Source organism: Adiantum capillus-veneris, chromosome 12, assembly GCF_014529385.1.
Source record: "Adiantum capillus-veneris isolate H3 chromosome 12, ASM1452938v2, whole genome shotgun sequence".
NCBI lineage: Eukaryota > Viridiplantae > Streptophyta > Polypodiopsida > Polypodiales > Pteridaceae > Adiantum > Adiantum capillus-veneris.
In genome coordinates, this window is record NC_140942.1 from 157,596,590 (window position 1) to 157,668,678 (window position 72,089).

Sequence of the window (72,089 nt, forward strand, 5' to 3'; positions counted from 1 at the left end):
TCACTCTAGGGAAGTCACCCCAACTCTCTCTTTGAGAGTGGCTAGCCATATTGTTGTCACACTAGGCCTTCAAACAAACAACCTCCGCCCTTGGACTGACTATTAGAGTTCAACTCTTGTAATCTCTTACGAAGGACTTCTTGGAGAAGTCCCCTCAAAGTTCAAACTGCTTTTTCCTCTTCAAATGGCGGGCCGCCACCTTGGCATGGTCAGCCTTTCCTTTCCGCAGTGTGACACCGGCCTTAGGCTTCATACAGAAGCCCGTGTGAGTCAGCAGTCTTGAGGCAAGGATACTATCCAAAGAACGCAGAAGGCTGTGTACCCAGCTGCAAAGAACATCTCTTTGCAGGAAGGGCGATTTTGGAAGTCAACGAGAGAGATTGCATCGTTCCTCGCCAAAACCAGAAACGACATCCACCCTCCTATACCTCACTTGGCAATAAGAAATGAGGCGCGCTGATAGCAACAGGTCCAGACCCAGGTAGCTTTCAGACATCTGTTCTTGTGCGATCTGTGTTTTCTTGTGCGCGCGCACACACACACACACACACACGCGTGCACAGAGAGAGAGAGAGAGAGAGAGAGAGAGAGAGAGAGAGAGAGAGAGAGAGAGAGAGAGAGAGAGAGAGAGAGAGAGAGAGAAGCTGCCTTAAACAATGAATATGGGGGTAAATAAATGTTGGAATTGATCTGGCAAGAAACATTTTAATGACCCGTTTGATCGTTCACAAATACCACTTATTTCCACCATCTAGCCTTTGGATCAACTAATATAGAACACAGCCAGCCGTTTTGTTGAAATTGGAGGCAAGCGATGGAATAAATGTCGTCGCTATTCATGAGTAAGTGTTGTTTTCCTCGGCAACTTACCATATTGTGGTCCTCGGGAAGGAACACATCAATGCAATTTAGGGCCTGAGTTTGGCACCATAGCTCAAAGCTATCTTCATGATGGTCTGATTCTTGCACTTTGCAAAGTTGCATATGCACAGAGCGTAGACATTGGTTGAGTGATGCTTAATGTGATAGACTTTAGGGCTCTTTGTGGAAATTGGGAATTCTATGGAGTATCTCAAGTAGCTACTGTGAGGCCACATGGCATGCCTAGGGCAAAATCGAAATGTTTTGGTTCCATTCTCTCCAAAACGTCTTGCTCATTTTCTAAGAGTGCAGATGCTGGGTAGATTTTGCACCTTCTTTTTGCCCTCTTTTGTCCTGCTTCATGAGATTGCAACTTTTGGTCTCTTTTGTGTTTGTCTTTGTTTGACACAGCTTTTCAGTTTTTTTTGGTTCCTTTTGGAGAGGGCCTCCCATTGTGCCACTCAAGAGTATCTAAGTGCGTAAAGAGGGTGTCTCTTGTGGCCTTAGTTGTATGTAATGCATTCAAAACAACACCTTTTAAACTGGTAACATTTTTAACTGCCCCTTTTCTGTATTCATTTTTATTCCATGCACCGGAGGTGCATCATGCTTCATTCAGACTATGAGTGTTCTGTGAACTACATAGATCTGATATGCTATAGCTGAAGGTCTTAAGGACACTTAAATAGGCTTTGAGTGGAAAAGCAATAAAGCGTTAGAGGTTTATCTGAGAAAACGGGCACATCCAAAATACTGTATCACTTTCCACTTCAGAGATCAAGATCGATTGCACTTTTACTTAAGTATCCGGATTGCTTTAAAGAACCCCTTTGTGGTGTACTGCCTCTCGTTGAAGGTCATGAAATTCCTCTTGTTCCTCAATCCTCACCTCCCAATCGGGTGCCCTATCGACAAAGTAAAGCCCAACAAGATGAAATTTTCAGCCAAGTTAGTGACTTATTGAACAAGGTGTCAAAGGTGCAGCGGAAAGAAGGTGAATTGGATGAGAGACTCGTCTGCAACCGTGATCAAGACACCTTTGTGTGACGGGCAGCCAATAGATGTCGTATCTATCACGGTGGATCTCCTCGCCGTCAAGGCACAAGCGCGTACTGCCCACCGAACGGGCACCAGATCTCACCGAGGGTGTAGCACCACTGCGAAGGTGTGTAGACCGCTTAGGAGAGGACGTGCTAGAGGCTCGAAGGGAGATCGAAGTGTAGAAACACCAGCATGTGGAGATCGATGTGCCTGCAAGAAAACGCTAGAGAGAGGATGAGCAACACATTGGAAATGCTAGAGAGAGAAAACGATAGGGAGAAAGTGTGAGCCCAAAACGCTGGTAATCTGCATAACACAACATCGCAAATGGTACAAGGGGGGGGCTGCCTATATAGGACAAACTCCAGTTTGCCCTACTCAACCAAGAGAACCCCACTGTTAGAGTTCATATTCCCGTCCGGTGGTGGTAGCTTTGGTAGCTCCCAGGACCAGACTAGGGAGTGAGGGCTGTTGTGAGACTGTGCCCGGCCAATGTGAGGTTGTTCTCTCATGTCGAGTTGTGTCTAGCCATGTTTAGCTCGGGTTTTGGCTTTGTTCCAGGGACTCATAGGCTCCCGGAGGCCTGTGATATTTTATCCCAAGCTCCCCCTATTTTTATCCTCGGATCAGGTACCCTTCCCCTATTTTGCCCCCCCTTCTTTCCAAGGTCGTGGAGCCATAGGGTTGGGTCGGGCAGGTTGGGGCAGCCTCTATATAGGCAGGGCAGGGGGAGAGCCTATTCACATGCAGTTCAGCCCTAGTGAGGGGCGGCCTCTCATGGGCACCCCAGGGGGCAGCATGAGCAGATCGGCAGTAGGCTGTTCCGGTGTTTTCCCCATCAGGCAGCTTACACCAGCGTTTTCCCTAGCAGCCCCCCGTGTTTTTGGTGGGCAGCCTAGGAGATGTTTGCAGATGATGGCAGTAGCCTTTTGGTGGTGATCCCTTGCTAGGACAGTCATGGGCAACAAATCTTCTTCTCCTTGTGATCCTCTTAGGGCAGCCCTGTGGGGGAGCAGGAGAGAGAGCCCACTTGCTGTTCTATGCAATGAGAGTGAAGGAGAAGGGGAGAGTGGCGCAGAAGAAGCTTGCGCAGGGAAAACGTGAGAGAGAGAGAGAGCTCGTTGAATTTTTGGGAAAAGCCACGCTACTTTTCTTTTGGGCTTCACATTTGAGTATATGAGTAAGTGACTAGGGGGCCATTCACACTTGGGCCCCCTCACTTATAAGTCTTTTTAACTAACTTATAAGTTATAAGTACAAGGCACTTAGGCCTTTATTCCCTAACAACCTCCCACCTAAAGGCAATGTACCTTGGGAGATCAAAGAATCAGCTAACTATGATACAACAGCTGATCATGCACTTACTCATCCAACACCCATCATCTGACGGCAATATGCAAACCGCTCTGCTGGAAGACTCTTGGTCAAAAGATCTGCAAGATTGTCATCTGTGTGCACCTTGACAAGTGTAATGCTCTTGTCATCAAGCACACTCCTGATAAAATGATACTTCACCTCTATGTACTTTGTCTTGGCATGAAAAACAGGATTCCTTGCAAGCATAATAGCACTTTGACTATCACAGTGTAGCACAGGAACCGGTGACTTAATGCAAAGCTCTTCTACCAAACGCATGAGCCACAAAGCTTCTTTGCATGCCTCAGTGGCAGCCACATACTCAGCCTCAGTGGTAGACAAAGCAACACATTTTTGCAGTCTAGAAATCCAAGAAACTGCACCTCCTGTGAATGTAAACACATATCCAGAGGTAGACTTCCTGCAATGTGGATGTCCAGCAAAATCTGCATCTGTAAAGCCATGCACAGATGTCTCACTCTTCCCAAAACAAATGCACAAGTCTTTAGTGCCTTTCAAGTATCTCAAGATACACTTCACTGCTTCCCAATGCTTTTTGCCAGGATTGCTCATGTACCTGCTTACCACTCCCACCGCAAATGCAATGTCCGGACGTGTAGCAACCATAGCATACATCAAACTGCCAACGGCTGATGCATAAGGAATCTTGGCCATTTCAGCCCGCATATCATCTGTGTTTGGGCAGTCATGTGCAGTCAGTTTTACATATGGTGGCAGTGGAGTACCAAGTGCCTTTCCCCCATCCATATGAAAACGATGTAGCACCTTATTAACATAATCTCGTTGAGATAGATACAGACGCCTGTTGAGTCTATCTCGAGAGATACGCATGCCCAAAATATGATTAGCATTACCAAGATCCTTTATGTCAAAGCGATTCTTTAAGCTTTGCTGTAGTGCATCCAACTCCGTGACATTGTTACCCGCAATAAGCATGTCATCAACATACAAAATCAGCAATAGAAGAGATCCATCACTTGCCGTTTTGATATACAAACAGTGATCAGAATTACTTCTTTTGTATCCTTGAGACCTCATGAATGTATCAAACTTGTGATACCATGCACGGGGAGACTGTTTCAAACCATACAAGCTCTTCAAGAGTCTACATACTTTCTTCTCTTGCCCCTTTGACACAAAACCTTCTGGCTGCATCATATAGATCATCTCAAGCAAATCGCCATGCAAAAACGCTGTTTTGACATCCATTTGCTTTAACTCCATATCTTCAGAAGCAACCAGGCCTAAAACAAGACGTAATGTGGCAAGCTTTACAACAGGAGAAAAAATCTCATCAAAATCAACACCATGCTTTTGCTTGTACCCTTTAGCAACCAAACGTGCCTTGTACTTAGAAGAAGCATCAGATGTGACCTTGGTCTTGTAAACCCATTTACATGGCAGAGCCTTATGCCCTTTAGGCAAATCAACCAAGTCCCATGTATGGTTTTTCTCCAAAGACTGCATTTCCGAAACCATTGCTTTGAACCATTTCTTACTGTCTTCCCGTTGCATAGCCTCTTTATAGCAAGACGGCTCACCACAATCAGTAAGCATGACATAGTCCAAAGACGGTTCATATCTATCGGGGGGCCTTGTCACCCGAGTAGACCTACGCACCCAATGATCCATAACAGGTGGATTTTCAGCCTGTAAACCATCAAAAACAGCAGGCTGTTCAGCCGGTTGCATCGCAACAATGGGCGGTCTAGGAGCATTAACCTGTTCCCCTACCTGTGGTGCATCAATGGCAACTTGTTTGGGCTGATTTTCAGCAGCTAATGGCTGATTTTCAGCACCATTTTCAGCATGTAAAGGCTGCTGAACATTGGGCCTTCTTGGCTGTCCATATGTAACATCTTCACGAAAAACAACCCGGCGCACTTCCTCGACCTTTGTGGGCTGTTTGTGCATGCAATTCTCATTGAAGATGACATCATTGCTGCGTATGATTTTCCGTAATGCGGGATCCCATAATCTATACCCCATTTCACCATCCTCACCATATCCTAGGAAAATGCATTTATGAGACTTTGGTTCTAGTTTGGTGCGCAGTTCACTCCGGATGTGAACATAGGCCTCACAACCAAACACTCTTAAATGTGCATATGAGGGTGGCTTGCCAGACCACACCTCCTCAGGCACCTTTCCACCCAAAGCCTTGCTAGGTGAGCGATTAATCAAGTGAATAGCTGTTTGCACAGCTTCTGCCCAAAAACCATGAGGTAATGCAGCATGTGACAGCATACTCCGAACTTTCTCTTGGATAGTCCGGTTCAACCTCTCTGCAACTCCATTCTGAGAGGGATTAAAAGGAGCCGTGAGCTCTCTTTTAATACCTTTAGTAGCACAAAAGTCAATAAATGCTTTTGATACATACTCCCCCCCATTGTCTGAGCGCAAAGACCTAAGCTTCTTGTCAGTTTGATTCTCAACAAACGCAAGAAACTTCTTGAAAGTATCCAAAACATCGCTTTTAGCACGTATTGGATACACCCACACCTTACGTGTAGCATCATCGATAAACGAGACAAAATATTTCTTTCCCCCTAAGGACAACTGTGGCATTTCACATACATCGGAATGCACTAAGTCTAACCTGTCAGACTTCAAAGAAAGTGACCTTTTGTGCGGTGTTTGACTGTGCTTACCATAAATACAGTGCTCACAATGAGAAAAATCAGCATACCTCAAACACGGCAAATAACCACAACGAGACAGAGTTTCCATTCCTCTTTTACTCATGTGTCCCAACCGGCCATGCCACAAAGAGACACTTGGCTGCTCGGTTACGGCGACAACATGGTCACGCACACTAGATACATGCAAAGGATACAAAGTGTCCGATTTACAACCCTTGGCTACAATCCGGGCCCCTTTACAAATTTTCCACTTGCTATCACCAAAAGTGGTGTGATAGCCTGCATCATCTAGCTGCCCTGTACTAATCAAACTCTTCTTGAGTTGTGGCACATGACGCACTTTGTGCAAAACAAAAGTCATACCATCAGCAAAAGAAAACTGGACACTGCCAATACCTGCAATGTCACATGCATAGTTGTCTCCCAAATAAACAGTGCCCTGCACCTCACCTGAGTACTGTGTAAACCAATCCCTATGAGGTGTTACATGAAAGGAGGCACCTGAATCAAGAATCCAAGTATGCATGTCCACATCAGAACCCATAGCAAGGGTATGTGCATCCACAGAAGAGGCATTGAGTACATTAGTGCTGCTGTCACTGTCACAACTACTAGCAACATTGATTTCCTCAATTAACACAGTGCTCTTCTTGGCATTTCCCTTGTCCTTTGCATCAGTTTCAGCACCCTTGTTCTTCTCTTTCTTCCACTCATAGCATTCCCGTTTATAATGCCCTTTCTTTCCACAATGATGACACACAACATCTTTCCTACAAGATTTGCTGCGTGCCCTGTCCTTACTGTCAGATTTCTCCCTCTGTTGAGACCTGCCTCTCAAGTGCAATGCATTAGAAGACCCACCTGTGGTGTTCTTCCTGTTCATCTCTTCCATCAAGAGAGAACTCTCTACATCTGCATACTTAAGTGACGCACTTGAGTTACTAAGAGCTGTCCGGAATACATCCCAACTCTCGGGCAATGTGCATAGCAGAAAAGTAGCTTTGAACTCCTCATCAATCGTGAATTTCAGCTCTGTCAGTTGGCTGAAAATAGAATTGAATTCATTGAGGTGCACTGACATGTGCGTGCCCTCCTTCATGCGGAGATCCATAAGCTTCTTAAGCCAATACACTTTACTGGCAGCACTCTGCTGTGCATACAACTCGTCTAAACGCTTCCACATGCCCCATGCTGTCTGCTCATTCTCTACATTGAAGAGTAAATTGTCAGACACCGAAAGCATGATCGTGGAACGAGCCAACTCGTCCACTTCTTCCCATTCTTCAACCTCCATATCAACCGGTTTCACACCCTGTAACTTAATAGGTTTCGCCTGTTTCTTCTGCAACATCACATTATAACATTGCTTCTTCCATATAGCAAAGTTATGGGCACCTTCAAGCTTGCGAATGTGCAACAAATTGCCACTTTCACTGCTAGAAGCCATTCTGAGTGATTGCAAACACTAAAACCCTGTTTTGCCGACCTAAACACGCCCAAATGTGCGCAATTGGGCAAAAAACAGCTTGTTGTTACAGAAAAACAGCGAGCAAATTTCACGCGAAATCACCCCAAAACAGCGTACATTCACTGCCAAACCTTTACCAAAAGTTTCCACAAGGTGTATACATCATTTGCTTGCTGAAATTCCCTGTTTTAGGGCAAAAATCAGACCTGTAAACACCTGTTTTGCTGAATTTTCAGAACCTCGTTGGTGGAAACACTTGTAAGATTGACCTGTGAGACTTGCCCTAATGAAATTGCATCAAATTGACCCCGAAATTGGTCAATTTCAGCAGAAATAGGCTGCTGTTCGCCAGTTTTTCAAACCCTAATTTTGGGGAAACTGTCACCGGAGGTCGATTCTACACGGTGAGAGGATCCCTTCGCGACAGAGTTGATCGAAAACGGTTGAATATTCTTCCCGCAGCGAGCAAGAACAGAATTCTGATCTGTGTTGCGAAAATGGCTCTCTTGGAAACCCTAAAGCTCTGATACCATGTGTGGGGGAGCAGGAGAGAGAGCCCACTTGCTGTTCTATGCAATGAGAGTGAAGGAGAAGGGGAGAGTGGCGCAGAAGAAGCTTGCGCAAGGAAAACGTGAGAGAGAGAGAGAGCTCGTTGAATTTTTGGGAGAAGCCACGCTACTTTTCTTTTGGGCTTCACATTTGAGTATATGAGTAAGTGACTAGGGGGCCATTCACACTTGGGCCCCCTCACTTATAAGTCTTTTTAACTTATAAGTTATAAGTACAAGGCACTTAGGCCTTTATTCCCTAACAAGCCCATCACGTGGGCATCCGAGTTCTTCCCTTTGCCAGGAGATGGAATAGTGGTGGAGTGCCTAACCCATGCTGTGGCCGTGTCAGTGATCTCGTGTGCATGAGCAATTGGCAGTGTCAGTAGCAGTCGCATTTGTGTGTGTCCTCGGGTCTATCCATTGGGCATGTTAGTTCTATGTCGGACCACCCTTGGTCACTTGTATGAGCAGATCGTTATCATCATGGAGAGTCTTTCCCAGATCTCTCTCTCTCTCTCTCTCTCTCTCTCTCTCTCTCATTCTCAGATGTCCTTTCCCTTTCTACCTCAGTGATCTCTCTTCTCCACAAGTGTGCCTTGTTCATGTGTCTGGCATTGCAAGTGTGGAGTTAACGTACCAACCTGATCACGAGCCAGTTCTTGTCTTCATTGCATCTTCCACTGCCACCTTTGACATGGTATCAGAGCTCTACGGTGATTTGACCACCTGAGTGCTTGGATGTGGCTGATTTGGTGTGTTAGGTGCAGCGGAATGATTGTTTGCGCTTTGCTCAAGATGAGTGCTCCGAACTGTGCTCAAGGTTCCTTTTGTTCTTATGGAATGTAGAGCCTTCCGTTTTTAATGAGAGAACGCTATGATCACAAACAAAGTGAATGGACACTGTGCGTGCAAGTGAATGAGACTGAGGGATAGAGAGAGAAGAGAGATACGACACCAGAGACGTTGTAAAACCCTCCTCCGAAGGCCCCACTCTTGTCGGCGAGAGTGGTCTACTTATTGATTGCACAAAGTGGTACAATGCGTATGCAATGGTCTGATGCAACTTGGGACTATGCCGACGACGACGACGGTGGTGACGACGATGACTTTAGGGCTGAAATCTGTGGTCTTCTATCTGCTGAATTTCGGGGCTGTTTTGGTGGCTGAAAATGACTGTTTTGGCTATGTTTTTATGGGCTGAAAATGGAGATCTTCCGCAATCATTTAGGGCTGAATCTGCTGCTTCTAATGCCTGCTGAAAACGCTGCTCCTCTGCTGCATCAAGGGCTGAAAACCAAAAACGCTGGCAGATCTGGGAACTTGCTGACGATCATGGTTGAAAATAGAAAACGCTGAACTGATTTGCTATCGTTAGTGAAAACGTTGGCTTGTCTGATGAGCTGGCGATGAGAAACTGCAAACGCCAGGCTTGTGGAGGTGCTGAGGCTATGCAAAAACGCCAGGGCTGAGAGGAAACCAAAACGTTAGGGCTAGGTGTTGGTGCAGGACGGTGCTTGAGGGGTTCTTGCTGAGAAGGTGCCTGTTGAGCGGGAAGCTCCTGTTGCCTCTTCTGCCAGAAAGTGCTAACTTGGGTTTGCTTATATATTAACTTAGCAAAATTGCCCTACCTACTTTTGTTGGAAAGTCACTTAAAAATAATAAGTGAAAAATACCAAAAATAGGGAAAATAGGCTGAATGCACTGGAAAAATCCCCTAACTGATTCTAATGGATTCTGATGGGAATATTGATGATCATGCTGTGTGCAACCAGAGGATATGCATCTATACTAAGTGACTGGGCATGCACGGTCTGCGAACAGACTCACAAAAATGCCAGATCACTTCTAAATCTAGACTGACTGGACTGACTGAACCCTTATCGTGCTATAGCTAGTCCACGGACACATAGGGTTGGATGTGTCACGTGACATCCCCTCCTTTTCAAAGTGAGTGTACTGGTACCGAACTGTATGGCGTCGAGGGAGATCGCCAATAGCATCCGGAATCCTGGAAGGGACTCTTCGCCGGTCCACTCTGATGTGTGGGTCGTGCGATACTTGAACTTCATAAAGGTCTGCAACGCTTGCTTCTTTGGGCCGCGCCGAAAGCGACTCAAAGTCTTCTATGGCTCCTTCAATGCTTCAACTTCGTCGAGAGTCATGCTTCTTTCTTCTTCAAGAATCTTCATGGATGAAAATTCCTGAAACCATTTCCAACACAAAACCATGAACATACCCATTCCATGTAAAGTGAAGGAAAAAAATCTCGTCTTCGCTAAAGACTGTGTATGCAATGTAGATGAACATAGAGACGGAGTGACAACCCGTTCATCAAACACATGCAAACAATGAGATCGAATCTTTCTCCTATGATCTAGAACAATCAACTGTGGCAAAACACAATGGAAATGCCCACGCTTGGTGCTCATACTTTCATGTGCTCTTTCTACAACTGTGTCGTGCCAAGGAAGAAACATGGAATGTGACTTCCTTGAATGCATACTTTTCAGCTTTTCATGAGAAATCCGCATAAGCATATATTCGTGCTTGTCCATGAGAGAAATGTGTTCAACATACAATATGTCATGCCTATGAAAAGGGATCACATAACGATGCTGACTAAAATACAGGAAACGATCACGAATGAAATACTCGAACAATGCGTGCGTATCAATCATGCGAACACATAATACTTCCTGTGATGAGGGTTCTTTGGACCTAGGCTCGAGAGCCAAGATCGGTTCTTCCTGAATGATCGAATCGTCCTGTGGGGGTTCTTTCACAGAACGGGAGCGTACACGAGCTCTTGAAAATCTGAAAATTAAATAACTTTGCAAATGTGAGAGAAAGGAGAAGATCGACACAGTATTGGGGACCAGAAGATGGGCTGGTCCCCCCCCCCCCCCCCCCCGTCAAGAGTATTCTTTATTTAGGGAGAGTTCGTATACAAGCACAAGAACTCGAGGAAACCCCTCCGTTCTGTGACAGTGGTATCAGAGCTCGGACTCCTCTCTTTCTCTGCAAAGAAGGACGATTCCGGGAAGAACGGGAAGAAGCATGTCGAGCCAAGGGAGAAGCGTTGAAGAGGAGCTTCAACAAGTGCGAGCTCAGCTTGCGGATTTGCAACAAGTCCTACTGTTGCCAGATGTCCAAAAGCTCTTGGACGGAATGAAGAGAACGAATGGAACCGATGCCGCCGGGCATCAAGACAACACTGTTGGCGTGAGACCACAGGAGGAAAGAGAAGAAGAACGTGTCGATATGCACAAAGGATCTTCGGATCGGGAACGTGCCGAGGTGCACAAAGGATCTTCGGATCGGAATGACCGGCCTACTCCAAGGAAAGGCCAGGAAAAAGCGCTCTCTTTGCTAGACGAGAGCAAGGACATCTCTATCTCATCTCCATCTTACTCTCCTGATTATACTTCTACTTCTCAATCTTCTCGCAAGAAGAAGGAAGCCGCTACTACTACTACCCTACATCAATCTAAAGATAAGCCTCGATTCAAGAAGCATGGTCGCAAGTCTCATCATCGCATGAGAGTCTTCAAATCGGGCGACAAGGACATCAAGTTCGAAACCTACAACGGACGGAGAGATATCTCCAAAGCACTGTCCTTCATCAGGCAGTTTGAAGTCGCCTTTACCAATGGGCACTTCATAGAAAGATCCAAATTGCGCCATGTGGGGATGCACCTCAAGGAAACGGCAAGTAATTGGTGGTTAGCCAAGATTCTGGAAGGTTCTCAGGCCAGAACTTGGGAGAGATTCAAATCTGAATTTTATGAACAATTTCTTCCGCCTGACTTCGAGTAGGACATACGGAAGGAATGGGACTGGCTCGCCCAGAAGGAACATGAGAGAGTAACGACCTATGTGGACAAGTATTGGTCGGTTCTTCTGAAGGTCACTCCCTTCATGAAGATTGCCGACGAGGAAAAGAAACGAAAGTTCGAAGCGGGTCTCCAACCGCAGCTTCGAAAGAGTATGAAGGTGTATCCGCATGACACTCTTCAGAGGATGATGGAGTCAGCAATCATTGCTGAGGATTTGCACTCAACTGGGACGCCCAGAAAAATGGAGCATAGCACTTACCGTGCGAGACAAAGAGGGGTCTATGATGACCAAGGGGGCCAAGGAAGAAAACGTCCTCCATCTAGGGACTATGATCATTCTAAGAAGCCAGAGGGCAATGGCAAGCGAACTAAGTATCTGTCTCCTACTCAACTTCAAACCTTCAGAGAGGAAGGAAGATGCTTCTACTGTGGCGAGAAAGGACATATGAAACCGGATTGCCCGTTAAAGCAGCAACAACAAGAACACGCCCCTACGAGGCAAGATAAAGCAAGGAAGGAACCTGCTCCACCAAGCTCGAACTCTATTCCAGATGTTCAAGGAAACACAGAAACGGAGAAAGGGAAGCGTCTGCTTTTGAAGGGCTGGGGGTCTTTGAACAACCAACGAGTACTGATTCTTTATGATCCAGGATCCACGGATAACTTCATCTCCCTGGATACTGCGGAACGTTTGTGCCTCACACCGGGTCAGCTTGGCACACCGGTTACATCCGGATCGGCATTCGAGGGGTTGACAACCAATGCAACTCCCGTGCAAGGACAGCTCAATCTTCGGATTGGCGAGTACAAGGACCGCGAATCATTTTTGATGGCACCCATCGAGGGATGTGATATCATCTTGGGTATGCCATGGCACTTCCACATGACACCTGTCCCCGATTATGTGGAAAAGACACTCACTTTTGATCATGGGGGTAAGAAAATAAAGATTCATGCTGATGCAGGAGATTGGCAGTTCCCAATTGTAAGTCATATCTCCATTAAGAAAGAAATGAAGAAGTGTGTTTCTGCTTACTTGATTTTTGCACGTGAGAAGGATAAAACTAGTGGGGATTCACTCTCTACTTTGGAAATTAAGCGTTTTCAATTTATTGAAAAGTACAAAGATTGTTTCACGGAAACACTCCCTGATGAACTACCTCCGGTATGCCCGGAAGATCACCACATAGATCTCATACCGGGTAGCTCGCCTCCCAAATCAACCCCCTTATCGGGTGAGTCTTGCTCAGCAAGAGGAAATTTTGAAGCAAGTCAACGAGCTTCTAGAGAAAGGGTTAGTATGGCCAAGTACTTCACCCTACTGCTCTCCAGTTCTACTGGTGCAGAAGAAAGATGGCACGTTTCGAATGTGCATAGACTATAGGTCTTTAAACAAGATCACGGTCAAGAATCGCTTTTCGATCCCTTGGATTGATGATATACTTGATAAGTTGCAGGGTGCAAGTGTCTTTAGTCGCATAGACTTAAAGAGTGGGTATCATCAGATACGGATCGCCCCTGAGGATGTCCATAAGACTGCTTTCCGCACAACCTTTGGACTATATGAATTTTTGGTAATGCCTTTCGGCTTGACCAATGCTCCTGCGACGTTCAATCGCATGATGGACCGCATTTTCAGCCCGTATCGAGCTTTTACGGTAGTATTCTTTGACGACATACTCATCTTCTCTAAGTCAGAATAGGAGCATCGGAAGCACTTGGACCTAGTGTTTCAAGGATTGCGAAAGCATGAGTTGCATGTGAATGCAAAGAAGAGCGAGTTCTTTCTCTCAGAGATACACTATCTCGGCCATATAGTCTCTCACAATCAAGTGAGTATGGATCCTGCCAAGATCCGAGTGGTAGAAGATTGGCCTATTCCCACTACGGTACACGATGTACGTAGCTTCCTGGGATTATGTTCGTATTATCGAAGGTTTGTCTGAGGATTTGCCCATGTAGCAGGACCACTTCATGATTTGACAAAGAAGAAGATCCCTTTCAGATGGGGATCGAGACAACAAGGAGCTTTTGATCGGCTCAAGTACTTGCTAAGCCATGGACCTATTTTGATAGTGCCTGACTTAAGGAAACCATTTGAGGTTCACTGCGATGCTTCAGGCGATTGCATCGGAGGAGTGTTAAACCAAGAAGGCCATGCAGTGGCCTATGAAAGCAGACGGCTTAAGGATGCAGAGTTGCATGCATCAATCTACGAAAAGGAACTTACGGTTGTGATTCACGCCTTGTCCAACTGGAAGCACTATCTTCTAGGAGCGGATTTTGTGATCAAGACTGATCACCAGAGTTTGCGGTATTTTCTTACGCAAAGGAAACTATCTGAGAAGCAGATGAGATGGGCAAACTTTTTGTCTATGTTTCACTTCCAGGTCCTTCACACGGCTGGGAGTAAGAATGTGGAAGAATGTGGTCGCGGACGCATTGTCTAGGCGGCCAAGGGTGAACGCTATCACTTCGGTGTATCACCAAGAATTAGAAGCACTACCGGATTTGTATCCGAATGATCCAGACTTCTCCACCGTTTGGGGAAAGCTACATCGTGGAGAGAATGAGTTTCCCTATTCCATTCGGGATGGTTATCTCTACCACCATCAGGCCATATGTGTGGCGGAACCATTAAGAAAGAAGATCATGGATGAAGCACACGCTTCGCCTTATGCGGGTCATCGGGGTATTCTCCCTACGACCTTAGCAATGGAAAGATATTTCTTTTGGCCTAGCCTTAAAGCAGACATTGGTAAGTATGTCAGGGAATGCTTGGTTTGCCAAAAAGTGAAGTATGATCGGCATAAGACTCCTGGGTTGCTACAACCTTTGCCTGTGCCTAATGAACCTTGGGAAAGTATTGCCATGGACTTCATCATGGACCTCCCTAGAACTCAGACTGGAAATGACGCGATCTGGACCATTGTGGACAGGTTTAGCAAGCAAGCACACTTTATACCAGTCAAGAAAACGATCAAAGCAGATCATATGGCTAGGGTCTTTCTGGCACAGATCTTTAAGTATCATGGAATGCCTAAGTCTATTGTGAGTGATTGAGATCCTCGCATGACAGGAAATTTTTGGCGTGCCTTGATGGATAATCTTGGTACGAAGTTGAATTTTTCGTCTGCCTACCATCCTCAAACGGACGGGCAAAGTGAGATAGCCAATTCCACAGTATTGGATATGTTAAAATCTTATGTGTCAGACCGGCAATCTGACTGGGAGAAGTACTTGCCCCTTGTCGAGTATGCGTATAACAATACCATACACTCATCGACGGGGAAAGCACCTTTTGAGATTCTCTATGGTAAGCCTTTGCTTCCATCGATCCTTTTAACTAAGGATAAGATCTTTGCAGCAGATGAATTTGTCCGGGATTTGGACACAGCCTACGGGCAAGTTAGGAGAGCTATTCTACGCTCTCAGGAAAAGCATAAGAAAACTGCAGACAAGCACAGGAGGAATCTAGACTTAACAGTCGGACAGTTAGTCTTACTCAAGTTTGAGAAGGCAAGACTTAAGAAACAAGCGTCTCATAAGGGGAAGGTGGTAAAACTTTCTACTCGTTATTATGGGCCGTTTAAGATCACTAAGCAAGTGAATGATGTCACATTCCGATTAGAGCTACCGTCTAATTGGAGGATCTATAATGCTTTCCATGTCAGTTTACTCCGGCCGTATGTGGGACCGCCTCCGAGTCAGCCTAGTGCTGAGGAACCTCTTGAGGTTGAGGAAACAAAAGAAACACTCCAACCGGAGCAGATAGTAAGTCATCAGGAGCGGCCCCTCAAGTCCAGAAAAATAACACGGAAGTATTTGGTTAAGTTTAAGAACTATTCGAATCTAGATGCTCAGTGGATGACGCAAGAGGAATTAGCAGCTTATCCCGAGATACTGGAGGTATATGTCCAAGCACTACAGTTGAGGTCAACTGTTTAGAAGCCAGAGGGATGTTGCTAATTGGACTATTTTCTTATTTTTAATGATTAATTTCTTTTTCTAGGATATTTTATTGTGTACACTAAGAACTGTTAAAAGATTGTAGCATGCCATCAAGAACGGACAACTCTGATGTGTCATTTGATGGGTGACGGTAAACATCGCGAAGGAGTTTCCGTAAGTTCGGTGGAAAGGGCCGGGTTACGAGTGCCCCTGATGCGTCACATGATGGGTGACGGGTGCATTCCGTAGGCTAAGGAGGAAATCCGAACTGAGTAAGAAAATACGCATAAGAACGCAAGCACAAAAATAAAGATAGCTTCAATGAAGCTTTTTACGAAAAGCAAGAATGCTCGCGGGAGGGCAGATGCCTTCCCCGCGAGGAGTCTGTGTCTGCATTGCATCTGTGGCGTGAAATGCATCCGGGGACGCCTAGAATGTGTTTGTGTAGCATTGTTTTCACTAACTGAGTGAGTTTTTAAAGTTTAAACAAGTTCACACTTTATTTTATAAAGTGGCCGATCACTTTTAAGTGACCGGCCCTTTTATAATAAAATAAAGCAGTGCTCTTCAAAAAAAAAAAGTCCTACGTTAAAAAGTCTACGCAAAAAGCTTACGCAAGGCTGTACGGACAGCAACGTTCTCTCTCTCTCTCTCTCCTCTCTCTAGCGAAGGCTACTGCTTTTGCTTTGTGCAGCAAGAATAGCCAAAAGCAAGGGAGTATAAAGAGAAGCCTAGTGTTCAGTTTTGGACACATCGTAACAAGCCAGAAGTGCAAGCGCTGGAGAATCTGGTAGCAAGTGCCGGCGACGGATTTCGCGAGAGTTCGTGTGCCGACGGAGTACGGAGGTCGCTTTTTTCGAGCGAGGAGCAGCAGGTATAATTTGTCGATTACGCATTGCGAGTATTGTTTTGTGTGGTTTGTTTTGCAGGAATCTCCTTTTTTACGGGAAGTCCCTCACGGGAAGTACGGCTTCGCGCCTAAGTCCCTTACGGGAAAGTACGGCCTCGTGCCGTACTGTAGCTTGTCCACGGACACATAGGGTTGGATGTGTCATGTGACACCCCATCTACGACACCGATTGCACTAACTCCAATGGAGGAGTTGGAGCTGTTGTTTATGGAACAGAATTTACAACACGAAGCAAGAAATGCCGCAAGAATGACAGCCATAGCGCGTGAGCGCGAGCAAGCACGCTTGGAAGCCAAAGAACGACAAGCCAAATTGGATCGTGAATTCAAAGAAAGAAAAGCAGAAATGGAACTCAGACATGCAGAAGACAAAGCAGAAAGACAAGCAGCGAACAAAGCAAGACAAGCAGAATTTGATCGCGAGATCAAAGCAAGAAGAGAAGAGTTCTTGCGACTCTTTTCTCAAGTGCAGGCACCGATGGAAGAGATTCAGGAGAAGGAGACTCTCTCAGTCTCTTCTTCTCCAAAGCATGACACACAGGATTTGCATGATTGTGTGAAGCATGATGATGATTTGATTGACAATGATTTGCATGATGATTTGAATGACAATGATAAGCATGAGGATTTGAATGATATTGCTAAGCATGATGATTTGCATGATCAAGATGTGATTTCTCACGAGCATGATAATTTGCATGATCAAGATGTGATTTCTCACAAGCATGATGAGTTGCATGAAGATGATGTGATTGTTCACAAGGATGATGTGTTAGTGGATGCTTTTTCTAGCGAAGCTAACCTCATTGTAGATTCGATCAATCACGAAGAACCGATCTTGGCTTTCGAGTCGAGGTCCAAAGAACCTGTCACAAAACGGGAGCGTACACGAGCACTTGAAAATCTGAAAATTAAATAACTTTGCAAATGTGAGAGAAAGGAGAAGATCGACACAGTATTGGGGACCAGAAGATGGGCTGGTCCCCCCCCCCCCGTCAAGAGTATTCTTTATTCAGGGAGAGTTCATATACAAGCACAAGAACCCGAGGAAACCCCTCCGTTCTGTAATCTTAGACCCGAAGGTCGTTCTTTCCCGTAAAGGACTACGACAAGGGTTCAGTCAGTCCAGTCAGTCTAGATTTAGCAGTGATCTGGCACTTTTGTGAGTCTATTCGTAGACTGTGCATGCCCAGTCACTTAGTGTAGATGCATATTCTCTGGTTGCACACAGCATGATCATCAATATTTCCTTCAGGATCCATCATATTCAGTCATGGGAATTTTCCAGTGCATGTAGCCTATTTTCCCTATTTTTGGTATTTTCACTTATTATTTTTAAGTGACTTTCCAACAAAAGTAGGTAGGGCAATTTTGCTAAGTTTGTATATAAGCAAACTAGAGCTAGCACTATTTGGCAAAAGAGGCAGCAGGAGCACATGCTCAACAGACACCTTCTAAGCAGAACCCAACAGTACCCCTAGCGTTTTTCATCTCCATCAGCACCTCCCTCAACCTTGGGCGTTTTCAGCTTTGCAGATATCGCCACACTCCAGAACCTCAGCGTTTTCATCAGCAGATACAGGACAGCCCTAGCGTTTCCTGTTTCCAGCCAATTTGCAGCAGGAGATCAGCAATTTACTAACGCTAGGACAGCAGGCCAGCGTTTTTGGTTTTCAGCTTTAGCGACAGCAGATGCTCAGTGTTTTCAGCAAGCCTTAGCAGCAGACAGTTCGTCCCTAGTTGGTTGCAGAAGAACCCCCATTTTCAGCCATAAAAACGCAGCCAAAACAGTCATTTTCAGCCACCCAAAACAGCCCAAAGATTTGCAGATTTTCAGCAGATAGACCACAGATTTCAGCCCTAAAGTCGTCGTTGTCATCACCGTAGTCGTCATCGGCATAGGCCCAGATTGCATCAGTCCATTGCATCGTCATTGTACCACTTTGTGCAATCATAAGTAGACCACTCTCGTCGACGAGAGTGGGGCCTTCGGAGGAGGGTTTTACAACATCTCTGGTGTCGTACCTCTCTTCTCTCTCTATCTTTCAGTCTCATACACTTGCACGCACAGTGTCCATTCACTTTGTTTGTGATCATAGCATTCTGTCATGACTCATTAAGACGGAAGGCTCTACCTTCCATAAGAACAAAAAGGAACCTTGAGCACAGTTCGGAGCACTCATCTTGAACAAAGCGCAAACAATCATTCCGCTGCACCTAACATTGGTATCAGAGCTTTGGCAGTGTTCTGTATCACTCAAGGAAAGAACCACAAGATTTTTTTTTTGCTTGTCGAGGTCGCACGAACCCAAGTTCGCTTTGGCGTGTCGATTCCTAATCGTGTTTTTTGAAGAGTGACAGGAATCCCAAGAAAGAAGGGCTTGTCCAGCCTCCCCTTGTGTCTCTTTTCACTCATTGAGAGCGGGCCGTGTACTTAGCGGCCGGCCAATCGACGTGAGGTGGGAAAAAGCAACCTTGGTGTGAGCGCAAGGCCGCCAAGGGGTGCGCCCGCGGAAAAGAGTAGAACTCGGGTGAAGAGAAGATCCTTCTCAAACGCGATTTGCAAGCGAAAGAACCCAAGAACCAAGACCCGCAAGAACCCAAGTTCCTCGTGAACTTAAGAACCCAAGACCACAAGAACCCACAAGAACCCACGACTTCAGAATGGTCATCACTCGAAGCGGAATGGATACTTCGCTTGGAGGTGATGAGCATGAGAGAGGCGAAGAAGAATTTTCCCCACCAGCAGGTTTTTCTGACCCTTCCCTATCTACGACAAAGATTGCACTGACCCTTCCCTATCTACGACAAAGATTGCACTAACTCTTGTGGAGGAGTTGGACCAAGAAAGAGAAGCATAAAGAAAAGCCTACGAAGAAGACATGGCAACCATAGAGCGCCGGTACCAAGAAAGAATGGCAACCACAACGCGTGAGAGCGAGCAAGCACGCTTGAAAGCCAAAGCAAGACAAGCAGAATATGACCGCGAGACCACAGCAAGAATGCAAGCGATGTTGTGACTCTTTTTTCAAATGCAGGCACAGATTCAACAGGATCGGGAAAAGGAGACTCTCTCAGTCTCTTCTTCTCCAAAGCAGGACACACAGGATTTGCATGATTGTGTGAAGCATGATGATGATTTGAATGACAATCATGATGATTTGGATGACAAAGATAAGCATGATGATTTGCATGATCAAGATGTGATTTCTCACAAGCATGATGAGTTGCATGAAGATGCTGTGATTGTTCACAAAGATGATGTGTTAGTGGATGCTTTTTCTAGCGACGCTAACCTCGTTGTAGATTCGATCAATCACGAAGAATCGATTTTGGCTTTCGAGTCGAGGTCCAAAGAACCCCCACAGAACGATTCGATCATTCCGGAAGAATCGATCTTGGCTCTCGAGCCTAGGTCTCAAGAACTCTCACAGGAAGTATTATGTGTTCGCATGATTGATACGCACGCATTGTTCGAATCTTTCATTCGTGATCGTTTCTTGTATTTTAGTCAGCATCGTTATGTGATCCCTTTTCCTAGGCATGACATATTGTATGTTGAGCACGTTTCTCTCATGGATGAGCATGAATGTATGCGGATTTTTCATGAAAAGCTGAAAAGTATGTATGTAAGGAAGTCACATTCCATGTCTCTTCCTTGGCATGCCACAGTTTTTGAACGAGCACATGAAAGCATGAGCACCAAGCATGGGCATTTCCATTGTGAATTGCCACAGTTGATTGATCTCGATCAAACAGAAAAGATTCGATCTCATTGTTTGCATGTGTTTGATGAACGGTTTGTCACTCCGTCTCTGTGTTCATCTACATTGCATACACAGTCTTTAGCGAAGACAAAATTTTTTTCCTTCACTTTACATGGAACGAATATGTTCATGGTTTTGTGTTGGAAATGGTTTCAGGAATTTTCAGCCATGGAGATTCTTGAAGACGAAGGAAGCACGACTCTCAACGAAGTTGAAGCATCAAAGGAGCCACAAAAGACTTTGAGTCGCTTTCGGAGCGGCCCAAAGAAGCAAGCTTTGCAGACCTTTATGAAGTTCAAGTACCGCACGACCCACACCTTAGAGTGGGCCGGCGAAGAGTCCCTTCCAGGATTCTGGATGCTATTGGCGATCTCCCTCGACGCCATACAATTTGGTACCAGTACCTCACTTTGAAAAGGAGGGGATGTCACGTGACACATCCAACCCATGAGTCTAGATTTAGCAGTGATCTGGCGCTTTTGTGAGTCTATTCGTAGACAGTGCATGCCCAGTCACTTAGTGTAGATGCATATCCTCTGGTTGCACACAGCATGATCATCAGTATTCCCTTCAGGATCCATCAGATTCAGTCATGGGAATTTTCCAGTGCATTTAGCCTATTTTTGGTATTTTCACTTATTATTTTTAAGTGACTTTCCAACAAAAGTAGGTAGGGTAATTTTGCTAAGTTTGTTTATAAGCAAACTAGAATGAGCTTATTTGGCAAAAGAGGCAGCAACAGCACATGCTCAACAGGCACCTTCTTAGCAGAACCCAGCAGTACCCCTAGCGTTTTTCATCTCCATCAGCACCTCCCTCAACCTTGGGCGTTTTCAGCTTTGCAGATATCGCCACACTCCAGAACCTCAGCGTTTTCATCAGCAGATACAGCACAGCCCTAGCGTTTCCTGTTTCCAGCCAATCGGCAGCAGGAGATCAGCAATTTACTAACGCTAGGACAGCAGGCCAGCGTTTTTGGTTTTCAGCCTTAGCGACAGCAGATGCTCAGCGTTTTCAGCAAGCCTTAGCAGCAGACAGTTCATCCCTAGTTGGTTGCAGAAGGACCCCCATTTTCAGCCATAAAAACGCAGCCAAAACAGTCATTTTCAGTCACCCAAAACAGCCCAAAGATTTGCAGATTTTCAGTAGATAGAAGACCACAGATTTCGGCCCGAAAGTCGTCGTCGTCATCACCGCCGTGTCATCGGCATAGGCCCAGATTGCATCAGTCCATTGCATCGTCATTGTACCACTTTGTGCAATTATAAGTAGACCACTCTCGTCGACGAGAGTGGGGCCTTCGGAGGAGGGTTTTACAACGTCTCTGGTGTCGTATCTCTCTTCTCTCTCTATCTCTCAGTGTCATACACTTGCACGCACAGTGTCCATTCAGTTTGTTTGTGATCATAGCATTCTGTCATGACTCATTAAGACGGAAGGCTCTACCTTCCATAAGAACAAAAAGGAACCTTGAGCACAGTTCGGAGCACTCGTCTTGAGCAAAGCTCAAACAATCATTCCGCTGCACATAACATGGGGAAGGGGGAGGGTCGGAAAAGCCTATTGGTGGGGAAAATTCTTCGCCCCTCTCATGCTCATCACCTCCAAGCGAAGTATCCATTCCGCTGTGAGTGATGATCATTCTGAAGTCGTGGGTTCTTGTGGTCTTGGGTTCTTAAGTTCACGAGGAACTTGGGTTCTTGAGGGTCTTGAGTTCTTAAGTTCACGAGGAACTTGGGTTCTTGGGGGTCTTGGTTCTTGAGGTTTTCTTTCGCTTGCAAACCGCGTTTGAGAAGGATCTTCTCTTCACCCGAGTTCTACTCTTTTCCGCGAGCGCACCCCTTGGTGGCCTTGCGCTCACACCAAGGTTGCTTTTTCCCACCTCACATCGATTGGCCGGCCGCTAAGTGCACGGTCCGCTCTCAATGAGTGAAAAGAGACACAAGGGGAGGCTGGACAAGCCCTTCTTTCTTGGGATTCCTGTCACTCTTCAACAAAACACGTTTAGGAATCGACACGCCCAAGCGAACTTGGGTTTGTGCGACCTCAACAAGCAAAAAAATTCTTGTGGTTCTTGTTGTTCTTTCCTTGAGTGATACAGAACACTGCCATACCAATGTTAGGTGCAACGGAATGATTGTTTGCGCTTTGCTCAAGATGAGTGCTCCGAACTGTGCTCAAGGTTCCTTTGTTCTTATGGAATGTAGAGCCTTCCGTTTTTAATGAGAGAACGCTATGATCACAAACAAAGTGAATGGACACTGTGCGTGCAAGTGAATGAGACTGAGGGATAGAGAGAGAAGAGAGATACGACACCAGAGACGTTGTAAAACCCTCCTCCGAAATCCCCACTCTTGTCGGCGAGAGTGGTCTACTTATTGATTGCATAAAGTGGTACAATGCGTATGCAATGGTCTGATGAAACTTGGGACTATGCCGACGACGACGACGGTGGTGACGACGAGGACTTTAGGGCTGAAATCTGTGGTCTTCTATCTGCTGAATTTCGGGGCTGTTTCGGTGGCTGAAAATGACTGTTTTGGCTGCGTTTTTATGGGCTGAAAATGGAGATCTTCCGCAATCATTTAGGGCTGAATCTGCTGCTTCTAATGCCTGCTGAAAACGCTGCTCCTCTGCTGCATCAAGGGCTGAAAACCAAAAACGCTGGCAGATCTGGGAACTTGCTGACATGGCTGAAAATAGAAAACGCTGAACTGATCTGCTATCGTTAGTGAAAACACTGGCTTGTCTGATGGGCTAGCGATGAGAAACTGCAAAGGCCAAGCAGGGCTGAGAGGAAACCAAAACGCTAGGGCTAGGTGTTGGTAAAACCGGCCCGTTCAATCCAAAAAGGGCGGTAGACTTTACTTCAAACCTTGATTTAACTTTCACCCATTATTAGTCGTCTATTATACCTGCGCTATAGTGACACAAGAGAGGGGGATGGGATACAGATGCTAGAATGCACCTGTATGAGAAGGCCGACACCAGATTGGCCCCTAACTTAGGCTCCCCTTTCGGTATTTCTTTATTGTTTAAAAGAGGGAATATACGCTGTGGTTCTTTCCAAGCTGCCCCGCACAACCTTGGCTGAATTTTGACTGTTCTGGCTTGATTTCGGCAGCATAACTGTACTAGAACCCTTCACAGTCAGTATTCCCACGCATTGATTGACTTTCCCGACGCATACGGGCACTTTGCAAAATCTGGCGAGAATCTGCAGCACGCTGAATTCTCTGTTTTCAGCCCTGAAAATGCGCCAGATCACCTGTACAGCGGTCCCCTTGCGTCCCCGAACCTTCTGGGGGTATTAGGGTCCGTTTAGGGCCAAAACCCTAAACCTGCAAAAATACACAGCAGGCTGTAATTTACTGTTTCGGGCTCCGTTTCGGGTGCCGGTCGCATCCGTAGCAAGTCCTCGAGCTCCCGCACCTGTAGGGCTACTTGCCCTTTGAATCGGACGAGATTTCTGGCGTGAAACCTCTCCGAATTCACCTGTACCTGCGGGGGGGATTAGCCGCTAGCTAATCCAGTACCTGTGCAAGAGGCTCTTGCCTCGGCAATCGCGCATGAACCCACACAACTGTACATTGGTCAAATGAAGAGCCCACTAGAGGGGCATAACATACTGCCAAAGGGAAGAGAGAGGGTAGTGCGTAGCGTGCAGGGCATCACTCCTGGCACCGCACTGTGCATAAGAGGGAAAGCAAGCACTCCATAGCTCTTAACCTGTGACAAATCTGAAAATGAGGCTCTCCCAGCTTAAAATTCAGCGCCACTTCTTGTTGCATGAGGCAAGTGCACCAGAAGGTGCCACTTGGCACATTTACAAGCATTTTCCCGTTTCGGGGTTGCCGCCTAAAAATCTCCCAACCGGTTGCCCAGTTGACTTCACGGTAGAGTAAGAAAATGTTCCCCTTTTCATTCCGGAGATAATGACGTCAACACATTTTCAGGTCCCAAAATAGCAGTTCCCTAAATTTTAGGAGATGTTGCCATTGTATCTTTCTAGGTCATCCGACCCTCTTTGTACACTGCGGCCACATCCAGAACTGAAATGTAGCCTCTGTAGCAAAGGATTCCACTTTGGCTAGTCAATGACCCCACTTGGCTAACCATAGTCCTTGTCCAACCTTAGTGCTCTCTTGCCCTCAGGCCTGGACTCCCTCTGGACAGTTCCACACTAGCTATGCAATGCAGGGCAGTTAGATTTCCCGAGGGGTGTTTCCAAAAAGTGAAAGTAAATAGATAATAAGAAAGAAATCAACAAAAAGGATAGATAGTAGTCACACGCTGGTGACAGTTGGTGCAGGAAGGTGCTTTAGGGGTTCTTGCTGAGAAGGTGCCTGTTGAGTGGGAAGCTCCTGTTGCCTCTTCTTCCAGAAAGTGCTAACTTGGGTTTGCTTATATATTAACTTAGCAAAATTGCCCTACCTACTTTTGTTGGAAAGTCACTTAAAAATATTAAGTGAAAAATACCAAAAATAGGAAAAATAGGCTAAATGTACTGGAAAAATCCCCTAACTGATTCTAATGGATTCTGATGGGAATACAGATGATCATGCTGTGTGCAACCAGAGGATATGCATCTATATTAAGTGACTGGGCATGCACGGTCTGCGAACAGACTCACAAAAATGTCAGATCACTTCTAAATCTAGACTGACTGGACTGACTGAACCCTTATCGTGCTGTAGCTTGTCCACGGACACATAGGGTTGGATGTGTCGCGTGACATGGTGAGGTTTTGGACATGATTGAAAGAGAAGAATCTTGCTGTTTTTTTCTGGTTTTCTCCAAGTTTGGGGCAGATTTGGTTATGTTGAGGCCTTGGATCCTCGTTTACGACTTCCTTGTCTTTACCCTTGATTACCTCGATCTCTCTTCACTGAGGGGAACCATAGGGAGATCACAGGATGTGTAGCAGTGCTGGATTGCTGGATGGAGTCATCTTATTGTGCTTTCCCGCAAGGAGAGCAAGCATGTGGTTGTTGGATCTAGAGGGGGAGCTACTCATTTCCAGCTTTTTCTTCAGAGAGAAGTTTTTGGATAGCAGCACAATTTCCTTCCTCATTTTTGGAGGAGATTTCTATGGGTGTGTTTTCTTCGAGGAGATGGATCGACAGATTTGCTTTGCCTTTTGCAAATGCACGTCTTTCTTGGAATTGTCGATGGAGCTACCTATCAGATGGTTAGCAGGTTGATGATTCAGTTGCACTCGTTCCAAATTGTGAATTATGGATGACAGAAGGGGATCTCTTCCCAACTTGAAGCAGAGGATGTTCCATGATTTTTCATTTTACATCTAGAGATGGAAGTGCCTGTCACGGCTTACTAGACTCTTATTTATCTAGTATGCAACAGTTCTGGCGCATGTTACAATGCATGTGTTGGAGTTGGCTTTGACAGGCAGAGGGGGATACTTCTATCTGTAGAACCACAGACACGCAATGGATGACTTTCCCAGCGCATACGGACACTTTACAAAACTTGGCGAGAATTTGCAGCATGGTAAATTCTCTGTTTTCTGCCCTGAAATTGCGCCAGGTCACCTATTTAACGAACCCCTCACTTCCCCGGACCTCCTGGGGGTATTAGGGACCGATTAGGGCCGAAACCCTAAACCTGCAAATTTACACAACAGGCTGTAATTTCCTGTTTTGGGCTCCGTTTCGCGAGCCAAGCACATTTGTAGCGAGCCCTCGTACCCCCGCACGTGTTGGGCTACTTGCCATCTAAATCGGACGAGATTTCTCACGAGAAATCTCTCCTAATCCACTTGTACCTGCGGGGGATTAGCAATTAGCTAATCCAGTACCTGGACGAGAGGCTCTTGCCTCGACATACGCGCATGAACCCACATAACTGTACATACAAATGAGTAGCCCTCGAGCGGGGCATCTCGATTCTGTATTCAAAAGGGGAGAGAGGTGCGCGAGAGCGGAATCATCGTGCTACATAGTGCAAGGGAGAAGGCAAGCTTTCCATTAAAGCTTCATCACCTGCACTAACTACTCACACACACTGTAGAGCTCACAATAAGTCACATCAGCCTCCTCTCTCAATTTGGGTCCCCCCTCTTGGTGTTGGACTTGGCAAATTAACCTGCAGCCGCCATGTGTCCACTTTGCCTCTGTTGAGTTAATTTCCTAGTACCCCCAACTTATAAGTGTCATGCAGGGCTTAAATGACTTTGAACTGAGCCTAGACATACTTTTACTGCTCAGATTTCGAGGTTGGTTGGCCCGACCAACTCGTGGCAACAAGGCCTTCTCGTCTGTAGGTGAAACTCTCGGTCGTTGGCCGTTTCACACTAGCCATACAATGTCCGGCCAATTGCAACTATAAAAAGAGGGTCCCAAAAATTAAATAAAAATCAAAGGAAAGAGACCAACAACTAAGGTTAGCAGTTGCCACGTCCTCGTGACATCCAACCTTGGGGGCAACCGTTCTTCAGGTGTGCAGATTTGGCCATGGCTGGCTAGTATAGCAGATTCTTCCCTTGCAGTTTTTTGTCCAGCTTCTTGGCACGTTACAAATCAGCCCCAGCGTTCTTCACGGGCTAGTTCCCCAAGCCGGTTTCTTTACTCTCTTCTGAGTATTGGAATAATGTTGTGTATGTGATATTGATTGCACAATTCAGTTGTGGGTTTGTTCTCGTCAGCACAAGTACAAAGGACAATTCTGATGAAGATTTTAAGGAAGCACGTTACAACATTGGGAGTATATGTACTCTGCTGAGTCTGTATGTAGCTTGGCATATTGTATTGGATTGTACCTACAGGTTTGATCTTGGCAAATGCAAAGATATGGCGGACATTTGGTCTGATCTCAGGGAGTCTGCTTGAGTAGCTAGGTCCTTGTTGGGCTTCTTTGGCAAACATGATCCTCAGGTGACAACCTCTGAGGTCTTCCTATTCTTAGCATTCTGAGTTTACCGATTATAAGGTGCAGCGGAATGAATGTTGAACTTTGCTCAAGATGAGTGCTTCGAGCTGTGCTCAAGGTTCCTTGTACTTACGGAAGGGAGAGCCTTCCGTTCCTTTAGTGAGAGTGCAAATGATCACAAACAAAGTGAATAGACATTGTGAATGAAGGTGCTGAGACTGAGAGATAGAGAGAAGAGAATACGACACCAGAATGTTGTCAAACCCTCCTCCAAGGGTCCCACTCTCTATGGCGAGAGCGGTCTACTTATGATTGCACAAATCTCTACAATACTTGGACTCGTCGTCGACATCGGGCTGAAATCTGAGAATGCTAAGGGCTGAAATCTGCAAACCTTTAGCTGCTGAATTTTGACTCTATGTCGGTGACGACGGCGATGACGATGATGCGACGACGACGTGCTGAAAAAGCAGTTGCTGAAATCTGCGTTTTCCGTCCTGAATCTGCAAACTTCGCGGGATCTGACCGTGCGGCGAGGATCGGTTGCGGGAAGGTGAGATCTGCGAGGTTTGGGGGTTCTACTGCAGGTACTGACTACTGAAAACTGAAAACGCTGAGTCTATGGCTGATTCCTTCGCGAAGATCTGCAAAAACGCTGAGGTTGATCTGCAAACCAAAAACGCTAGGGCTGAAAATGGGTCTTGCTGCAAACACGTTGTGGATCTACCGGTGCAAACCGCTAACGCTAGTGCTGATCTGTCCTTTGCTGTCGCAGGCTGATGCAGATGCAAAAACGCTGGCTGATCTGGGTTCTTGTCCAAAAACGCTAGTCCATTTGTTGTGGTGCAAAAATGCTAGAGATCTTGGGGTCCTGCTGAGAAGTTGCCTGTGAGCAAGGTGCTCCTACTGTCTCTTCTGCCAATTAGTGCTTGTCTAGGTTTGCTTATATACAAACTTACTCAATTTGCCCTACCTACTTTCCAACAAAAGTCACTTAAAAATAATAAGTGAAAAATGTCAAAAATAGGAAAAATAGGCTAAATCCACTGGAAAATTCCTCTGAAGGATTCTGATGGATTTTGATGGGAATGCTTATGATCATGCTGTGTGCAACCAGAGGATATGCATCTACACTAAGTGCTTGGGCATGCACGGTCTGTGAACAGACTCACAAAAGTGCCAGATCACTTCCTATTCTAGACTGACTTGACTGAACTGAACCCTGGTCATGCTGTAGCTTGTCCACGGACACATAGGGTTGGATGTGTCACGTGACATCCCCTCCTTTTCAAAGTGAGGTACTGGTACTGATAGCATCGGGAATCCTGGAAGGGACTCTTCGCCGGCCCACTCTGATGTGTGGGTCGTGCGGTGCTTGAACTTCATAAAGGTCTGCAACGCTTGCTTCTTTGGGCCGCGCCGAAAGCAACACAAAGTCTTCTGTTGCTCCTTCAATGCTTCAACTTCGTCTAGAGTCATGCTTCTTTCTTCTTCAAGAATCTCCATGGCTGAAAATTCCTGAAACCATTTCCAACACAAAACCATGAACATACCTATTCCATGTAAGGTGACTGGAAAAAATTTCTTCTTTGCTAAAGACTGTGCATGCAATGTAGATGAACAAATAGACAGAGTGCCAACCCGTTCACTACACACATGCAAACAATGAGATCGAATCTTGTGTTTTTAATCTAAATCAGTCAATTGTGGCAAAACACAATGGAAATGCCTATGCTTGATGCTCAATCTTTCTTGTGCTCTTTCTAAAACTGTGTCGTGCCAAAGGAGAGGCATGGAATGTGACTTCCTTGAATGCATACTTTTCAGCTTTTCATGAATAATCCGCATACATCCGTGCTTATTCATGAGTGAATCGTGCTCAACGTAAAATATGTTATGCCTAGGAAAAGGGATCACATAAAGATGTTGACGAAAATACAGGAAACGATCACGAAAGAAACACTCGAACAATGCGTGCTGACGAATCATTTGAACACATAATACTTCTTGTAAGGGTTCTTTGGACCTAGGCTCGAGAGCCAAGATCGATCCTTTGTGATTGATCGAATCTATAATTAGGTTAGCTTCGCTAGAAAAAGCATCAACTAACTCATCATCCTTGTGAACAATCACGTCATCTTCATGCAAATCATCATGCTTGTGAGAAATCACATCTTGATCATGCAAATCATCATGCTTGTCATTGTCATCTAAATCATCATGTAAATCATTGGCATTCAAATCATCATGCTCATCATTATCATTCAATTCATCATGCTTATCATTGTCATTCAAATCATCATGCAAATCCTGTGTGTCATGCTTGGGAGAACAAGGGAGTGAGAGAGGCTCCTTTTCCTGATTCTGTGCAAAGTACGCCTGCACTTGAGAAAAAAGTCGCCACAACTCTTTCATGTGTTGGTCGCCCTTCTCTTGTCTTGCTTTGTTCTCGCGATTATATTCTGCTTGTCTTTCGTTGTTCTCGCGATCAAATTTTGCTTGTCTTTCTTTGGCTTCCAAGCGTGCTTGCTCGTGCTCACGCTCTATGGCTGCCCTTCCTTCTTTGTATTCACGATCTATGGTTGCCCTTCGTTCTTCGTAGGCCTTTCTTTCTGCTTCTCTTTCTGCTTTTCTTTCTTCGCATTCTAACTGTCTTTCCATAAACAATTGCTCCAACTCCTCCATAGGAGTTAGTGCAATCCTTGGCGTAGATGGGGAAGGGAGAGGGTCGGAAAAACCTCCTGGTGGGGAAAATTCTTCTTCGCCTCTCTCATGCTCATCACCTCCAAGCGAAGTATCCATTCCGCTTCGAGTGATGACCATCCATTGAAGTCTTGGGTTCTTGTGGTCTTGGGTTCTTGGGTTCTTGGGAGTCTTGAGTTCTTGAGGTTCTTGAGGGTCTTGAGGTTCTACTTTCGCTTGCAATCTGTGTTCGAGAAGGATCTTCTCTTCACCCGAGTTCTGCTCTTTTCCGCTGGTGCACCCCTTGGCGGCCTTGCGCTCACACCAAGGTTGCTTTTTCCCACTAAGTGCACGTTCCGCTCTCAATGAGTGAAAAGAGGCACAAGGGGAGGCTGGACAAGCCCTTCTTTCTTGGGTTTCCTGTCACTCTTCAAAAACACAATTAGGAATCAACATGCCCAAGAGGACTTGGGTTACATGCGACCGCAACAAGCAAAGAAATTTTGTGATTCTTGTGGTTCTTTCCTTGAGTGATACAGAACACCGCCAAAGCTGTGATACCAATGTAGGGTGCAGCGGAATGAATGTTTGAACTTTGCTCAAGATGAGTGCTCCAAACTGTGCTCAAGGTTCCTTTTCATTCTTATGGAAGGGAGAGCCTTCCGTTCTTAATGAGAGAGTGCAATGGACACAAACAAAGTGAATGGACACAGTGAATGGAAGTGCATGAGACTGAGAGATAGAGAAGAGAATACGACACCAGAGACGTTGTAAACCCTCCTCGGAAGGCCCCACTCTCTATGGCAAGAGCGTTCTACTTATGATTGCACAAATCTCTACAATGCTTGGACTTGCCGATGATGTCGACGACGAGACGGGCTGAAATCTGAAAACTCTAATGGCTGAAATCTGCAACTCTTTATTTGCTGAATTCTGACTCTATGTCAGTGACGATGTCGATGGCGACGATGCGATGATGACGCGTCGAAAACGAAGATGCTGAAATCTGCGTTTTCCGGGCTGAATCTGTAAACATGATGGATTTAACCGGCGGCGAGGATCTGCTGCGGGAAAGTGAGATCTACGAGGTTCGGGACTTGATTTGCGGTGTCTAAAGGCTGAAAACTGAAAACGCTGATCTTATGGCTGATTCTATCGCGATGATTTGCAAAAACGTTGAGGTTGATTTGCAAACCAAAAACGCTAGGGCGGAAAACTGACCTTGCGGGGAAATTTGCTAATGCTAGGAAATCTGCTGTGTTGCTGTGGGAATCTGCTAACGCTAGGGCTGATCTGTTGTCTACTGTCGTAGGGAATCTGCAAGTGCAAAAACGCTGGCTGATCTGGTGCAAAAATGCTAGGCTTTTTGTTGAGAGAAAACACCAGAGTTGTCGCGGGGGTTGGTCTTGCTGAGAAGTTGCCTGTTGAGCAAGGTGCTCCTGCTGCCTCTTCTGCCAGAAAGTGCTAGTGCTAGGTTTTTATTTATACAAACTTAGCAAAGTTGCCCTATCTACTTTCCAACAAAAGTCACTTAAAAATAATAAGTGAAAAATGTCAAAAATAGGGAAGTTAGGTCTATGCACTGTAAAAATGCTACTGATGGGATCTGACTGGAATCTGATGGTCATGCTGTGTGCAACCAGAGGATATGCATCTAATCTAAGTGTTTGGACATGCACGGTCTGCGAACAGACTCACAAAAGTGCCAGAACACTTAATATTCTAGACTTACTTGACTGAACTGAACCTTGATCATGGTGTAGCTTGTCCACGGACACATAGGGTTGGATGTGTCACGTGACACATCGATAATTTTATCCATCCAAATTTTTGAAGTAGATGGACTTTGACTACGATATAGTTACAGGGGACGGAGGGGACAGACCCTATGGACGGGGGACGCCCATTTCCGGGACGGGGACGGGTGGGGACGGACGGAAAAATGGCTGCCACGTGGGAACGCAGGCAAAACGTCCCTGGGACGGCAGGGGACGGCAGGGGATGGGAGGAGACTTTTTTTAAAATTTGAAAACCTGATCATTTCTAGAGGCTAGTTTCTCTCCAATAGACATATGTTTGAACTTTGAAGCACCCCAATGGCTATAAAAGCCACCCTTTGGGTCCTCATTTCTCGATGTTTTATTAGCACATTTGCGTCTATATGACTCATGTTCTTTGGTCTATTTAGTGTAAATTTGTGGTCAAAGTGATGTTCCATGTGTGTGGCATGTGTATAGGTCAAAAAATGCCAAAAAACTCTAAATTTTTTTTTTGCCGTCCCGACCTCCGTCCCCGTTTCCTGACTTTTGCCGTCCCGTCCCCGTTCCCGACCCCGACCCGCCGTCCCATGTAACTATGAGTCAAAGTCCATCTACTTCATGAGGTAAAAGGACATGGTATCCTTGGATGGTGACTGGAAGAGCATCAATGAGAGGTACCACCTTTTGAGTTGGCCTAGTGGCTAGCTCGGCTTCAAGCTCTCCAGCTTGGGGATCGTAGTCACTAGAAGATGAGCCGGTGTCCCCCCCCCCCCCTAATAGTATCTTTATTACTGAGGAGAAGTCTATTCAAGCACTTGAACTCAACGTATTACCACCTTCATTCTAGAATCAGACTTGATGGTTCCCGGAAGCCTTAGCTTCCTATTCCTAGGGCAAAGGAATTTCCGTTCCTTATTCTGAAGCCTCAAGAATCAAGGTTCTCGCCTCTAGATCTCACCTTCCCGACTCAGGGCATGGCATCCCAGCAACTCTTTTCTGACTCTGTTCCCAGAGTCCTGGCAAAATAACTATGCTTTCCTTGGATGCGAAGTCATTCCTTGGGGATCTCAAGCTCCTAATCCCAACTCGAGAGATTATCACTCTCGGATTCGTGAATCTACTTCCCAATCTCGGGTACGAAACCCTTGGGCTGATCTGGCTCTAGTTCCTCATAGCACTTTTCTCCTGTAGAGGCTTATGCCTTCCTCTGCTCCTACTCCCTCGCGAAGAGGAAGTACACCTGCAAACAAATACTCAGAGATCATAACATGAAAACCGTTACCTTTGAGGTCTCGACGCTCGAAACTCAATTCGGTTCTTGAAAAGCAATTTCCTGGAAGAGTTCTCGTTGCAGAGAATCCTCTCTTCCAATCCTACACACAAAGGAGGTTTGCTCTCGGGTTCCTTCTTGTAAATCTGCCCCGTCTACGACGAGATTTGCTTATATTGTCTCTGGCAGCTGGCACGAATAGGGACCAGATGCTTTTCATGTTAACTGCTTTTGATGGCCAAAGGCCTTTGTAAATGAACAAGGGCTCACTCTCTGGGATCCTTCCCGCGGGAGATGCAGAGCAGTGCTGGCAGAGTTGTACGTCGTTGAAGCAATATAAAGAAACACCGAAAGGGGCGCCACAGTTTGGGGCCAGTGCTCTCTTGGGGTGGAACTCCACCACTTAGTGTCTCGTGTGAATATCTCACTTAGCATCTCGTGTTAGTATCTAGTTCTACACCCACTATTGGGCACTGACGATGTTAGTGGGGATGTCGTGGTATTTAGTCAATACTATGCATGATGGAGCTGATGGTTATATCGTCTTTTGCGTGACTACCATGGGTCTATACCTTGCACTTTCCATTAAGGGTGAATCTGGGCTTATCCTGGATTCATCTAGGTCTGTATGTATCTCTTTCAGTTCAGTTGTTTTGAAGTGCTTAAAATTCTGTTCAGTCTGTTATTTTCCGTTGGACGTGGTGCTCGCCCCATTACAGATCTCTTCATGTTCATCAAACTTTGGAGGATTTTCTTCAATGGGGTCTATTGGAGGTGTACCCTTAAACGGCTAAAGTGATTCACATGAAATGCATTATGTATATGCCAATGTTCAGGCAACTTGAGTCTATATAGTATAAGGTGTTGTATCATTGATTCTTTTCAGAATCTGGAATGGACCATAGTACCTCTTAGCGATTTTAACATAGAACTCTTGATGTCCTGTGGGTTTGCCTTACCAGTTCTTGTCCACCTTTTGAGATAATCGGGCCTTAATGAATTTGAATCACATCTTATGTAATGTTTTTATATTTATAAGCATTGTCGGGGTGCCTGAAACTAATGAGCGCACTAATCACACCTCGAATGTTGAGGGGTATGTAAAAAACCTTAGTCGTCAATAATTATGTAATTACAATCCCCAGTTTGTTGGTTCAATGAGACTCTCTCTCTCTCTCTCTCTCTCTCTCTCTCTCTCTCTCTCTCTCGCGCGCGCGCGCGCGCATTTTCTTCAACTGTGTGTGCACTTTTGAAAGGTACAAAGTTAGATGGCATATTTATCTGCCAAATCTGGCTGATTTGGTCATAAGAACTCTAAAATGGCAGATAATGCCAGAGAACCCAAAAACTGGGGGCTACCCCGTATAGGCGTATGCTAGGAGTAAGATAAAAATGCCAGCACATGGGTGGACTCTTGTAAGTGGCATGAACAGACCTGAATGGTGATTTATACCTCACTCAAGGCCGGGCACAGCTCATGGAGATACTTGAGCATACAAATGTGAGATTCTTAACACCCCCTCTAAACTTGTGAATGTGGAACCAATCCAAAAGAGCTTGAGCGAGCAGTGCGTAACTGGTGAATGATAGACTTTTGTGAAGATGTTTGTAGCATTACTCGATTTTGAACTAAACAAAAGCCCAACTGACATCTTCTTCCGAAGAAAGTGAGTGTGCTTGTTTATGTGCTTGGTGTCGTGCATGATTACCGGGGATATAGGTTGAAACCTTTTATTTTTCATATGTTTATATGCTTGTTGTTGTGCATGAAAACTGGGGATATAGGTCGAAACCTTTTATGCTTGGTGTATATTTATATGCTTGGTGTCGTGCATGAAAACCGGGGATACAGGCTGAAACCTTTTATGCTCGGTGTATGTTTATATGCTTGGTGTCGGTGTATGTTTATATGCTTGGTGTTGTGCATGAAAACTGGGGATATAGGTTGAAACCTTTTATTTTCAGTAGGAATGTGTATGTATGTTGATGGTGTATTCTGCGCAACTTCAGACTTTTTTGATCTTACAAAGGCGAATATGTTATTCAGGACTCGAGTGGTATGGGATGAAGCTAATCTGGAATATCTGGATTCAAATAAGTCACCCAAGCAGAAGATTACGGAGCCAAAGACTCCTTATCATGTTCCAGCACAAGAGGATGGTGACTCTGCTAGAATATTTATTTTCTAGTAAAATGACTGGACTGTTTATTTATGTTGTTACTATTGAAGTAATTGTTTGAAAATGTTTTAATCGAAAGCCATTTTGTCAGGTTCAATCTCGCCGATAGCCGGCGATGGAAGGAAGTTTCTTGATCAGGCTGCACAAGCCGAACAAATTCAGCATGCGTTGATGGAGGTTGCATCCACAAGCAACAGCCAGAGGAGATCAAGAGGAGGCTGGACATCCTCTGAGGATGAGGCTGATGACATGGATCAAGAAACGGAAGGTGCATCCCTAACTCAGACCATTTGACTGAAAGCAAGTGCTCGTCTCAAGGGGAGGCTTCTGCATGATGATTTTGTGAGTGCTAATAGACTCAAGGTGGTGAATTTCTGGTCAGATGTGGAAATGAGCAATCGTGACAAGAGCTTTCAAGAACAAAGGAAAGCCCACTATGATGAGTACCGGAAGCTGAAGGCGCTCCGACAAAGTATAGCTCATCGAGTAGAAGAGGAGTCGCAGCCAATGGAGAAGGAAGATACTGTATCGCAAGCAGATGGGCTAGGGATCAAAAACCCAAATGGGTTATCCTAGCGACTGCCATAGCTGGATAGTGAGTGCAAGGAGCATACATGACACACACCATTGCTAAAAAGTGAATGTCACACATAGTAATTTTTCAAACAGAGATTCATAAAGATTGGCTTGGTGATTGATGTCTTGCACATTATGTTTCTGTGATGCATAAATGTCACTTTTTATACGTGGCTTGACATTCGGACAAGAGCTCAGGCCGTCATTCTGTCACAACCAGGACTGTAAGATTCTTGATTTTGTGACTGACCTTTAAAAGAAAAGCATGGCAAAGTTTATTAGTAAGAAAGCCCCTGTGAATTTTGCCAGGCTTTTTGCTTGCAAGGTAAAGCATTATCCATAGTGGGCTCAATATAATCGCTTTTCTCTATAGATATGAACACTCTTGCATTTTGCTTGAGAGTAATGAGCAAAAAATGACAGTGGTTTGTCAAGTTTTTGTGAATGTTGAGTTGAGCAGCACATTTGCGACGATTATGTCAAACTTGAAATTTTTGAATTGTCTTGTGTGGTCTTACACTTTACCCATGCCATCTATGTTTGTGCCTTTCTTTTTCTCTTTTTTGGTTTGTTTGTTCAGGACAATATCGTCAAGTGCCCTCGTGCTAGCTCAGTTGAAATTTGTGCTCACAAAGAATTCTATAGAATGGGTAGCTTACTGGGTCGATGAAGCCTCATTGATTCTCAATGGCAATCAAATGGTAAGGACTGCAGTTTGTATGCAATTGGAATTGGGAACATTTTTGCAGGCCTAGTTTGCAGAATTCTCAAAGGTTCAACCACGAAGTGCTGTACATATTGATCTTGAATGGATTTACCTGTCGATAGTGGATAAACAACTCCCTACATAATCAAAAAGTATGTTCAATGCATAGTGACATGGTGAAGAAAGACCAAAGGAAAGAAGCATCCACAAAGTAATTATTCTACTACTACGTCGATTTCAAATGAGTGAAAAAGTCTGCTTTTTCTGCAGAACATGACATTTATCATGTTTGCAGATATATCTAGCTATGGTGTGTGGATCAAAGTAAATGACAAGTAGTCATGGTGCATGGTTTACGGACTCGCAAACGTTAAGAGTCCCTGTTATCATAAACTTGGGGTGAATACTATTGGGCTTACAATGAATATGTCATTGAAATGGAAAAGTAAAGTACCTAGCTAATGTACTAAATGCACCAAACAATTCAAAGAATTTGGTTTCTTTTGGGAAGGTAGTTATGGCAAGGTGACTATTGATGGGCTATTTAGAAAGAATTACCTATTGCAAGGTTGTAATAGTGATGGACTATTTAGAGGAGAATTTACGAAGAATTCATGGCTATTGCCCTTGACGTGATTGTACCATCTACAATCTCTTTAAATAGAAAATGCAAAATCTTTTCAGTTTCATGAGGCCTTTCATTTCCCACAGTACCACCCTTACACTTATTGCAGATATATTGGCTTGTTACTTGTCTTTTTTCTAGACACTACTTTGAGGAAGAAAGTCACTTGCATATTGGTTTGAGATTGATTTTTGACCTCTCCTTTCATTCTTAGATTGTCTGGCCTTCTTTTTTATCTACCTAGGCCTTTCTAGTTTCCATGTCCTTGCGTGCTTCCTTGTCCTCGTGTTTTTACATGTTGCTTTGATTCATGTTTGTGCCAACCTACAACATTGCATTCATACTGTCCTCTTTGGAAGTTCTCTTTAATTATTTGAGAGAGGGTCCCTACGCTTGATGTTGTCTTGTATAGAGTGAAGAGAGAAAATTCTTAATTACCAATAGTTTTGTAATTGGACACTAAAGCATCGTCAGATATCGAAGCGTCTTGTTTTCCGGCCAAGTTTTTGGTTTGTTTCGTGAAGCTAGAGACACTTTTCAGGTGTTGTTCGTCGAAAAGTCCAGTAATTTTTCTTTCAAAATGTCAAAATGGATATAATTTCACCAAAACCCAGAAATTGTATTTTCAAAATTTATAGCAGACCTTAAAGCAAATTGAAAGTCTTATAGTTACAAATCATTGCTATTTAAAGGGAAAAACTATCCTCAAAACCCTACTTTTCATAGCTTATACAAATTTTAAGCAAAAAACTGTAATTTTAAAGCGTGGAGTGGGAGGAAAATATGGTCTATGAAAGCTCGTTTTGAAGATTTAATGGGTTTTTAGTGCAAAGCTATGATCCATAGAGATTCGATAAGTTGAAACCAATAATATACAATTTTTTTTGGGGCCCAATCTTGCATATATCCTATAAAGTCTCACTATTTGAAGTTGTGTCATGATGGACTGTCAAAAGATAAATTTGTCATCAACGAACCATATAAATAAGATAATGGATATTGTAGTTGTGATCCGATTGAGGAATTGGCTATTATGATTATTGATACTGACAAAGCATTTTGAAGTTTTACCCATTATCATAGCGATAAGCTCTCATGTGAAATGAAGATTTTCATTGATGCGTCTTGGTGATGTCCAAAAATCCCCTACTTGTATTCTGCATAAAGATTACTAACTACTATCTTATGTATTGCTTAGATAGCACGCATCTCTATATACCGCAATGCACCTAGAAATCACATTAATTACTTGTTTTTACTTCACATGTGATTAGATTTATGATACTTGCACATTGGCCCAAACAACTTAGCATTATTTATTTCAACCTTAAAGCAAATTTGTATAATGTAAAACTTGTAAAAATATGGAGCAATAGTATTAATAAGTTGTCTATTTGTTTTTCCAAGGCCGCAACAATTTTCTAATAAGATTATATGGTGCTAATCTTTATTGACCCAATTTTTAATGATGATAAATTCAGAAGTCTAAGGAGCCAATTTTCATGAATAATAATATTATTGTATAAGAGGGCCTCAAAATGATTTTTTGAGATTCTTTTGAGATGCAACATAGCATTTTTGAAGAAAAAGGACACTAATGCTATTTTGATACCAAAATAGTGCTAAACTTGTAGGAACAATCCTAAGAGACCTCAAAGATTTATCCAACGAGTCTTGAGCTGAAGACTTGCTATTCAAATGGGAGTAGGGATGATCAATCTACCACATTCAAGTGATAGTAGGATTATTGCAATTTTCTCATTTTATTCTCTCTCTCTCTCTCTCTCTCTCACACACACACACACACACACACACACACACACACACACACACACACACACACACACACACACACACACACACACACACACACACACACACACACACACACACTATGGTACTATAGGTATTCTGGTTACAAATTTTCTTCCCCCCCCCCCCCCCCCCCCTCCCCCCGCCCCACAGTGATCTTGCTTGGCAATTGATGGGATACTGTTTACTGCTCAAAATATGCCATATAAAGACTATGGGACCCGGCCTTTGTTTAAAATGTAAAAAAAAGCTTATAAAGTTCTCCCTGGAGTATCGAGCGTGATTAAACACTCTGTTTTCATTACGCCGAGAAGGCGGCCTGTTCTTCCTGGCTATGGATCTCCCCTCTCAAGGGTATCAACGTATCGATTGATGATAGCACACATTCACAAAGAAGGCGGCTCGACTCACTCATCACTCACGCTCAGAGGACTGGCAATCCACCCACCCTCTATATAAACAAGGTGAGGGTGCACCTTGCCACTCACTTAGCCAGTGGTTTTTTTTTGCTGTGTTTTTGTCTGAGAGGATTTACTGCCTGCTTCACGAATTGAGCTATGAAGCTCACCACTCAAACATCGCAGGTTTTTTTCTAGCCTTAACTTATCTCGCGGCCGGTTTTGATTGAAATTCTTTTAAGCAATACTCTGCCTTTTTGCTAACGCAGTAGGGAAGATGTTTTCAATAAAACAATATGATGGTTTTGCTGCTTGCAATCGTAATGGGTTTTTTTCAACAATCGTTTACTATGGTTCTTGTACACTATGCATACTACTCATGATCTTTAGGATATTATGGTATTTGGCATGTAATATGGTTGCTTGGCATCTACTGCTTGATTATATTCGAAAGAAATTTCAAAGGGGTTCTTCCTACTGTTTTGTTCTAAAAGAAAGCTGTGTGCAACATGGCTTTGTACTACTTTGAGACCATGTAACTCTGATTCAATGCTGTGGCAGGGTTTTATCGACTGCTGTCATTGCCTGGTTTTGACAATAACTGGGTTTTTCTTGGTCTTGGTAGCGTCTGATGCATTGGGTACCTTGTTTTACTGTGGAGACTCACATTCTAAGTAAAATGGACATCATTGACACTTGGTAATATAGTTGTATATAACCCACCGTTTTTTTGAGCTGCTTATGGTTGATGAAAGGTTCTCTGTTCTAATTCTTCTGATGGTAAGTATATGGCAGTTTTTGGCTTAGTAAAGAAATCGAGCAAGACTTTACCTTTTTTCGGCTTAACTGTTTTCTCAATAAATAGGGGATATTCTTGGCCTTTAGGCGTTGGGTACCTTGTAATACTGTGGGTACTCTCATTCTGAGTTAATTGGACATCATTTACACTTGGCAACATGGCTGGGTATAACCAACGTTTTGAGGCAGCTTATGGTTGATGAAATGGTTCGCTGTTCTTTTTTTGAAGGTAAGTATATGGCAGTTTTGGCTTGGTAAAGAAACCGAGCAAGGGCTCTGAAAAGGTTGTACCGTGGATAAAGGATGGATTCCTACTACCGATTCAATGCTAGTATTATTTTATGGCATGTTATCTACCGCTTGTATCACTGGAAAAACCTTCCGTATAGGAGAGGAGTGTTAAATTGTTGTACCACTATTTTCGGACCCATATGTGTATGGGATGGAATATGATCCGTTACATTCTTTGAACGACCTGGTCTTTATGACTAATTGCAACATTGCTTTATAGCATTTACATTCATAGGATGTCCTTATTTTTTGGACGGGCTAGGCCTCTACCACTTGGCTGGCTATTAGTTTATGAACTTAAAAGAAAAGATGACATTGGACTCCATTTTTAAATATTACAGCATCGGTTCTATACTAGGAAGGAAATATCTTTGCTTATTTACCGAGAATACCTCACTAATATAATAGATAAATAAACTCATAAAGTTTTCTTGGGGGAATGTACCACTCAGATTAGAGGGGAAAATCTGCCACTTAGATTAGAAGTGGTAATTAAACTTATTAACACAAAGGTTTCACTGTGGACCAAGCTTGTTTAAAGTTTAAATTTTTTTAAAGATGGACATGGATAACAACTGGTATGGTCCATTGATACGTGTAAAACACATCCAAGGCTAACTGAATTGTTGTCTTGTTTGGATGGATGCAGGTAAGGACTCTATCTTATCTTGGAAGGTTTCTTTACTTTAGCAAGCTACCCTACTTTGGATGGAACACTCACTAATGACTTGGGAAGTTCTTTTACTTTCTGCATACTGAAAGGGGATCTCTTTCCTACAAACATTGTACTTAAATAATTCTAATACTAAGTTGTTTTTGTACATATCTATTCATTGATTCCATTGCCAGCTGTCTTTTGAATGTAAAAATTCAATTATGTCTTATTATTTAAGATCTAACAGCTACACCCCCCCCCCCCCCCGACACACACACACACACACACACAAAAGTCTGCACTTTTTAGGCTCTTTTGGAAAAAAATCTGAACCCTAAAACACCGTGTTCCTTGGCATATTTAGGATGCTTGTCCATAGGGTCATACACTTATACTTGGGTGTATTTATGAGTGCATCCCTTCCCACAAGAATTGGTCCCTTCTTCGGACACACATGCCATTTAAAACTTGACCTTGTGGATCTTGTTAGCATTCTATAATGAGTATCATGCCTTCTCTCTCTCTCTCTCTCTCTCTCTCTCTCTCTCTCTCTCTCTCTCTCTCTCTCGGGCAACACGACAAGGCTCTAAAAATTCTTTGATGATGAAGAAGGAGAGGGGTGTTAGGGTGTAGGTCTTGTAGCTCTTAATGTGTGTGAGCACCCTCTTACATGCGTAGACCATGTGATTTAGCCTTTGTGTGATTTATCACTTAATGTGAGTGAGCACCCTCTTACATGTGGATGCTTAGTCAACTTGTGACATGCGATAGACCATGTGATTTAGCCTTTGAGGAATCCTAGTGTGCTTCTTACTTGGCAATCCTGGTGAGATCATCACTTATGTGTGCAAATATGCCTAGATCAAGGCTATAAATTGGCACATGTATACACTCAATAATATTGTATTGTATGATCTCATGTGGATCTTGATGTGTAAGATCTGCCTACGTATTTAGGTCAGACCCCTTATAGAAGATTAGACACTACCCGTCTACACATCGGGTATGACCTTCCTCATACCCCTCACACACACATTTAAGTGTACCATTATGGGAGGGAAGAAGGGCACATATAAATTCAATAGTCCATGCTTTCACACATGGAAATCCAAGACCAAAGGGTGTTTAATGAGAAAACAATTGTGGTTTATAATCGAACCAGTAGTTAGGGAGAGTGGGATAATTGAAACCAGACAAAATGCTCCTCAATTCCATGCCAAAGACAAGCAAGCTTGCAAAATTCTTCTCACCTCGCTTGATGACAATTTTGTGCACCATTTAGATGGTTGCAAAACTTCTTATGAGACTTGCATCACACTAGAGAAGACTTTAAACATTAGGATGATGTACTTCCCATCTCCCAAATTCTTTGTGTAGACGCAGTGATTTAAGTTGCATATTTTGAATCCGTGATCCAACATCCATTAATCGAACTTCAAGTACCATTGTCTTGATCCTTGATCTAAACCATACAAGCTCTTCTTTAATCCGCAAACCATTTTCTCTTTACCTTTTACTTCATATCCCTTTGGTTGAAGCATGTAAATTTTCTCCTCTAGATCATCGTGAGGGAATGTCGTAGTTATATCCATTTGCTCAAGATTTAAATGATAAGCAGTCATAAGGCTTAAGACAAGCCTAATTGAGTTTATTTTTACCACATAAGAAAATATTTTATTAAAGTCAATACCTTTCTTTTGAGAAAACCCTTTTATCAGCTTAGATTTGTACCTTTTCTTCCCACCTTCTTCCTTCAGCTTATACACCCATTTGTTATGTAGTTCCCGCTTACCTTTAGGCAACCCAACCAACTTCCATGTTTGGTTGCGATGCATTGAGTGCATATCCACTTGCATGCTCTTCATCCATTTTTCTTTAGATCCGTGTTGCATAACTTCTTTGTATGATTCCGACTCTCTAGAATCTGAGACCAAGAGATGATTGAAGGAAGGAACAAACCTTTTTGGAGGTCTACTTGCTCTTGTGGATCTTCAGAGAATAGATTGATGCTCCTCATGTGGTTGACGTTGTTGCACGTTGTCACCATTTGCACTCCTTGAGTCTTCACCGTCCTCAAGCTCCGTGTACTCATCACGTGTTTATTTTGTTTGTTTTCTTTTCAAGTAATCTTTGTACATATTTTTTTCATTGAAAATTACATCCCTACTTCTAAAGATTTACCATCTTCAGGATTCCATAGGCGATAAAGTCATCTTCTCCATAGCCAATGAAGAAACACTTTTTGGACTTTGCATATAGATTTGACCTTATGCTTCTGAGCCAAAGCATGTATTGGTGGTACCAAAAAGGGGTGTCTTGGACAGTCCTTTGGTAGCACTTTATAAATCCTATCTTCATGTGTTACATGTAAAATAAACTAGCATGTTATATATCAATGGATATATTTTGTCATGTAGAATCTAAAACTATAAAGTTCGACTGGTTTTGTTTTTTTCGCAAAAAAATTACCGGTCTTGAATTTTTTTAAAGGGTACTCCCAAAAAGTGCAAAAAGTGGTACCGCCTATACATGCTTTCACTCTTCTATCTATGTGCATGAAAGCCTCACACCCAAACACTCTGAGAACTGCATAATTCATCGGTTTACCTATCCATGTCTCTTCTGGAACTCCTCCATCCAATGCCGTTGAGGGTGATCGGTTGATCAAGTACACAAACGTACTTACAGCATCCGTCCAAAGCTCAAGCGATAGGCTTGCATGTAGCCGCATGCTTTGTGCTCGCTCCATGATTGTTCTGTTCATCCTTTCGGAAATGCCATTTTGTTGAGGTGTCCTTGGGATTGTCCTTTGCCTCCAAATGCCATTGCTAGCACAAAAGATTTCAAAAGATTGGCTGCAATATTTGCCTCCATTGTTGGATCTGAGGCATTTAACCTTTGTACCTGCTTCATTCTCCACAAAGGCTTTCCACCTTTGAAATATGAAAAACACATCGCATTTATTCTTCATTGCATAAACCCATGTTTTCCTAGTCGCATCGTCTATAAATGTTACATTGTACAATGAGTCACCAAGTGATGGTGTACTTACAGGACCCCAAATATTCAAATGAACCAACTCAAGTTTTTAATTTTTTCTTTCATTTTTTGATTTTTAAAATGTTATTCTTTTTTGTCTACCGTAAACACAATCTTCACAGAACTCTAGGTCCACTTCTTTCAAACCTCGTAAAAGCTTCTTTGATTGAAGGATTTGCATTCCTTTGGCACTCATATGCCCAAGCCAATAGTTCCACACCGCACTATCGACTTCTGTAGCTGTTATTGACAGTACACAAGTAAAGTGTACCGACCTTTTCTTCTTTGGCAACCACCAAAGATCCCTTTGAGATATTCCAATGTTTCTTTTTGAATGCAATGTTGTGATCTTCATCATCCAATTGTCCTATAGAGATCAAATTTTTGCGAAGAGAAGGAACATGCCTAACATCTTTAAGCTTCCATTCATTTTCGTTAGTAGTTTTGACACAAATTGTACCTTTGCCGACAATTTCACAAGCTTCATCATCTCCCAAGTATACATACCCAAAATTACCTTTGGTGTAATCTTGGAAATGCTGCTTGTGTGGTGTCGCATGAAAAGAAGCGCCAGAATCTTCTATCGAGGAATTAGACACATTGTCTAATGAGAGAATTAGAGCGTATTGCTCTACTTTACCTGCCACGTTGGCCTCCGATGTTGGCTTGTTGTCTTGAGACTTCGACTCCTTCTTCTTCTTGGACCAACAATCCTTCTTGACGTGGCCCTTCTTATTGCAGTTTCAACATTAGAGAGCTGACTTTGTGCGTGACTTGCTCCACCTTGAGCGATCACGACCCTTTTGGTTTTTGAACCTCTCCTTAGGCCTTCCTCTTGTTTCCACTGATAGTGCAACACTTGATGATTCACCCGTGCTTCTCCTTTGCATTTCCTCGCTTAGGAAAACACCCACAACATCATCAACCTTACGCATTTTTGTGAGAGAGACAGAGTTACTTACATCCATCACAAGGCTATCCCAACTATCCGGTAGAGACGATAGTGTAAGGAGGGTTTGCATTTCGTCGTCAAAATTGACCTTCACCGATCGAAGTTGACTTATGTTGGTGTTAAAGTTGTTTAGGTGTTTTGCAACTGAACCACTCTTTGCCATTTTTAGATTGAACAAATGCTTCATGAGAAATACCATATTGAATGCCGATTGTTTCTCGTAGAGGCCGTCAAGTGATTTCATCAAGTTCTCTATGGTCTTCATCTCCGAAACATTGAAGGCCACTATTGACGGAAAGCTTAACCGGATTGTTCCTAATGCCTTTAGGTCAAGAAAAATCCAAGCTACATGTGCCATTGTTGTGGGCTATCTCTTATTTTACATACAATGTTTCCAGCACTCGCAAGGGTTCTTCTTTTGCAATAAGGTCCACAACCGTTGTGGAAAATGATCCAAAATCTCCCAAGTGTGGAGATAGTAATACAACCACACAACCATCGACATCGGAAACCATGATCATGGCATACTTGGTATCGTTGTAAGAGACCATAAATAAACAAGGCGAAGACTTACGAGCACTTGCAATGGAGAATGGCATACTAAGGGTACTTGTGGTTGAGAATGAAAATCTCAATAGGAGACTTGAGATGCAAACAACACTTTTGATGCAACTTGAAGAGGAAGTCAAGGAATGGAAACGCTCTCTTGTGAGCTTGAATGCTTTGAAGGAGCACGTGAGCAAAGTAGAGTATGACCATGTATTGAAAGAGGAGAAATTTGAAACCATGAGCCGGGATGTATGCGACATGAAAAATGTATGCACAAACAAGTATTGGACTGATGTATGCGAGAACAATGTGGTTCCTAATTCCTCACTCATACAAGCTATGGTTCGAACAAACAATGTTGAGAATGTGGATGTGGAGGCGTTGAAGGAGCGACGTTCCAAGAACATTGTTATTTATGGAATTCCTGAAGAGAAATTAGAGACACCTCCTTCTCTTGCCATTGTTATCAACCCACTTTGGCATGTCCAGATTTATGGTCTATGGAGCACATAGAGTGGGTAAGCATTGAGCTCGTTGCTTGGGAGAACGACCAATTGTATACACCATGCCGGATGAGACCAGACAAAAGATTATCCTTGAGAATAGCTGGATCTATTTAAGGGATACAACATGTTTTGTATGTGAAGATTGCACTATTAAACAACAGAATATACATCGCAAGTCATATGAGGAAAAGAATAAGAAAAACAAGGAGATCTCTCACGAAGAAAATGTGCCCAAGGAGGAGGCAAGTCCCTCGAGCAAATAGGGATGTGTGACCTATGAGACTGAGCTACAATTGAAAATATGCTTTTGAAATTGTAATGGATACCATGGATTGCGAGGGTTGGCATTGATGAACTAACAAGCAAAGCCGATGTTGTACTTCTTGTTGAAACTTGGGAGCATGATACACAGAGGATTAACGGCTTGGAGGATTACAATGTACATTTATTGATGTGGTCAAATAATCTCAAGCAATGAAGAGGGCAAGGAGGGGTAGCATGTATGGTTAAGAAAGGATTGAAAGATTTTGTATCAATTGTGAAAGATGACAAGTACAAACATTATGTATGACTGAAAATTATGACACCAAAAAGAGCACCCATTTTTATAGCCGGTTGCTACATTCCTCATCATGATTCCCCCTTTTATGCTTGTATGGATAGAGATCAGCCATTTTTTGATTTAGAAGAGGACATTGATTATTTCAAAGGCAAAGGTGATGTTATTGTATTTGGGGATATGAATGCTCACACAAAAACATTGCAACATGATACTCAACAATTTGATATGTCGTACATTTCAAGGGACTTGGAGGAAGTTCACTTGTATGATTGTACTTCAATGGATGAGAAAAAGCCGAATCACTATGGATAGTTACTTTTACACATGTGTAATAGCACGGGTATGCTCATTGCCAATGGTGTATCTTTTGAAGAGTGCGTGCGAGAGCGTGTGTGTGTGTGTGCAGCAATGGAGAAGAGAGGAGACACAGGTTTGGGTGGACTCCAAACACAATAGTGTTAGGGTTATGAGTCCTTATTCTTTTGTATAGAATAAATGGTCAGTGTTAGTTCCCGGTTAGTGTTCGGCCGCCCAACACTCAGGCGCGGCACATTGGGATTTGCCACCCCAACAACCTCCCACTTAAAGGACAATGTGCCTTTAAGCTGGGGTGATAATGTATATATACATACAATACAGGTAGACAATGACCATGATTATCTACCCAATGCCCATGAGAGCCCGACAATGTGCAAACTGCTCTGAAGGTAAGCCCTTTGTTAGAAGATCAACATGATTCTCAGTGGCGTGAATTTTGGCAAGCTGCAATCGCTTGTCCTCAAGCACCTCAGGAATGAAGTGATACTTCACATCCACATGCTTTGTCTTTGCATGGAACACTGGATTCTTTGCCAATTGTATTGTACTTTGGCTATTGCAATGTAATACATGCATCTCAACATTGATTCCCAAGTCTCCCACTAGCCGACCAAGCCATATAGCTTCCTTGCAAGCTTCTGAAGCTGCAACATATTCAACCTCTGCAGTAGACAAGGTAACACAATCTTGCAAACGAGATCGCCATGAAACCGCACCTCTAGTGAATTCAAAAACATAGCCTGAAGTGGACCTTCTCTTGTCCAAGTCTCCTGCATAATCTACATCCGTGTAACCAATGACACATGCTTCCTTTCTTCCAAAGAAAATGCACATGTCTTTTGTACCATTCAAATATCGCATAACCCCTTTCACTGCCTCCCAATGTTTCTTGCCTGGATTTGACATATATCTGCTAGCAACTCCCACTGCAAAAGCAATATCAGTACGTGTAGCAATCATAACATACATCAAACTTCCAACTGCAGATGAATAAGGCACTTTTGCCATTTCCGTCTTTTCCTCTTCAGACTTAGGGCAATCATTTTAGAAAGTTTCACATATGGAGGCAATGGAGTACTCAATGTCTTCCCCGTCTCCATATTGAAACACTTGAGCACTTTAGCAATGTACTCAGATTGAGACAAATAGACCAATTTCTTGCATTTGTCTCTCTTAATGCGCATGCCAAGGATATGGCTTGCTTCACCCATGTCTTTCATTTCAAAGTTTGCATGTAACTCTGACTTCAAAGCTGAAATCTCATCCCTGCATTTCCCGACAATTAACATATCACCCACATAAAGGACCAAAATCAACAAACTACCATCTTTAGCTCGCTTAGTGTAGAGGCAATGATCCATATTGCTACGTTTGTAGCCTTGAGAGAGCATGAACGAGTAGAATTACGATACCACTCCCTTGATGATTGTTTTAGACCGTAAAGAGTCTTTTCTAACAGACACACCAAGTCTTCATTGCCCTTCTCAACAAAACCTTCTGGCTGCTGCATATAAACTTCTTCTCGAAGATCACCATGCAAGAATGCCGTCTTGACATCCATCTGGTCAAGTTCCATGTCGTCTTTAGCAACCAACGCAAGTACACACCGCAGAGTAGTCATCTTGAAAACCGGAGAAAAGATCTCATCAAAGTTAATACCCTGCTGCTGCTTAAATCCTTTAGCAACAAGCCATGCCTTGTACTTGGGTTTATTATCATGAGGTGTAATTTTATTCTTGTACACCCATTTGCATGGTAATGCCTTTTTACCTTTAGGAAATCGAATCAACTTCCAAGTTTGATTCTTATGCAATGAGTCTATTTCTGATTGCATAGCCTTCTCCCACTTCGCCTTGTCATCCATTGACATGGCTTCCTTATAGCAGGAAGGCTCTCTGCAATCTGTCAACATAATGTAGTCCAAGGAGGGAGTAAATCTATCAAGAGGTCTTGAAACTCTTGTAGACCTTCTAATAACTGCTTGAGCCGGTTGTCCCTCAGCAACATCTTGTACTATAGGAGGATTTTGCACCTGTTGTTTGACATTAGGCACTTCAGCCTTATTGTGGACAATTCCATCTTCTTGGAAGATAACTCTCCTGACCTCCACTGTATGCACAGGCTTCTTATGCATCTTTTCTTCATTGAAGTATACATCATTGCTGCGAACTATCTTTTTAGCTTCAGGATCCCATAAGCGAAATCCCATCTCGCCAGGATTGCCATAGCCAAGAAATATGCATTTCTTTGACTTAGGAGCCAACTTGCTTCGAAACTCCTTTGGAACATGGCAATACGCTTCACAACCAAAGACTCTAAGATGCTTGTAAGAAGGGGGCTTCCCAGACCAAAGCTCTTCATGTACCTTCTCATCTAAAGCCTTGTTAGGAGATCTATTAATAAGATGGACAGCAGTTGCTAATGCTTCCACCCAAAATCCATTAGGTAACTCTGCATTAGACAACATGCTACGTAACTTCTCTTGTATGGTACGGTTCATCCTTTCAGCAACACCATTTTGTGGAGGGTTATATGGAGCAGTCAGCTCTCTTTTTATGCCTTTGGAATCACAAAAATTCTGAAAGGCTTTAGTGACATACTCACCACCATTGTCTGACCTCAAGCACTTTACTTTCTTGCCAGACTGATTCTCCACTAATGCCACAAAATTTTGAAATTTTGAAAGAACTTCATCCTTCTTCCTGAGAGGATATACTCACACTTTCCTGGAGAAGTCATCAATGAATGTAACAAAGTACAATGAACGTCCCATGGATACGTTAGGCATAGGTCCACATACATCACTATGCACTAACTCTAATGGCTCACTTTTCCGAGTGCTTCCCCTTTTGTGTGGTGATTGTGTTTGTTTACCATAAAGACAATGCTCACAAACTGAAAAGTCTGAGAAATTGAAGCTAGACACATAACCAAAACGAGATAAGATTTTCATTCCCTTTTGAGACATATGTCCTAACCGGCGATGCCACAAAGAAACACTTGGCTGCTCGGTTACACAAATTACATAGTTTTTAACATTGGATACATGTAGCAGTACAAAGTCCTAGACTTTGAACCATGTGCTACTACTAAAGAACCTTTGGTGATCTTCCACGAGCTATCACCAAATGTGCAGTAATATCCTACGTGACCCAATTGTCCTGTACTAATCAAGCTTTTGGTAAGCTTCGGCACGTGTCTCACATTCTTGAGCATGAATGAAGAACCATTCTAAAATTTCAGCTGCACATCGCCGACACCAACTATGTCGCAAGAAAATCATTGCCAAGACGAACACGACCTTTACAGACTGCATCATATGTACTGAACCACTCTCTGTGAGGAGTCACATGAAACGATGCACCCGAGTCAATAACCCAATCCTGTAAAGCATAGTCATCAATGGCAACCAAAAATGCTGAATCCATGGCAAATGTGAGATAAATGTCTCCATCAGAATCTTCAACAAAAACATTATTGATCTCTTCAATCTTTATACTGCTTTCCTTAGTCTTGCCTTCTTCCGACTTCTCGTCTTTACCTTTCTCTTGTTTCCACTTTCGACAGTCTTTCTTCATATGACCCTTTTTTTGACAATGATAGCACTCAATGTCTTTTCGGCCACGTGATTTTCTACGAGATTTTCCTCTCTGATTCTGCTTGCCCTTTTCTTGTGATCGACCACGAACAACGAGAGCATTGCTAGTACCACGAGAAGTATCAAGATTCTTCCTGCTAACCTCTTCAGTGAGCAAACTGCCCTCAACATCAACACATGTTAAACCATCAGGAGGTGCTGAGTTACTTATGGCTGTGCGAAAAGTATCCCAACTTTCTGGCAACGTAACTAGCAAGAACATTGCTTTGACTGAATTGTCGAAATTGACTCCCTGTGCAGAAAGCTGACTGAAAATTGTGTTGAACTCATCGAGATGGTTGCACATGGGTGTGCCCTCATCCATCTTGAAATCAACTAACTTTTTCAACCAATAAACCTGTGATGCTGCACTTTGCTTCTCATACAGGTCACATAACTTCTTCCATAGCTCATAACTAGTCTTTGCCATGTTCACATTGAAGTACACATTCTTTGACAAAGTCAGCATGATGGTGGACTTGGCAAGCTCATCCAACTCCTCCCAGTCATACTCATCCATATCCTCAGGCTTTATCCCCTTCATCTTTATCGGCCGGATCTTCTTCTTCTGTACTAAGACATTGTAAATCTGTTCCTTCCAAAATGGGAAGTTAGTGCCATCCAACTTCTCAATGTTGAACAAAGAGTTCTCCAATGATGAAGCCATCATTCGACAAGGAACAAAAGTGATAGATCCGCTCCACTAAAGAAGATGATAGAAAACGTGAAAAATTTCTGCAGAGTCTCCCCTGCAAAACTGACTTCTGAACCCAAAACAAATGTGTACAATGACTGAAACGCTGAGCAAAGTGGCTAAACCGGCAAGATAAAATCTCAAAGAATTGTCACTGTCAATGTCTCCAACTCTAGAAGAGTGTCTCTGACCAACTGAACACTGTCAAAGGCATACGCATAAAGATGACAGCAATGCCAACAATGGCGGGTGAGTAGATGCACACCAATACTGCACTAACCGCATAAACATACATCCTAGGTCGATGCCGAAACTATGGGGATGTCGGGGGCTCGCTCCAAAACCTGTATGACCGAAAGGATCTCCACATTTGAGAATTCCCCAGCTCAATAAAACCTCACTACGACCCTCAACAATAGGCTTTGCATATTTCCATCACAATACATAAACTGCATAAGATCTTACATCAACCACAGAAACCCTTTTCTATAACCGCTGCATCGGTTTGTCTGATATAACAGACCCTCAAGACCTTACATCAAATATGCATGTGATAGACATTGCAGAAAGAGTCTGCAATGAAAACCTATACGCAGAAGAACCGACGAGGGTAGACCACCCTGCTGTCTGAACTGAATATCTCTCAAACTGTGCAAAATTTGCAGAAACTTCCTTCTGCAAAGTTGTAGACCACGCGAAAACGGTTGGAGATTTGGGAATGGACTTGAAATAATATGTTTTTACAAATCAAAACAGATCTGTAAAAAACTGCAGCTTCTACTTCATGACCTACAGGCAGTCTGAGTGACGTATCTCAAAATTGGTGAAGATTTTGAAATACGTTCTTCTGCAAAGTTGAAGAGGACGAAAAATCGGTCAGGAATCGCGGGAACCGGCTTGAATAAAGACGTTTTGATAGGCCAAATCAGATCTACAAAAACGTGCTGCAGTTTTTGCTGCTTCCTCGCTAAGCTCCAATGGTGCTCCCAACCCCTAAGCTCTTATACCGGTTGAAGAGTGCGTGTGAGAGTATGTGTGTGTGTGTGCAGTAATGGAGAAGAGAGGAGACACATGTTTGGGTGGACTCCAAATACAATACTGTTAGGGTTATGAGTCCTTATTCTTTTGTATAGGTTGAATGGTCAATGTTAGTTCCCGATTAGTGTCTGGCCGCCCAACACTCAGGCGCGGCACATTGGGCTTTACCACCCCAACATCTTTGTAGAGTGGAACCAATGAATTTACATGTAGGAAACATAACGGTGATAGTGTGATTGACTATATGCTTTTCTTTGAAGCCATCGTGTATCGCATAAAGAGTTTTATGTTTGGCCAATGGACCTCGAAATCAGACCATCAGACCTTATGTATTGACCTTTCATGTAGAGAAGCAACTAAGCATAATAATCTCAGCCAAAGAAAGAGAAATTATCACTATATATGGATTTGAAATGGGCACTAATGTACATTGAAATGGTTGAGCAAAAGTTATGGATGACAAAGCTTCAATATGACACACCATTGGAAACTAAAGAGGAAGCTTTCAAGAAAGTTATTTGTTCTTATGCCAAAGAATGCTTTGCCATAAAGCATCTCCATGGTTCAACAAAGATAGATCACACAAAAGGTGGTATGACAAAGAATGTCAAGATGCTCGGAAGTCCTTGATAAAGCTTGATGCAACTATGGACAAAGAAAACTATCAAAGTCATTTGCATACATACAAGGCATTGATTCAAAAGAAGAGAAGAAGACGGGAAGTAAAGCAACAACTTTTTCAAGTCCAAGAAAAGGTACATGCATGTGGAAGATTTTGGAGAAACTTGAGGGGTAAGCGGATTGAGAATTTGATAACTTGAGTCTTGTGGATATATACACACATTGTAGGCAATTATATGAGCAAGAAAATGCTGAAAAAATACCATTTTATGGTTCACTCCCATGCATGCCCTCTTTTTTTTACTATTGAGGATGTATGCGGTGGGCTTGAAAAGATGGCCACTTACAAAGTGGGAGATGTTTAAGGTATCAAGCCGGAGATGATCAAATGGACGAGAGATTTTACCCATGAGTGGATGTGTGATATGTACAACCTTGCACTTCAACATGGTATGCCTTATGATTGGAGTACTAATTGGGTTAAGCCTTTGCATAAAGGAGGGGATGTAAAGAATGTAAACAACTACCGGACTATAATGATTGGGTCTCTTATGTCAGTTATTTGGGTGCATAATGGAGATAAAATTGAGTGATTGAGCTGAAGAGAATGACAAGTGTGCAAAAGGACAAGCGGGTTTTTGTCGATGCCATAGCACCATTGATCATCTTGTCACTCTTCGTGTTCTTATGGAGGAAAGTCGGTTGAAAGGCAAACGATTGTATTGTTGTTTTCTGTACTTTAAAAAAGCCTTTCATATGACTCCATGAAGCAATTTGTGGAGAAGTCATCATCATCATAGAACTCCAAGTGCCAAGTGAGTTTATGCTTGCGGTTTCTCGAATCTATGAGAAGGTGATTTGTTAATTGCGCATGAAAAGAGGAATTTAGAAAAAAATTGTAAGCACTATTGGGGTTAAACAAGGATGTCCGTTGTCACCAACTCTCTTTGGTCTATGCATTTATCAATCGGAACAAATGGTACTTGACTTTATGCAAGAAGAAGGCATTGAAGAGGTCACTATTTGCAATGCGGTAATCATGCTTTTGTTGTATGTGGATGATGTAGTGCTTCTAGCACACACTTTAGAAGATGCACAAAAGCTTATGGTTGTCCTTGAGAACTTTTGCTTGCATAGTGGGTTGATTGTAAATGAATCCAAAACAAAGGTTATGCTTGTGAAAACCAACCATAAGGAGAAGCCATGCATTGTGTACAACAATGAGACACTTGAAGTTGTTGAGAGCTTTAATACTTTGGCCTTGATGTTCCGTCCAATCACAAGTGACATGAATGTGCTATGCGTCGTTTGGAAGAGGGAAATAGAGCATATTGTGCATTTCCCTTCTCAATGCGTCTATCTTGATTCCCTTATTTTTTTGAATATCTCCCAGTTGGTACCCCCTACTTCTCTCTATTTCACTTTTGCCATTATATAGAATCTCCATAAATGCCCTTGGAGATCCCATCATCTACCCAATTCGCAACTCCAAGGACCTAATGGAGGTCATCAAAAGAGACTCACGAATTTGAAAGCAATTGAAAGAGGACCATGCAAAATGTTAGAAATACGGTAAAGCTCAAACATGAAATTCCATGTAGTAAGGCTATGAAACGAGGGGACCTTTTGAGGCTTGGCAAACATAAAATAGAAACAAAATTCAATGTTTAATAAGAAACGATTAAATATCAAGTATACGTCTAACTCTGGTGTTTTTAACTAGCTAAAACTGCAAAACCAAATCTAGGCGAGATTTTGAGTTTGTCTTGAAGAAAATTGACAATATTTTGATATTTTTTAATTTTTATTTTTGGGGAAAAACTCACAATGGTGAGTAGATTATATTGACAAGACCAAAAAGTTACAAATTCTTGCCATGCAAATTTTGCAAATTGGCAATATTTTGCAAATTTTAATGTGAATCTATAGAGGGAAGTGCTGAAAGTTTTGACCTTAAAATCAAAAGAGTTTTTTTTAAAAAAAAACCCACAATAGGTGGGTGAATAGATTAGAGAAACCAAAAAATCTACATGAAAATCCGTGCTCAAACTGAGCCACGGAATGCCAACAACCACCACAATAGGATGAATACACAACCAACAACCATTCACGGGGTTTTACAGGGAGCAAAGAATGAACCATAAGCAGACCATAGAAACGAAAAGCTGAAATCGGACATCAGACAAATTAACTAACCACCCTTAATATACACAAAAATAGACTAGATGAAGAAAACAGGGAGTACTTCGGATGCCACGAGAGAATAAACAACTGCCACTTGCAACCCTCCCTCCTAAGCGAAACGAAAATATTGTCGCAACAATCCAAAATAAGGCGGGGTGTGATGCCCTCATCAACCGATCCACACGGACCTTCAAGCAATAAGAAGGAGCGGGCCATGGAATCCCCCCGCCCCCCCCTTCTCCCCCCGCCTAACCATCCTCCAAACCCACCGGGCTTTCAAGGAGAGCCCCGCACCTTTGAGAGGGGACCCAACGTTGCCACCAAAATGAGAAGGTTTGCCACCCCTACCACCCTGACACAGAGTTGAACTCGTGTTGCCTTGAGCACAAGTCAGAACAAGCCGCACGAACGGAGATGGACCTCCGTTGCCTTCCCAAAGGCAAGTGGGAGGGAAGGTCTCCCCCAGAAGCCAAAAATCTACCCAATATAGTGGAAGAGGAAAGGGGCAGTCGACAACCCCCCTCCCTAGGCGAACTTTGTCTCGAAGTTCTCGCCTAAGGCAATAGTGACGACAAGATGATGCACCCACCGCCAACAATTTTCGGATCCTCCATACAACCCTCCAATAGGGGCCCCGTCCAGAACCTCCGACACAAGCGAAGCATAGGGGCAAGAACTTTAAAATCGAAGGAGTGATCAGGAAGAGGATGGGCTCTAGGAGGGCCTCCATATGGCCATGAGCTTATGTAAGTGATTAACATTTGATGAATAGGTATAGGCCATGTGTGCAAGAATGGTGGCTGTGTAAGAGTGGTCAAAGCACGCACTTTCCCCCCCAAAAAAGAGGTGGATGATTTTATGATTTTGGGCCTTCCATAAATCCCATATATTATCTCCGATTTGAGTGGAGATCATAGATTTTCATTTACACATCGATCTGTTTCCATAGATATGCTACATGATATGGTTTTACGTGTTAGATTTTAAATTCCATTTTGGGAGGAAAATTTGAATTCAAAAATCTAGTAGGATTGGCTGTTTGAATTCAAAAGCTGTCCTTTGATTACTTTCTTAATATGAAAGGTTTGACTTCCTTAAACTTTCAAACAAAAGCTGTCCTTAGATTACTTTCTTAATATGAAAGGTTTGACTTCCTTAAACTGCAAAATAAAGAGGCCGTCCTTGACCCCATTCTCTTTCTAATGTTTAAGTGTGCCCTTATTTTGCATTAAAAAAAAAACCAAAACTCACAATAGTGAGTAGGATAAATTAGAAAAACAAAAAGTTACATCCATAGGCCATGCTAAGATCGAGCCATGGCATCACAAGCTGACCTTAGTTACAGAATGTGAATCTCTAGAGGGAAGTGCTTAAAGTTTTGACCTTAAAATCAAAGGAGTTTTTTTTCCAAAACTCACAATGGTGGGTAGATTATATCGGCAAAATCATAGAATTATAAAATCTTGCCATGCTCGTCACGAGCCATGACATCTTCCACTGATCAATGATACATTGGCTAACAAGGGAGACATCGCGACGATAATGAATCGGTCCTTATCAATACCCATTCAGGTCCATCGATACCTACTACCTCTTTCCAACCAATTTGGTACACTTGAACATTGCTCACTTCCTTGGTGGATAGATGACAATTCACTTGAGCTTGAAAATGATCAAATCTGAAACTGAAATTCCTTTGTCCTCATAAAAAGTAGTGCATACGATGGCCTTTTATTGAGAGTGTCAAAAGCACGATATCCCCTTCTGACGCCAACCTCCTAGAGAAGGCCTTCACTGAAGACGAATACTCTATCGTGTTAAGGCCTTGGGCAAAGAAAGGTTCCCTGGCTGGGACGGATTGACTACTGAGTTCTTCAAAGAATTTTGGGATGTCAAGTCTCCCATCACCACACGAATGACTAACTAGGCCCTTGTTGATGGAATCATGGACTTAAGCATTAAAAGAGGCCTTATTAAGCCTATCCCCAAACAAGTCTGATGCTCCCAATTGAAGCATTGGCACCCCGCCCCATAACGATGATGTTGGTAGCTTATAAAATTATCGCCAAACCTATAGGCCTCAGGTTGTCCCCCCTCCTGGACTGGGTCCTGATTCCCCACCAATATGGATTTATCAAGGCAAGGTCAATTTATGATAACATTCTAGCAGCAATGATCGTCATTGAATATGTTGATGTCACTAAGCAAGAGTGCATCCTATTGCAGCTGGACTAGGATAAAGCATATGACAGGATCACAAGGTCATTCATTGAAGACATCATGAAGTCATTAGGCTTTGGGCCGCGGATGTGCCGCGGATGTGCTGGCTAGTCAGCACCCTTGGTGGTGGTAGCCAATCAGAGCTACTCTTCAATGAGAGAATTGTGGGTGCATTTGAGGTCACGAGATCAATTAAACAAGGCTGCCCACTTGCCCCCTTTATGTTTGCCATTGGTTCCCATCCTCTCATAACATTACTTGAAGATAGTGCTGCTAAAGGAGGGGAGATTCAAGGCTTGACTCTGCCAACAACTACCAACTTCTGGCAAAGCTTTTTGCAGATGGGTCCCTGCTCTTTTTCAAAGCGTGCCCCTAGGTTATCAGGAAGGCTCTTGAAATTGTGCAAACGTATGCTTTAGCGTCAGTGTCCATATGTAGTATTGAAAAATCAAGATTCATCCATCTCTCTGTGTGTGTGTGTGTGTGTGTGTGTGTGTGTGTGTGTGTGTGTGAGAGAGAGAGAGAGAGAGAGAGAGAGAGAGAGAGAGAGAGAGAGAGAGAGAACGACTCGTTTGCTCCATTATGATGGGCGAGGAAGATAGTATCTAAAGGGAATATTTTTCGGCACCTGGAAGCCACTCTAAGGTGGACGTAACTCACAAGCAAAGGTTTTCTTGGGTTATAAGGAAGATTAAAAATAGGATGAGGAGATGGGAGTACGTGCTCCTCCCCTTTTCAAGTAGAGTGAAGGTAATCAACTCATTTATGCTTCCTTATATAGCTTTTAATGGTCTGTTGCTTAAGCTAGCCAAAAGCAACTAGAAAGAGAAAGAGTTTTTGAAACCAGTGAAGAAATTTCTATGGAAGAACAACACTAAAGAATCGACACCCTGGCAATGGGCTAGATGGGAGATTGTTGCGAGACCTATGGAACAAGGCAGTCTCGCGATTCTTAACCCTAGCACCCATGCAAAGGCCCAATGTGCCAAGTTTGTGGTGGCACTCGCAAAGCAAGACCAGGCTTGGGCTATTATGGCTAAGGCTATGATGGAAAAATCCAAGCTGTGCTCGCAAGGTGGTCAGTGGAAAGGGCTCGAGCTGCACGATAAGCGCTTGCTCCTCGAAGAGCCATCCTAAAACTTGGGAGGACGACAAGTGAGCCTAGCAAGTGCAACAGAGCAAGTGAATCCTTAGAATGGAGAGAGATGTCAAGGTATTTTCACAACTCTATAACTCACTGGTCCCCTTGGCTCTCTAAGACAGGAAGCATCCTTTTGACCCCTTTTTTGAGGGAAGTAGCAAGAAAGATTAATAACAAAGGCATCAGACATATAGGCCAACTTTGGGATGACAATAGTAATGGTTGGAAAGGAACAGACCAGCCGGCCCTCCTGTTTAACCTCAAAGGGACTGAAAGATTACTAGAGCCCTAGAACAGCTTAACAGATGGTGTCTACCGAACTGTGAGTCCAAGTTTGAGTAGAAAGCATGACATTGGCCCAAGAACAGACACTTCCTTGAACCACAAACTAAGGAAGTGTGCCTCTCCCTTATGTTTTCGAAGGACTAGTTCTCCCCGGTGAACAAGTAGTGGGGCAAGCAGTGGCCGAAGTTAAGGTGGGAGACAATAGTGTGGAACATTTAGCACCCAAAATGACCCCATGGAATGAAGGTCTTCTTATGGAAGGTGTTATGGGGATCCCTACCAGCTGAGGTGAAGATCTGTATGAGGGGGATTGGTCCGGATAGATGCGCACAATGCAGTGAAGACCTCCCCCACCTTTTTAAGGAATACTAAGTTCATAGAGATAATCCAAGAAGCAATGGGAAACAAATCAAAGGAGTTTTAAGTGTGCTTTTAACTTTGGCGATATGACTTCCCAGACATTTGACTTTAAGACGGTTTTAGAAAAAACTTGCTGTAGAAAGTAGACCAGTCACACTTGTGAGTCTGGCAAACAAAAAAAAAAAGAAAAAAAGAGAAAAGAAACAGGGTGGACCACATTGAAGTTGAATGTAACAACTCTCAGCAACTACGTCTTAGGCATTTATTTTCTCACATTACAAAAGTGGACACATCGCAGGTTTGAAAGACTCCAAAAGCCATAGCTTGTTGGTGAGGGTAGCTTCAAGGCCATAACTCTAGGAAATTATATGCGTTAACTAGAGAAGTGAGGCTGACATCTAAACATGTCACAATTTCTTATACAGGAACAGGATTTGACACTCCTCCACATACGAAAAGGCCATTATATGCACTACTTTTTATGAGGACAAAGGAATTTCAGTCACGACACTAAGTGACACGGCCACGCATTTGGAGGTGGGTAAGGGGATCGACGGTGGAGGAAGGTGGTGGGCATCCCAAGGTGGGTGAGCCCCCCCAAAAAAGTGCGGTGTAGATGAGGAGTCCAGATTGGAACCCACGACCTCACGCCCAGACGCCTTTCGAGGCTTGAGCTAACCACAACATCCATTCGCGTGCACGTAAAACATTGCCATTTCACATGGTCTTATAAACGATAAACCTGGATTCGCCTAGTTCTTGGCCGGGTTTAGTAGATATAAGAGATCTACAATGTAGATTGCCTTGACAGTTACGCGTGGACTTCCCATCCATTGATCGCCCCCCCCCCCCTCCGCACCCCTCTTAAATGCTGAATGTCATTTAGTCCTGAAGGAATTTCAGCTTCACATTTGGTCATTTTCAAGCTCAGGACTCAGTCAGGAGGCTGAGGAGGGTGAAATGTTATCTATCCAAGGAAAGAGGTAGTAGTACTAGGTACGGTTACTAGACATGATCCCCTAAATACCTCTACTTTTGCCACCACTAATTGGACCCACCACATTGTGGCTAATCGTATGGTCCACATTATCATTGACAAATCACAAGTACTCTCCTTTTGCCTCACCCACCCACCCACCTCATTTCCACTTTCCCAAATTATAATTCCCCAAAATGATGGTGTAGGGAATGGTCCCCTACGGACCATTCTCTGTTTTCAGGGCGATCGCATGGCGGCCGACGGATGTCGGGAGCCGTTGGCGGGAGCGGTGAAAACAGGGAATGGTCCACAGGGGACCATTCTCGGCCGTCAAAAGTTGAGGGCGAGGAGTGCCAGATAGTGACATGCGAACATGTTCCAGGTATTGAAAGCGACGTACTAGAAGATTACGCACAATGAAAGTGATGGCACAGATTATGCGTGCTGATGTGCATGCCAATGATTGGCCTTAAAAAAAATGCTTCGCCTACTGATGTGTCAATTATCCAACGGCTTAGGCAAAAGATTACCGAATTTAATCGTGAGTAGATATATGATCGAGATGACCTGCCTCCCTCCCCTGGACTTTGACGGTGTTGTGGAAGGGGAAATAGTTCTAAGGTTTCTTTTAATTGATATATTTTGATGTGAAAGAAAAGCAATGTTGGAAAAAAAAAAAAACATCTATACTATATATCTATATCTATACTATATATAATTGAGCTTAAAATTTTCAAAGAAAGAGAGGGCATCCATGTGTCACATTTACTTCATTACACATTTGGTTTGAAATGTAAAAATGAAGACTAAGTCACAGGTCGTTTAGTTTGAAATGTAAAAGTGAAAGGTAAGTAACAAGTAACAATGATGATAGAAAATGAAAAGACTTAGTTTTGACTTTTCAGTTCTGTCACAAAGTCACAATACTTAATTTTATATATATATATATATATTATATTATATTATATATATATATATATATATATATATATATATATATATATATATATATATATGTTTTTTTGATATGCCAAAATTTAACGCCCTCCTCCACTAGATGGATCAAATGGAAAATAAAATGGTAGCCATCAATGCTAACTTAACTACGCTCATATAACTAGTTAACAACTTCATGATGCACATGGCCAAGGATCAAATGCGAAATCATGTTAGGGACCAGTCAAGGGGCCATGAGAAACTTTTTCTCAAAGGGCATAAGATATCTTCCTAGATGAAGGACCTATAGGAGTCAATGTATAGAGGCGAAGCAAAAGAGCAAAACAAAGATGCAACGAATTTCTATTTTGCATAAGTGGACCAATAACAATCATTTGTATGCAACTCCAAATGTATTTTGCTCTCTTGAAACAAGCTTAGTACTTGAAGGAAAGTCCTATAAGTCATGGATGTCAGTGAATCAATCCAGACAAAAAACCTACAATGTGACAAGGATTCCGTGTTAAGGAGTTCCTTCCCAACAACAAATACGATATATATTGGTAGCCTTGGGATAAGTGATTCATGCTTATGTCACCTCTGACCAATTATCTTTTATGCTATTGAGAAGTGATCCTCAAGATAGATAATTCTCAAGCTTGGGATAATTGATTAATGCTGACATCACTTCTCACCAATTATATTTTATGCTACCGATAATCTCAACAAATTTCACAAAGTGCCAAGATTGAACCTAGAGGTTAAAGCTAAGATACCTCACCTGCATCCTAGAACTTTGCACGATGAATTTTCTAAAGCTTTATTACATGATACAAATGAGAAGGGGCTATGGGCTCGGCAACATACAATAGATACTTGCAAGGCTTGTCACAAAAATCATAACAATAAAAGCATGCAGCTTCTCATGATCAAGAAGTCGTACAGAAGGCTAAGGGCCCTTAGAGTTCTTTGTCTATAATTTTTTTTACCAAAGCAAACAAGGATAATTTGTGATTCAAGTGCCTTTCTGACAAGCATACATGATTTCCCTTTGAACAAAAGCGCAGAGTAGGAAAAGACCAAGGGCGATGAAAAATAGGTAAAGGTAAGGACAAGGCTCTATACATTGTCCAATAACCACAATTAAATCCATCTTCAAAGTTTTCTTAGGTGGAAGTATCTCACTCCACAAAAGCACACTAATGCTTGCTTACAACTTCAATGTGGCAACAACTAGTGGGTCCACATGATCTAGTTTTCTTGTATGGATACATTAATTGGCACAAGGTGCACGTACTCATCGATTATGGGGCAACCCATAGGTTGGCAACACAATTTTGGATTGTCTTGCTAGATGTGGTAGCTTGGCGATGAAGTGTGAGCATCTACAATAATATTGCATCAATATCGAGAAAAACCGCAATGTGTTTATGGCACGTGCTTTACCCTATCCACCCCTACGTTAGGTTTCAAACCTTTTGTCGGGACCCAAGGTAGCAAAACTAAAGGCTCGTGCCTAGCAGCAAGCAACTCTTCGTCCAATTCCTATATGATAGAGGGATACCCTACACCAAACCCTGAGAATTCAAATCAAAGCATGATTGTTTGGTCCCACATCCTAGTGCTAGCATCTCTAGTTGCTTAATGTAAATGTTTAGTAGAGCCACTTGTTTGAAACCAATTATACAAAGGGGGTGGGGAGGTGAACTCCCCGTACACATCTCCAATTGGCCTTGCACTTCCAAGGAGTATTTGCATGGATATTCCACCTACTAGAATAGTTGAGGGCCCCATTGATTTACCACCCTCAAAAGTACTATGGCTTGATGGTCTCACAGAAGTGCAAGAATTAGAGTAGTATATCCAAGCGGGTAGAGACAAGGAAATATAAAGCTTATGCAAGGTGGAACACCACCAAGAAAGTTAAGGAAAGACCACAGTGACAGTGGTTGGAATAGTTGAGAAATTTAGTCACCCTGAACGATTGGTAACAAGGAATCTAATAGGTAGTGACATTGCATCTACTTCAAAAGGGACCTCTAGTACACCAACTGTTGTGCATGATTTCCAACTTCCTCTACTGATTGACATGAAAATTGGCTACACCTAACCTGTGGCTTGGTTGGATACCTTACAATCCACATCTAGTGCCATAAATCTAGAGGCACAACAATGTATGATTTGTGATGTCATCCATACAATATTCCAAAATGAGAGGCATAGTAGAGGAATAAATATACCTTCGACAAGTCTTATGAAATTCTTAGATACTGCTAAGGAAATACAACAATCACTGCCAGAAATGAAGTCTCCTTCTAAGAGCTCAATAGACCCATTGTACATTGTTTCACCTAGCATCTCAATGCAGTCTATTCCCACAACCAGTAGTTTTTCTCCAAATCTAGCTCATCTATCTCTCAAAAACACTATGACTACCATGCCTACTCTAGTGATGAGCATGACAAAAAGTGTTTGGTGATTGTTGCAGTGACACTTGCCTACCTTATGCCTACAACAATGCCCTCAATCGATATCAGTGAATACCACCCATTTGTGCCTGTTGGAATAATGCTTATGGAGTCCCTACACCTCCCAATGTTCCAACTCCTCATGCTTCACTACCATATTTTCCTAGTTTCAATTTAGATGGAGACATGCTAAATTTTATGTCATCTTTCACGTCTCAACTAGGCCACACCCCTTTTGGTAACAAGCTATTTGTTCCTATATATTTTGGAGCCCCGCATGGTGTAGCATCGTTCCAAGCATGGAGACCAAGGAGTGTTCCCATGCCCATGCCAATGCCTACTCCCAAACCTCATGTAGGTCTAGGAGCCCCTACACTAGCTACATGTGGTCACGTAGGTGACTTGTAGCATTTTCTCAGATCATTGGTCAATCTATTGCAAAAAATATGCATAATACATCTAAGAGGGACCCTAGAAGCAAAGCAATGCAAGTGTCAAAGATCACACAAAAATTTAGTGGTTATGAGGATCCTAGGAAGCATATTGATGTGTTTGAATATGTATGTGACTTCCTAGAAGAGCAGAATGAGCTGCATAAATGCAAAGCCTTAAACTTAACCGTGAATGGGAAGGCTAGAGATTGGTATAGAGCACTAGGACCTAAAGAACATGGGTAGTATAATGTGTTGTGTTTTAAGCCCTACTTAAGGTGTCTACTAACCCATGTAGGATCAACCCTATCAATAAACTGATATAGACCACCCCTCAGGTGGAGTTTGCATGGAGAAAAAGGGTGGATGAAGATAGGTTAATAGTTATATTTATATATAAAGAGGTTCGAATCAATAATAACAGAGCGTTATTTTTGTGGTTTATCAAGCTCTCTCTCTCTCTCTCTCTCTCTCTCTCTCTCTCGTTTCTTTTCTGTTGTGCATGCTTTCCAACTCTATGAGAGAGCTCATCATCTCTCATAGGCTCGCTGTCCCAACTTTGGTATCAGAGCCCAAGTAGTGCTAGGTAGCATATCAAAACATCGTTGATTCTTGTGGCGGGCATTGGTGAGCATCCAAACATTTCAATACGAATTCCTTGGAGAGCATAGGAGAAAAACATCATTACTTTCCCTATACAAGGTGTTTTGAAATGCTAATATTGGCAAGCTCTTCTTAACAACAATGTTCTAGAATGTTGCCACATGTGGGCAGTTTTGCAACAGGGAACCAAGAATTTTCCAAGCATTTCAAAAAGCTACTACAAAGTTGTTGGTTGGAGCATCTCAAAACAATGCATCTTGAAACACCTTCTATTCGATGTAAGCAAGTTTGCAACACATCAAAGTAGCACATCAAAACTCTTCTAGGTAGTGGATTTTTGTGTTTAACGACTTCAAAATACAATGAGTTTCTACTATTATTTGGCCATTTGCAAAGCTTTTCACAACACTGTTGGTGTGCTAAAATACTAACAAGCAATAATAGGACCTTAATGTTTGCCTTCATGAAATGTTGCTTTGGATTTTGTGCACCCCAAAATGCAGATACCAAGCGAGAGTTTTAAGAAGAGTTTTTGGGGTATGCAGGGCTGAAAGACCATATGCAGATTGATTGAATGGTACATGTTTCTCTGGAAAAAGGTGACCTTATGGATGAAGAGCGTTGAGATTGAAGGTTTGCTACAACAACCTGGTACATCGATATGCAGAGTTCAAGATTGTTTTTTACCTATCACATGTCCTAGATTTGGTATGGTTTTGTCTATTTCTGACACCATTATCTATTTTATGTCAAAAATTTGTTTTAGCTTGTCAATTGCCAGTTACTATCATGTCAGATTTACACGGGTTATAGACATTGCCACATGAAAAGTGGTAAGACCTCCCAAGTTATTTGCTTGGTTTGAGTTCTTGTCCCCACTTTGAATGTTTTGAGAGAGAAGTCACACACCCCAATGTTGTTGTTGTTGGGGGGCGGGGGGGACTTCTATTCATTCTTTTGGGCGGTCTATTGAACTCTTCCCTGGTTGATTCTCAACCCATTGTGAATGGTTTGGGCTTGAGGGGGGATTGTTTGGTTTCAAGCCCTGTTTTAGGTGTCTAACCCATGGGGGATCAAGCCCTATCAATAAATTGATACATACCACCTTGTAGGTGGAGTTTGCATGGAAAAATAGGGTGGCGAAAGATAGCCTAATAGTTTCATATATGTAAAGATGTTAAAGTCAATCAAACATAGCGTTATTTTTGTGGTCAATCAAGCTCTTCTCTCTCTCTCTCTCTCTCTCTCTCTCTCTCTCTCTCTCTCTCTCCGGTGTGCTCTCCAACTCTATGGAAAAGATTCATCTTCATCCCCCATAGGCCCACTGCCCCCACACAATGTTCTCAAGAGGTTGTTCTTGAAGGAGTACATACAAGAAGGCGTGCTTTGGGGAGTGGCATCTCAACTTCAAAAGGCCAACATGAGGAAGGCATTCTTTGGGGAGTGGCATATCAACTTCAAAATGCCAAATGTGAGGAAGGAGAATCAATGAGAGACTTCATTAGTCATTTGAAGCATTTGAATTATTGTTGTACCCCAAATGCGTTCTTTAACAACAATCAACTACTCAATAGATTCATTCAAGGATTTGAGGAAATCTATAAAGGCTTGGTCATTAGAGGTATTACCACATGGGAAATTGTCGCTGCCAATGCAATTCAACTATAAGACAACTTGATGATTGCAGGAAAAGGGTGTTCTTAGTGAGACAAAATCCACTAGCTCACAAGTGGTTGGGCATGAACCAATGAGAATCAAGCCTATTGCTAAGGAGACAATTATATCTAAGATGTCCTTGGTAGGTCTTCCTAAGTCCATCCAAGAATAGCATAGAGATAACCAAGCTCCTCAAAATACCCACAAATACCCAAGAAAGGAGCAACAATGGTGTTTTGTTTGCTTTGGTCCACATAGCATGAGGAAATTCCCTACCTTTATAGAAAATTTTCTTGGTAATTGCAATGCATGTGGTAGATATGGCCATCAATCTAGGGACTTACTAGTACTAAAATGTATGATGGCACCTGAATAAGCCATCATTACCATGGGCAAATTTGCCTATAGGTCCTATATTAATGCATGCCACATTTGTGGAGCAACCATCACAACACTCAGTTCCTAGGAACCAAAATGTTGTCCAATCTGTACCATTGCCACCTCCAATTCTAGGATCACAACCTCCACATCCAGAAGTTACTCCTATAAATCGTGGGGCAATCTATACAGTGCATATTTGAATTACAATGTTGACATAGACTCTACCACTCCATATGGACTTGATACACTTGAATTGTGTCCCGAATACTACATGGAAGATCATTTAGACAAATGAAGCATGTATATCAAGTGGTTGCTCTTGTAGCAAGAGGCAAAAATATCAACACCACTACCAAGAGACCACCTCTTCAATGCTATGAATGTAGTGGACCACATTGTGTAGCAAAGTGTCCTAATAGAATACACCATAAGACTATGCAAGTGCAAACAAATCAAGGGAGCACATATGAAATTCCAATACTCATTTGAAATCAATGTGGCATAGATCATTTGATTGCTCAATGCTTCCATAATCCAAATTCACCAAATATTACACCATTGAGCTTGATTGAGGTTACCAATAAGACACCATAAACTACACCTATTATACTAATGAATGCACTCACATGATTGATGCTCCAAAATCAAAATCATATCCTCAAGGAGAGAGAGATTCATCATCAATTGCCCAAGCAAGAAAGAAGAAGTGCGAATGAAGAGCTCACTAAAAGCTACAAATTAAAACCCTAGTTTGAAAACTAATATAGGGACAGGTGATGACCATGTGTAAATGAATGACTCTGAATATGATTTAGATTCAATAGAAAACATGGAAACTAAAAGTGCCACCATGAGAGAGAAGACCAATGGGGAGCACAACAAGAGGGAATCAAGGAAAGACATAAGTAGGGAGGGTCCTAAAGAAACCACTCCCACACTGCAAACAAATCAACGGGTGGCCTCATGGCTGACCAGACATGCCAAGAACCACTAAGCAAGGCCAACATGGTCAAAACCCAAAAACCTAAGGAGAAGATTAGGACTTACCCAAACCCTATGGAGGAGATGGACTGAGCCAAGCAATTTCAAAAGTTTATTAAAGGAGACCCAAATGGATCTAGAATCATAACCTAGGTAGATTAGGATTAGAGACATAGTGTTTCCCATGCAACCTCAACTTCACAAGGACCCAATCTCAACCTCACAAGGACCCTTAATTTTAGGCATACCTAGTATCATCTAGGAAGAAAGTGAGTGTAAGACATTCCAAACTCAGAATACACATTATCTGCTTGAGAGTATAGTAATGAGGGAATACTTGACCCACTAAAGAAGTGCATATCCCATCTTCACCAGTCTTAGATCATGGACTAGAATCGTAAAAAGTCCATTGAATGTTTCCAAATTGATGGATTTTATGTCTTATTTTGAATTCAAAACCACAATCATGTCTAATTTGTACGGAGATCTTGAGCTACTCTTAGCACTTCGAGCATTCCTTAATGGAGAGCCAAATATTGGATTACCGGAATTCTTGCATATGAATAAGCCCAAATTGGTTATAAGTGCAGGGGAACATGTAGAACCACAACCCAACCTTGTTGAAATACCTATCAACAAGTCAGGATAGTACTTTGAAGGCGGCGAGTTTAATGCGACCCTACCTATTTACTACCAAAGGGATTAATTGTAAAGAGAATCCTTGATGGTGGTTCAAGAGTCGGTATAATCACTTAAAATTGTTTGGAATCCATGGGAATACCTCACCTTGGAGTCACAAATATTGTCATAAAAATTGCAAATGGCCATATATTGGAATGCTAAAATACCTTAAGATCAAGGTTCTTGGTTGTAAGGTAAGGCATACCTTCATTGTTATGAATTTCTCCAAGTGTCCTATGTCATATGAGGCAATCTTAGGACAATCTTTCATGAGGGAAAACCATATGGTGCATGACTAGTATGTAGAGATATCAAACTCAACATATACAGCTCCTGGATGACTACCACGGACAATCATCATCATTTGTGTGATTTGGTGGATATGCATATCTTTGCCACTAATACTACAGATGTACTACACCGAGTTGGTCTACCTACCCGAGTGATGGCACACTTATCTACTCACCTCACTCACTAGTGGTTCATACTAGATCGTTGTACTAGTTCCCCTTTTATGTTTTTATTTTGTATTTTCCCTTAAGTTTTTGTAGACCTCTTATCTTGAGTTAGTGAAGAAGAAGAAGTACAGTCTTTTACCTCCATCTTTGTGTGTGTGTGTGTGTGTGTGTGTGTGTGTGTGTGTGTGTGTGTGTGTGTGTGTGTGTGTGTGTGTGTGTGTGTGTGCGCGCGCACGTGTGCGCACTTGCAAGAGCTCAAACTCTCTTCTTCTCTATCTCTTGACATGGTATTAGAGCCTGGTTGTGTCTGAGGAGCTTGGAGCAGCAAGTAGGAGCATTCTAGGAAGCGGCTTCGGTATTCCCAGGAGCCATCGTCAACGATCTCCGATTGAGGTGATTTATTTTGGAGAGTGTGTGTGTCTCAAGGTTCCATGTTTGGACTGTGGTTGTGCAACCAAATTATTATTCCAAGTCTTTTACCTCCATCTTTGTGTGTGTGTGTGTGTGTGTGTGTGCGCGCGCACACATGTGCGCACTTGCAAGAGCTCAAACTCTCTTCTTCTCTATCTCTTGACATGGTATTAGAGCCTGGTTGTGTCTGAGGAGCTTGGAGCAGCAAGTAGGAGCATTCTAGGAAGCGGCTTCGGTATTCCCAGGAGCCATCGTCAACGATCTCCGATTGAGGTGATTTATTTTGGAGAGTGTGTGTCTCAAGCTTCCATGTTTGGACTGTGGTTGTGCAACCAAATTATTATTCCAAGTGCGATTTGACCCCGTTTTGGAGAGAGTGCATTTGCATGCAGAACGCTAAGGTTCGAGATTCCGCATATCTGCATAAAGGTGGTGTAAAAAGCTTTGGTTTGGCTAAAGTGCGCACATATACTGTTTAGTATAGTGAAACATATGTATGTATGCAGATTGTGGTTACAAGTGGTAACCAACTATTTTTAGCAGGTTGCTCGAAGACTGTGTGAAGGGTTGGAAACATGTCATCCAACAATGATGGGCTTAACTAGGTTGTCAGTGAGAGCTGGAAAAGAATAACTTCCATGCTTGGAAGTTCAAAATGACGAATTTCCTTATGGGCAAAGGTTATTAGGACTACATTGATGTAGAGCATGAGATAGCACCATCATTTCCAGAGGAAGATGCAAGTGTTGCGCAAATTAAGACATTTAAAGATTGGAACTAGGGAGCTTGGAAGGTCATGTACTGGCTTTCTGTCAGTGTACAAGACACTATGCTTGGGAATATACAAGATATGCAATGACCTAAGGAGGCTTGGGACGCTTTGTTGTCATTGGATGTGACCAACAAAGGCAAGGAAGCTGCAGCTAAAGACTGAGCTAAATACTATGCAAAAGAAAAACATGCCCATCAATGACAATTCATTGAAGATAAAGAACATATGTGAGTTACTTGCATTGATTGGTGTTAAAGTTGATGATGATGATAAAATAGAAGTCTGTCTATGAGGTTTGGATCCTAAGTACAAACAATTTAAAATTGGCATCCATCTTCAAGAGAACATTCCCTCGTTTACAGATTTGGTGTCCTTATTGATTGTGGAAGAGAAGGAACATGAGGAAGACTCCTCTACGTAGGGTGGAAACAATTATGAACATGTCCTTTTCAACAATAGAGGAAGAGGAAGAGGACATGGGCAAGTCGTGGACAAGGTCGAGGAAGAGGCAACCACCAAGCACAACAATAGAACAAGAATTAGGGTCAGAAAACAGGTGGTGGTCAAGGAAACTTTTGAGGCAGGGGGATTCCAAGAGGTCATGGAAATGCGTAGAGCATTAATACATGTCAACACAAAAATGTAGTATGTTAGGACTGTGGAAGACATGGTCACTGTGAACGTGACTATCCAGACAAGAGGCATCAAAAAAATTATGCAACCACTAGTGCGAATACAAATGAGTCTGAGAGGCTATTTGTGATGCAACACATGCTAAATACTATGTTTGCAAATGTGGAAAAATCCAATGATAATGTCTAAATGTGAAATTTGGTGCAGCTATGGTGAATGGTTTAAGGAAATACAAACTTTACAAAGTCCTGATTATGTAGAAACTAGGGATGATACTTCACATCCTATTATGCACACACGAAATGTGCCATTGTCTATGACAAATAGTAAAGTGAAGTACCTAACTGATGTACTACATGTAACCAGCATTACAAAGAACCTGATTTTTGTTGGGCAAATTGTTGAGCAGGGATTACATGTTAGGTTTAACTCCTATGGTCTCTTTGTTGAAGAGCATAAGAAGGCTGGTTGCACAAGGAAAGAAAGTGGGTAGAATGTTTACTTTGGATGTGAATGTGCCCGAAGTGAATGATGCCATGTTTCCATGGGGGCATTGTTCTAGATATAGAGATTTGGCACAAACTTATTGGTCATGTAAATTTTCAGAGGCTAAAAATGATGCAGAATAAAGAGATGGTTACAGGTTTACCTATGTTTTGAGTTGCTAAAATGCAAAAAGTATGTGAAACTTGTCAATTTGGAAAGCAAGAAAAAGCATCTTTTTTACATGATAAGCATGTAAGTAGGAATGCATTGGATTTAGTGCATATAGATGTATGGGGTCCGACAAAGACTGCATCTGTGTGGGTGGATGTAGACACTATGTGAGTTTTGTTGACGCAAACATACGAGGAAGGTATGTGTCTACTTCATGAAGCAGAAAAGTGAGGTGTTTATGCATTTTCAGAATTTTAATGTTATGGTTGAAAAACAGACTCGGAAATATGTAAAGTGCCTGAGATGAGATGGAGGGGGAGATTACTTCTCCAATGAATTCAATGGTTTCTAAAAAAGCATGGAATTTAGAGGTATTTTTCATGTAGGTATACTCCGTAGCAAAATTGTGTTGCTGAGCGGAAGAACATACACATTGTAGAGGTTGCTAGAACGTTGATGAATGAGAAGAACATGCCTCATTGTTTTTGGGATGAGGTTGTTGCTACATGTGTATACATTATGAACATGACTCCTACTGCTGCAGTACGTGGTATGACCATTAAAGAAAAGTTTAGTGGTGAAAAACTAGATGTATCATGTAATGGAATATGGCTAATAACATTGATTGTAACGGAATCAAAGTAACAGTAATGAGCATTTCCTTGAGAGGATTCTTAATGAACATAATGAGAGTACTTTATTGAAGGTAGCAAAATAAACATTATACTTAGTTAGCTTGGCATGAACAATACTTGCAAAAGAGACAGAGAGAGAATTAGAGAAATTGACAATAGTTGAGGACCAGATTTACTTGGAGCTGGTCCCCCCCTCCAAAAGGCTTTTGTATTATAGACTCTCCCTTGAAGAGACACTTGGTACAATACATGATTTG

At 42.8% G+C, this 72,089-nt stretch overlaps 1 protein-coding gene across 1 annotated transcript; it reads left to right on the forward strand.

The window, feature by feature from the left end:
• Positions 1–218: 218 nt before the first annotated feature.
• LOC147446751 (protein phosphatase inhibitor 2-like) lies at positions 219–36,152 on the forward strand. The gene is made up of 4 exons (XM_086525929.1): positions 219–481; positions 35,051–35,163; positions 35,275–35,451; positions 35,566–36,152. The coding sequence occupies exons 1-4, from the start codon at positions 447–449 to the stop codon at positions 35,757–35,759; spliced, it is 519 nt and encodes a 172-aa protein (XP_086382055.1). The 5' UTR covers positions 219–446; the 3' UTR covers positions 35,760–36,152.
• Positions 36,153–72,089: the final 35,937 nt, after the last annotated feature.

Excerpts from the sequence above, each read along its gene's own strand:
- LOC147446751 (XM_086525929.1), top strand. The coding sequence starts at position 447 with ATGAGGCGCGCTGATAGCAACAGGTCCAGACCCAG. Across the intron at positions 482-35,050 it reads AGCAACAGGTCCAGACCCAG|GACTCGAGTGGTATGGGATG; the intron begins GTAGCTTTCAGA and ends TATGTTATTCAG. Across the intron at positions 35,452-35,565 it reads CATGGATCAAGAAACGGAAG|ATGTGGAAATGAGCAATCGT; the intron begins GTGCATCCCTAA and ends ATTTCTGGTCAG.